The 65833-nt window shown below is 40.7% G+C and overlaps 2 protein-coding genes across 2 annotated transcripts; both read right to left on the bottom strand.

Moving 5' to 3' along the window:
* Window positions 1–1745: 1745 nt before the first annotated feature.
* On the bottom strand, window positions 1746–9648 carry LOC119659834 (transmembrane protein 192). The gene is made up of 6 exons (XM_038068130.1): window positions 9488–9648; window positions 9303–9427; window positions 2536–2668; window positions 2200–2476; window positions 2012–2136; window positions 1746–1944 (listed from the first exon to the last, which is right to left on the bottom strand). The coding sequence occupies exons 1-6, from the start codon at window positions 9521–9523 to the stop codon at window positions 1837–1839; spliced, it is 804 nt and encodes a 267-aa protein (XP_037924058.1). The 5' UTR covers window positions 9524–9648; the 3' UTR covers window positions 1746–1836.
* A 7672-nt stretch (window positions 9649–17320) lies between these two features.
* LOC119659668 (IgA FC receptor) lies at window positions 17321–62299 on the bottom strand. Its single transcript, XM_038067893.1, has 6 exons — window positions 61972–62299; window positions 24168–27717; window positions 23979–24098; window positions 17984–18238; window positions 17677–17868; window positions 17321–17609 (listed from the first exon to the last, which is right to left on the bottom strand). The coding sequence occupies exons 1-6, from the start codon at window positions 62103–62105 to the stop codon at window positions 17535–17537; spliced, it is 4326 nt and encodes a 1441-aa protein (XP_037923821.1). The 5' UTR covers window positions 62106–62299; the 3' UTR covers window positions 17321–17534.
* Window positions 62300–65833: the final 3534 nt, after the last annotated feature.

Raw genomic sequence — 65833 nt, 5'->3', positions numbered from 1 at the left:
ATTGTGCGCTTTTCCAGAAACAGCGTCATGTTGCTTATGAAGCATGGTAACGATGATACCTTAGTTCAGTGGATCTATGCTATGCTGAAGCAGGTGTTGATCGCTGATGGACGACCAAAGCGCCGAAAGGTGCGCTATTGCCACGTTTGTAGTGTATGATGATTGACTCACAGCGCTGTGAACTGCAAGAATTGTCAATACGCGTCCAAATAGTGGTGCTCTGTATTGATTCGATTAAGAGTTGATACCTCAGGCATGAGTTTTCAGGACATCTAAATAAAACCACGATGGCATTATTTAGAAAAAGAAACTGAAAGGCGTTTGCCTTCCAAAGAAGTGAAATTACCCCATTTCATATAAGTATATCCGTAACCTACATAACGACGAAAGCCATTAGCGATACCATGCCTCTTTGGTTATGGACAAAATCCGGGTCAATAGGTTGCGGTGTGCGGGTCACTTAATATGTACAGAAAAAGATAATCAAGCCCGGTAAGTCTATAGTAGAAAAAGAAGAGGAGACAGTATCTGGAGCTCCTTATTAAGGAAGACCTAGACCGGATACCAGTTGTCTTACTATTGATGATGATGAACGCAATGCAGGTGGATCTTTTCCCCGAAATGTGCTTATAAATTAATCTGTTTAGTCTATAGAGAAGAAGTAGACGGGAGGGGCATGGAGCATTGGCAGAGACATGAGAGGAACTAAATCCAGTTCGTGTAATGTCTTCTGACTCTTGGATCCTCATACATCTGTTTGGTAAGAAATATAAAGTTAGCCTCAAGCGGGAAAAAAGTAGGACGGACCAAGGAAACGTGAGACTGGATATATTGGGTTCTTCGTCAGCGATGGCTTAAGAGCAGAATAAAGCTCTGGAGCAGGAGTCTTAGACAAAAACGATAGGTGTTCTCTTTTTTGGGCAATTGCTTGCTTGCTCTAAATTTAGAGAACGGTCTTTCAGGCTGAAATATATACATATACGCAACTCTGAAAGCGGAAAGCTGTGTGTTTGATAAACGATTAAAAGACAGGCATATCGCAGTAATAGCCAAGCTGCTTACCTTTGATTAGCTTAAATATCGTCCAGAAATACAGAGTTTGAACTCTTTCTCTAGTTCCAATGCAGAAGTCCCAATGTAAAATGTTTAATGCCGATGTTAGTTGCAGCGGGTAGCATCACATTCACTAAGCATCTGCGGTCTTGCGATAAACGGGGACGTCGGGTGTGATTGCCATTGTTGACATAAACATGGCTTCCTAAATAAAGCAAATGTTTGGACGTTTCCAATACTTTTTCTTCTTTTTGCATACTAAACGCATGAATCATTAGAGAGATCCCCCATATTTCATCTTTCCTAGAAGCGATGTTTTGGTTAAGGTATATGATTGATGAAAGACTAAGTAACCTTTTTTATATTTTATACTTGAGGTAGCAAAAAGGTTAATTTCTTTAAAGTAGAACACGTGCCTTCTAAAGATGTCGTGGATGTTTTCTTATTCTCACTTCTTTAAATGATCCTACGTCTTCCTTTTATTACACCCATATACGTGCAATCTTGCACCAACCAACAACTTGGTTGCACGTCTGCCGCTAATGTAACGCACTTGTACACGATGACGATGTTGATACGATAAGCGTGTGGAGCTGGCATTATATTTTCAAAATTCGGCAAGTATTTTTGGAAATGAAAACAGTTCAATATATTGTCATATTTGAATTACTTCATTTATAAAACAATCATCGTACACACTTAAAATATATTTCATATTTTACGTTCATTAGTCACAATTAAAATTGTATAAAAAATATTTGATTTGTTCCATATACTGACACACTAAACATTATTCTGTGGCATATTCGCTGTTCGCATTTGAGCATTCAACTGCATTAGTTTTTGATTAAGCTTAATGTTATGGTCTTTTAAATAAGATATAACATCCGCCTGTAAATATATTGCGAATTGGAGAAGCTTTTATTAATGGAAAGGAACAGCAATGAAAAATACTTGCCTGTTTTTCCAACAACTCTGTTACGTCAGCGCCAGGCTGCATAAGTCCAACGTAGCCGGCTCCAGGGCGGCTACCCCGCAAAGCATCCGGAAGAGGAGCAGTTTTATTGAAATTCGCCACTTTTGCTATAAGTACATAGATCGATTTAAATTTCCATGATCTCCTACAAATGCTCCTGCAAAACTTACATATATAGTTGATATGCACGAACGAAAGCACCGTTGATTCTAGGATGGAAAATGACGTAATGTAGACAATGGGCGACAACCAACCTCTAATACATTCTTCACCAAAATGATTGCCATAATATTGCTGAATTAATGTTTGTATTGTCAAAACCGCTGTGTTCCACAATGATACAATTGTCAATGGCATAGAGCGATGAACTTCGAGCGTCTTGTAAAATTCTAAGTGTCCATTGAGCCGCAGTTTGTTATGATGACCGTGGACATAATGGTGGAAAATCTACATAAAAAAGGAATGTTATTCTAAAGATATGTATATCAATGTCATTCTATACGTACAAATGTGATCACCCAGAAAAATGCTCGCAAATAAAGCATAATAAAATAAGCCTGGCATCTTTTGCCATCCTCCCAAGTAGCTGCTAAAATTATGCCGATGAAGGAGATAAACAGTGAAATCGCGTTGTGAAGACTGTAAAAACGATAAGACCGCCAATTTATTTATAAATGAATAAAACGTACAGTGGACATGGGAGTTTAAATCACATTATCAACAAAGTCCTAGTTTCAATCATTTGCTTGAAATCCTATATTATATAATTAAATTGCCCCTCCGCCATGTTATTAACATAGTATGCTGGTCCCAAGCCCAGTAAAGGAAAAGGTGCATTGATATTTGCGATCTGCAAGAAACCCGATGGTCTGGTTCAAAAGCTGCGACATTGGGCGCGCGGTAAAAATGGCTATAAACTTCCCTATTTTGGTAACCAACACACTCAATATGGTGTTGGCATTGCTATCTCAGAGAGTTTCCGTGATGCATTAAAGAAGTCGAACGATTTGATGATCGTCTGATGCAGCTCACCATTATACCAGCTGATCACACCATTCACTTCTTCACCGCGTACGCACCACAGACAGGTCAATCTGATGCCGAAAAAGATGCCTTCTGGCAACTTCTCAATGAAAAGACTTGTCACGTGCCTGTTGACGACTCTATCATCATTGCCGACGACCTTAATGTTCATGTGGGTGAAAAGGCAGACGACAACCGGTGCCATGGGGTGAAGGGGTTTGGAGCGTGCAATGAGGGTGGCGAGCGTATAATCGATATTGCGATATGCTCATAAGAGGCCGACGTTTTACCGTCGTCACTGATTGCAAAGCCGTTTCCTATGAGACCGCCCGCGGCGCATTAAATGGTTTCGATTTCGTGAGAAAAAAGAAGAAATTTTCTCACTTACGCGATTACTAACCATTACGAATGTGGAAGAATCGTGAATCCAAATGAAAGACACGATCCAGAAATATTCGCGAAATTGTTAAAATAATCGTGAATCAAGCCGGATTTATCAAGAATTGTGGAACTACTGACGCATTATATGCTGCGCGGTTACTCATGGAGAAACACCGTGAGAAGCATCGCGCTCTTTACATTGCATTTCTAGATCTAGAGAAAGCAGTCGACCCTGTGCCACACGAACTCATCTGGTATGCTCTACGGCAACACTTAGTGCCAGAAGAACTCGCGCACTGGGTTCAATTGCGCTACTACGATCCGAAAAGTAAAATTCAAAACGAGGCGAGTGTATCAAAACCAATTCGTGTCTCAGCTGGTGTTCATCAAGGAAGTGCCCTCTCACCACTCCCCTTGGTTCTTGTTATGGACATCCGAATTTAAGATCACATCCGAAATTAGGATATCCGCGATCGATATGGGGTCCGATCGTGGAAAAACTGCGACAGAGGGGTCTTCGATGGTATAGTCACGTAATTCGCGCTAACAAGAATTCACTTGCCGAGATTGGTCTGAACATCAAATTCGATGATAGACGACCAAAAGGCCGGCCGAAACAACAGTGGCTTGATAAGCTGGATGGAGATTTAAAAGCCTCGAGATTGATAAAATAAAATGGTGAAACCGATCACGACGAGCCGACCCCGCTTGTGAACGGGACAAAGGCTGAAGAAAGAGAAGAAGATAATTAACTTGCCGGCGACTGTTAGCAGTGAAAATACCATAAAGTCCGGGTAACAACATTTAAATGACATTGTTTATTTGAAAATCAAATTGAGATTTAGGAGACTGAAACACCTGTGCCATGTTATTTACACAACAGGATTCGTGGCAACTTACTTAAAAAAAACGCGGAGATCAGGTAAAGAAATAAATGAAGAATAGTTGGAAAAGACCAATTAACGAACTTCGGGAAAAACTGAAGGCTATAGTATTTTTCTCGTGGGTCAGGATAGGTCGCGGGTCTATCGAAAAACAAACAAGGGTTCTTCAACTAGTTCGAGCCATACAAATTCGACTTATCGTCATTGTGGTTGCCAAAAGGCGAAATGAAATCGATGTCATTGGGATAAAAACTGGAACATGCAATGATGAGGCGAGTATATCGTGGATTTTGCGAACATTCACGACCTTTTGATTGTAAATACATGGTTTATTAAAAGCTTTTCAGAATGTATAGTCAGATGCAAGTCGATTATATTTTCACCGTTATTTCTTCATCATTGTTGATAGCAAAGTTATTCCATGCGAAATCATCGCACCTTAAAAATGGCCCGTGGAGAATTAAATAGTGGCGATTTCGCGAGAAAACTGGAGAAATCGTCTTACTCACACGGCTCTCGCACATTACGATGGTTAAACACGAAGAATAAGTATAGGAGAATGCAACTTTGAGACCGTAGATAATTCCTCGCATCTAGGGCCGAAAATCACAAGCGATAACAGTTACGATGATGAAATCCGCGCACGGTTGTTGTCAGCCAACAGAGCCTATTTCAGCTTACAAAAACTGTTCCGCTCGAAACGTCTCACTATAGGGTCAAAGCTCTTACTGTAGAAGACAATGATCTTGCCAGTCCTCATGTATTCCTTGGAGACTTGGGTTCTTAAGAAGAAGAATTGCGAACTCTTGGCCGCGTTCAAAAAAAGAATCCTCCGAAGAATTTTTGGTCCCCTACATGAGGATGGACGATTCCGTAGCCTACATAGCGACGAAATCTATGAGCGATACCATGACCGTCCGGTTGTGGATAAAATCCGATTCAATAGGTTACGGTGGGCGGGTCACTTAATCTGTATGGATGAGGATGATCCCACCCGGAAAGTCTATAAGGGCAATATCTATGGTAGAAAAAGAAGACGAGGCAGACCCTGCCTAAGATGGAGCGATGGCGTGGGTCAGGACGCCAGACAGCTTTTAGGGATATCGAATCGGTGGACCTCGGCGCAAAACCGAGATGTCTGGACTTCCTTATTAGGGCAGGCCTAGACCGGATACCGGTTGTTGCGCCGTTGATGATGATGATGATTTCGCGAGAAAACTGGAGAAATGGTCTTACTCACACGGCTCTCGCACATTACGATCGTCGAAGAAACACGGAATCAAACCACTAATTCAATTTACAGAGTAGCTTAAGTAGCGATGAAGCCATATCTGGGCTGTATGAAGGTGTGGCAACGTTATTTCGAGACGGTGTGGCATGACGCATTGCATGGTGGAGCTTCCACGAATGAACATACACGGTTGATTAGTTCTCGCAACTGAGTAAGTACCTCTGCATAAAATTCTGCATCACAATTAAGCAGCATTGTGAATGATACCACGATGATTGGAAAAGAACAAAAGCATGCGTTTCACCTTGGGCTTGCTTACACGGGCATTTTCGAACGAAGAGGCTTGAATGTATGCCATCCCGAACTTTGACATTTCGCTTGCTGATAGTAATAGAAATACCAAGTTTTTTTCACCGGTAACCACACTAGAGAGAATTTTGTTTCTGGTGCATTTCAAAACATCTGTTGAAATTGGCAATCAATTCGATTTTTGTTCATCACTCAAAAAATTTTTGTTAACTGGCCCGACCGACGGGGTGAAGGTCCTCGACGAGCTCCCTCTCCCACTGGAATAAAGGAAGAGCTGTGCGGTGCATCCGCATGTTAATGCAACAAATATGCGAAAAAGCTTCATTCATCGTATCCGGTCACCGTATCACCAGCCGTCATCCCGATCCCATGTCACCCCAGCGAACCTCTGCTGAATGTTACCTCGCCCCCAAAACAACTATTCGTGTCGCTATTAGCTTATCCCACCACTTCCGACGATATTCTGGCCTACATCATCATAATCGTGTGTGAAATTGACGAAAGATGGTTGTCTAGACCGAGTGATACTCTGACTCTATCGCCCAATCTTCCTTTTGATAGCAAGGAGTTTTCATCAAGGCTTATATGAAGACCAAGCTTCGAGAAAAATTTCGGGCTGCCTGCCTGCCTCGCCGAACTTGAATGATTTTCATAACTTAAGACTTTTTTACCAAAATGTAAGGGTCCTACGGACAGGGCTATCTAGTTTCAAGTTATCTAACTTAGCATTCCAACGTCACGTAATCTGCATTACTAGAACCTGGTTGGATGCCACAATTTTAGATTCTGAGCTCCTTGAAGTTTACTCTGCCTTTAGGTCCCCTGTCCTTGTCGAAACCATCTTTTCCTCCTCCACCTACAATTATGACACCGTACGAATCACTCCTCCAAACGTATGCTCCTTTATCATAACCTCCGCCTCCGTCCAGTCGACTTCCTTCTTCCACAGACTATCAGAATTCAGAAGTTTTGTTCTCATCTCTTCTTTTCATCCTCTGTAGCGTGCTCTCTTGGCCTAATACGCTTTCGTTCCCTCCTCAATAACTCTACCCACTCTTCCCTTCTCTATCCACTTTCATGAGCACTTGTGACCTTGTCCTCTCTAACCTTCCCGTGCGTTGCCTTTCCCAATTTCCCGTGCCCCCTCTTATGTTGCTCTTGACGCGTATCATCCTGCTCTCAAGTTTGATGCCTAGGTCAACCGACTCCACTCTCTTCTCGCAGAAACCTTTAAAATATTCAGGTCCCCCATTCGCATCTCACGCAGCCTAGCAATCTCCTCCTTCCATTAAACTTCCATTAAATTCTCTAGCTCCTGTGGTAACTCCCTCCAAGTTTCTTGTGATTTACTCTGCCTCTAGTTTTCCGCAGCCAATGCTCCGTCTCCTCAATCCTCTTCACTCCCACTAGTGGATGCAGCCTGCCCCCTTTCTCCTAACATTCTCCTTCTTACCTTTCTCTGTATCGAGAACCTCTTTTGTAATTTTGACGCAACACAACTTTGTTAAGTATAGGTCTACCGCCTCCTACCTGGTCGATTTCACTAACTTGTGGCCACTGACTGTTCTAGAGCTTTCGACACCGTAAATCACAAAGTACTTCTGTTTAAACGCTCCTCTTTCAGCGTTCCCATGTTACTTATTTCATGGCTTGGCTCTTGCCTTTCCAACCGATCCTGCCACGTCTCAGTTGATGGCTGCACATCCCCTTCCTTCTTCTCCTCCTCTGGCGTCCTGTAGGGATTTATTCTTGGCCCTTTATTATTTTTATTCTTTATCAACGACTTCCACCTCTCCTTACTTTGTTTGCTCTATGCCAACTTTTTTAAGCTGTTTTCCGCAATATCGTCGTCATCTGCGGACTGTGCCTCCCTCCAAACAAACCTAGACACTTTGGCTCGCTGGTTCTCTGCTAACGGTTTAGCGCAAAAAATCAGAAAGTGTCACTGTATGTGCTACTCGCTGAAATGTTCACCCACTTCCTTCTCCTACACGTCGGAGCCCCTTTCGAAAATAGTCTCCGTTTTGACTCTCTCTGCGTTGTAGTCATCAATCAAGCAGATCTATGGCTAGAAGGGAGAACTATCCCAAAAACCTAAAAATTTAGCGAAATTGACCATGACAGTCCGCACGCAAATACTGAAGCTCCACGGAAATGTTCCATCGACATGCGCTTGCTTGGCCTTTTTGCTAGCCAGGGTCGAAGGACTTGTTATTTAACAACACTTCGCGTGTCCTCAAGCCCATGCGTGGGTCTGTATCGAAACATAACCCGCAAAGCTCATAGTACTAAAGGAACATCTTCCAAGATAGGCTTGAGGATACCAATGCATGATCGGAACCCCAAAGGCCGCGCCTCATGGATATATGAGGTAGGAGAAATAACGATTGAGGATGTGATCGTCATAGAACTTCTCTTTGAATCGCAGCAACCGTGTCCGGAATTTTACGGTTCTTTTTTTGTTTTTATTTTCCGGCTTTAATTTGCATATTATATAAAGGCCCGTGTAGTATTTTTTTAAATAACACCTGAAGGGCCGAACTGTTCAAAGAACAAGGAAACATACAATCCGATTACGAACGTAGCCTCAAAGCGGTGTACGGAGCGTTTGCACTGATCAACATCAGTAAGCGAGTAATCGATTGAGATCCTTGCTTTCGAAATGACGATGTCCAAATGAAGATCGAAGACAGGAATCGTCCCTATCATATTTCATCAATAAAACGCGCTGACAAATAGGCAAACTTATAATCTGCTATCATTCTATTAAACACTGCGTCCACGCTGACTGATGCCAGCGTAGAGATCGTGTGATGGACAATGTAAAAGTTACAATGAATCGGAATTTTGGCCATGGTAAGGATACAAAGTTTACAGTGGCCGGTCATCTACAAAGTATAAACGACACGAGAATACTCAAAATGGTATTGAAAAGGAAAATTGACAAAGTAGATTAGTCGGAGATACGAGAAAAAGATGGGAATCGCAGTCGATGCAGAAAATCTGACGACGGGGAGCATGGACATTGAATCGAGGCAGTTAGAGGCTTATATTGAAGGAAGCCAAGACACGAAACCTGCGTTAGTGCTGTGAATGAAGAATGCAACCAATTTGTTTCCTACAATATTAAAAAATATTTATCCACAAAAACAAAATGATATCATCTTGACCAGGAATGAATCAGTGTGAATGCTTCTTATCTGTAGATCGATTGATCCGTACTTTCCCAAATACAATTATTGCCTTCCCGGCTCGTCGCAATATGACCTGTCGTAATCAATCTTCTAACTGCCATCCATATAACCTGTGACTCAATCATCTTCTGCGCATTTAAACTGCACTTGTTCGCTTCGAATTCGCGACCACCGCGGCCAATCATACCGACGCATACGCTGGTTGCAAATGTCACCATGAAAAATGCAAAATGCAAAATGCAAATACCTACCTGAATACCGGAATCGTCTTAAGAGGTTGAAAACGATTATTCGAGTCCGCACTTAAAACTGGGTCGCAAAGGTTCTGCCGGTCGTCTTCCATATTTTGCGGATTGTCTGCTAAGAAACTTGCACCCTGCGGAAAACAAACACTGAATGACGACTTCGAGGAAGTGAGAGGTAAACAGAGACTTACTGAACTCATATTATAGTTAGGACCCAAGCTAACCATGATAAAAGTGTTTCATTGTGTGGACGTCACTTGCTATCTTTTGATTTGTGCCTTAAATTTTCACTTTCGCGTTTCATGTAAAAAGAAAAACTGCACGCAGTTGACATTCTTGCTAGAGTTATGCATTGTTAGAAGATAATGGCTATTAGGTACGAGATGGCGCTCAGTCTGTTAAAAAGTGAAAATGGAACGGATGTTAAGCAGTGCATTAGCACTTCTTGCTTTGAATAAATTCATTAACGAAACCAAATTAATGAATTGTGGAAGGAAGGAATATCTATAAAATGTACTCAACAGAAAGTCAGTGAGAAATGCTTCGAGAGCTTTGTTTCTATATTTGACCGACTAACTTTGGAGGAAAATCGAGTGTGATTAGAGAATAGGAATGGCCATATTGGCCGTTAAGCAGTGTAACTCCTCGTCACAGAAATTCAGATAATGTCGAAAGGGTTGAAAATGTAGAGAATTGAAATAAATTATCAGAAACTGTAACTACTGATCGCGCTAGAAGAAAAAAAAAATCCTCTTGCCAAGATTGGTCTGAACATCGAAGTCGATGGTAAGCAATCAAAAGGCTGGCGGAAATAACGGTGGCTTGATACGCTGGATGGGGATTCAAAAGGCTCTCGGTTGCATCCAGATCAGGCATTTGATAGAACCAAATGGCGAAATGACGAACCGACCCCGCTTGTGAACGGGACAAAGGCTGAAGAAAAAAAATCATATACAATTGTAAATTCCTGGACTATGGAATGGAACAAGTTCTCCGCGAAATAATAGAAATAGCGAAATGTAAAACTTTACTCGCGACGGAAGAAGGTTGTAAAGTTGTATTCACTTTCTTCGCTAGCAGAAACACATATTGGTGGATAGTCACGTTATCTAGGCATTAAGAAATTTCATCGTCATTAGCTCACAATTGACTAAAAGCATTTATCCGAGGTAGTTAAGTGATTCATTATACAGGGGGGGATCAAATTATTAGAGCCATTTTTCATCTAAATTTAAGAACATGATATTTTTTATATTAAGTACACATTAATTAGTTGCTATTATTATTGTTTTTGGAAGATATGGGTTTCTACTATACTTTGTTATATTTTTCTTCAATGTTTGTCAATGCCAACAATGCATTTTTGAACGTAGTTTCTAGTGACCACTGGTATTTTGTGATATAATAGTTATTTGAACGCACACGTATTCTACTTTAATTTTGAGACTATTTAGGTTGATTTTAATTAAGTTTCGTGATTTTTACGTCGTGATAAGTACCTATTTATTGAGTAGTTAGTTATTTCTTTAAATTCATTTATGTATGACTTGGTTATATATATATTTTTGATATTATGGATTTTTGCGAGAAATTTCTGAGATAAAACGTTGATTTTTGAGAAAAAAAAAATGACAACCACTACTGACGACTCAATTGCATTGATATCACACGTTTCGCCTTTCAGCGGTATAGACAGAATCAAAGAGAAAGAGGGTGCAAAATTACAATTAACAATGCGATGGCAAGTGTGGTCGTCAAAGGTTAACCTCGGCTAGAGATGAGCGAAAAATAAGGAATATTATTGTCCAGAATAGAAAGGGGATTCTTCAGTCACCATACTAGGACAGATCGAGGATATCAGCATTTCAATATCAGTAAGGTTAGCTCGATGTCGAGTAAAAGTATTGGGTTTTTCATGTCGACGCCCGTCAAAGAAACCACTTCTTACCTTTGCGATGATGATAAAGTGGCTCAAGTGGCTAGATGCAAATAATATATGAATTTGATTGTTGATGTTTCCGAAAACCTGGTCGATAATTGGGAATGCCTATTAACCGCCTGCTCACCCCATAAAATTGTCCAATATATAAAGGTCTTGCAAACCAGAATGATGATCAAAATACACGAATGGTTATCAAAGTGCAATTTTATATTTGTGTATGATTCTGCTCCATGCCAAAAGACCAGATTTTTTTTTAGAAAAAAAAAAGCCAAATAAAAGCATTTAATATCGATATTTTTTCAAAGGCGGCTCTAATAATAATTTGACAACCCACTTTAGAACTGGTTTTATTGAAGACGATCATTCAAAATTCTGTTTTTTTTCCAGATTTAGCGCAGATCCATCCATCATCCAACCAGCCAACTTTTTCTATAGCCTCTGTCCCGTTCACTAGCAGGGCCGGTTGTATCATTTTGTTCTATTAAAGTATTAAAGGCCTGATATGGATGCAGTCATGAAGCTTTTAAATCACCATCCAGCGTTTCAAGCCACCGTCATTTCGCCCAGCCATTTGATCGCTTAGCATCCACTTCAATTATCAGACTAATCTTGGCGAGTGAGTTTTTGTTAGCGCGAACTACACGATAGCACTTTCGAAGACGCCAATCTAAGTTTTCCATGATTACTACAACTCCATATCAATAGCGGATGTGATCAAGGGGTGTCATGCCATTAATCTAACGTAATATATTCGTCTCCATTACCGCAAGACGCCATCCATTGTCTTTTATATTTGGCCAACATCCAGAATCATAGAGGGTAGCATCATCAGCATAAAGCAATGTATAGGGTGCTGGACGGGAAACAATGAGAGGGCACTTCCTTGATGAACACCGACAAAGACACGAAGTGGTTTTGATACATCTGCCACCCTTCGCACTTTAATTTTTGGATCGTGGTAGAGCAATTTAACCCAGCGCATGAGTTGATCTGGTACTAGGTATTGTCGTAGAGCACACCAGTTGAGTTCTTGTGGCACACAGCCAACGTTTTCTCTAGATCCAGAAATGCAATGTATGCTTCTCACGGTGTATCTCCATGAGTAACAACGCAGTCTTTGTTGTGTCAGTAGTTCCGCAGTTCTTGACAAACCCCGCTTGATTCACGGTTATTTCAACGATGTCGCGAATACAGTTATCAAGAATGCGTTCAAAAATCTTCATGGTATGGGACAGTAAGCGGTTCGGAGAGTAACTTGAATATTCTGCTGGATTAAGTTTTTTTTCAATATTGGTACTGTGGTATTTTCTTGCCAGACAGATGGTGTTCTATCTTCCTGAATAACTCGACTGAGGAATTCACTAAGCCACAGTGTTAGGTCCCAGCTCTTCGCTTTCCAGAGTTCAGATGCGATATCATCAGGTCCTGTTGCTTTCCCCGATTTCATGGCTGTATTGCTTCCTCGACGTCAGTTGCGCTGACAGACGGAATTGTTCCAAATGCTTCAGTTGAAATTTGCTCGAAATATCCTTGCCATCTGTCCGTCGCGGCTGGTCGATCGATAATCAAAGTACCGTTCTTGTCATTAACGCAACAGAAGTGTTCGATATTCTGTGTGCGTTTGTGTCGGCTTTTGACAAGTCGCTACAGAGCTCTCTCGCCATTCCGAGTGTCCAGTTTATCGTAAAGATTTTTGTAATGGACCACACGGGTGACAACGATCACTTTCTTTGCTTCCCGGTTGGTATTCTTATAAATTTGTCAATTGGTTGATGTACCGCTTACCTGGCTTGGTGACCCCGAGGGTTGTATAGGCCGCATTGTGGATCGTGTCTTTGCGTTTTACTATTCCCTTTATAAAGTGTAGGAAAATGAGACTAACGTTTGATGAACCATGTATTCATAAGTACAAAGTCATGGATGTCCGCAAAATCGACTATCGACGAGAATCTTTCTCGGCATCAGGTCGACCTGTCTGTAGTGCGTACGCGGTAAAGTGTGATCAGTTGATATAATGTTGAACTTCATCAACCGGTCATCAAATTGTTCGGCTTCTCTAATTGTATCACGGAAACCCTCAGAGATGACAATGCCAACACCGCGTTGCAGCTTTTGGCATCAGACTAAAGCGTTTCATGTAAAGCACTGATATCTGCGCTTTTCTGAGGGCTCTTGCGACATCCTCCGTCTTTCCAATGAGGGTACCAATATTTAGCGTGCAGACACGTATTTGATTTGCTCAGACTAATTTACTTACGTCCTGATGGGGTCCATGCATCAAGAACCCTTCCCTATTTCTCGACAGAAACGGGTCCGCCCCGCCGCATCGACTGAGGTGAACGCCCTAGCATTTTCCCGATGCTTATGACTCAACACGATCATTTTTTATAATATTGAATGCATTTTTTGGTCGATCTGTCGGGGCACCTGTCACCAAGAGAGATCAGGTGGAATATAGCATAGTGGAGTAACTCAACCTATACTTTATTTAATTCTTTCCTTGATTTCAGTCGTTTATTTTGTTTTAATGGCGATAGTACAAAGTAGGTTGCCTCAAACCCTCCCCTTTTACCTGGGTTTGGGATCAGCATGCTATATTAAAAAAGTGGAGTTCATCCAACTTATCAAACATTTCCAATTCTTCTATTTGGATCACGGTCAACCTAGGGCTCGAGTTCCTCCGGCACTAGACAAGGTACACCAGATGAGTTTGTGTGACATGCGGCTAAGAGCCTTCTCTACATCGATGAAGGTATTGTAGAGAAAGTAATGCTTCTAACGATATATTTTGTTAAAAAGGTGGTCAAAAATTATCACGGTATGGAATGGTAATCAAATAGGAGGAGAATTTGAATATTCCGTTGAACTGCTAATTCTTCAACTGACATCTATTTCAAGTATTTTAGTCATCTGTGCATCAAGGCTCGTCCGTCGGTAAGCAATGTGCCTTTCTTATCATTAACATAGCAGATATGTTGACAGTTGTTTCTCACCGTCTCGATGGTTATGAATCGCTTACCGAACTTGTCACCTATTAGACCAGGTGGCTGCTCCAAATGCAAGGCGTTGTTGAGATAAGCGAACCTTAAATAGAAAACCATATAGACCCAGAATATCATCATGATAATTTTCAAAGTTGTCCCTCTGTGTTTTAATAAAAATGTTTCCGAATAGAATAGCTTCAAAAGTCATGAAATCCTTCTCTCGGCGCGTTCAAGCATGTCCTTGGTAAAACTGCTAAAAACAGGGGCATATTTAGAAATCAAGCAAATGCATAGGGAGCGTCACATTCTCAATAACATGTAGAGCAAGTCATTTCGTTGAACACAGGTAGATTGGCCGTAGCTCATATACGGCTGAGTGGAAATTTAAATCTTTGTGGATATAGCCCGCCATCTCTTGATCTTGAGTCTCCCATTAACCTTATAGGTGGAGGCCATAAATACAGCAAATAACCCGGGAAACCGAGGTCCATTCAAGTGTTTCGATGGGAAGACCTCTAATGGAATTTGGACCGGAATGGGATCAAACGTTAACCACTGTTTTTTTGACTTTAAAGAAACAGAATTAGAGCAGGGATTCTTGTGGATTACGCTGATTTATCGGATCTAAAAAGCCTCACTTATTAGTGGGAAATAGTATGATTAAAATCTATGGAAACTTGTAACTGTTAGTACCGACGATTCGCGAGATCTTAGATCAATGCTATTAGTCAACGATATAAAGTTATTTCATGTACTAGCGCATCTTGGATTAAGTAGCGCTTGGCAACTGACGAAATTTGAAAAGAGGCGCCTTCGATGGTATCGTCATATAATCATCGCTAATGAGAACTCACTTGCTAAGATTCACCTGAACATTCAAACCGGTGGGAAAGGACCTAAAGGTTGACCAAAGGAGTGATAGCTTGATAAGCTTAATGGCGACCTAAGATCCTTTATATTCCACCTGGAGCAAGCCCATGATTGAGATTCAGACTCGTCAGAATTAGACGATCCGACTTCGCTACCGAACGAAAAAAAACTAAGAAAGGAGAAGAAAGTAACTCATCAAAGAATTCGGATTAAATTGACAAATTACGACCACGTTACAGGAGTGTAATGTAGTTGCTAAACTGAAACTCTGCTCACAAATATCAAATATGATTGATATTTTTGCAGCCGTTGCAGTAACTTCAGGGAGCAACCGCTTTGTCACAGACTTGCAACCTCCTTTAATTTTGACCCCCTATCTGTGGACCCCTAAATTCAGGCAGCAAACAATACCAAACGCTCCTACCCAGGATATTGGAAGCAATTCGTGCAATAGATGAATGACGCATCAATGCACACAGGCAACATTTTCGTCTTTCAACCGTTTCTTAAGCTATTAGTTGTCTTTGTTAGCTGCTCAACCTTCAAAAACATTGTGCGCGACAGAGGAATCGGCACTGCGTAGCATTTTTTTGAATTACCGGGAACGGTGTCATGATCGCTATGTGGGGTGCTCAAAAGGAGTCTGCCCAACTTATTATTCATATCCAGGTTGATGCTAACAACGTCTTTTTGGGGACCGGATAAAATTCAAGGAAGCGTTAAAGAATTGGTTTATAGTTGAATAATGTAACATACATCTGGGGAAACGAATTCATAGTCCAACGCAATTGCCTAAGGAGCCCTTCCATCAAAACGATGCAGGTCTAGGGGGTGTAATATGAGAACCTGCACAGTCCCCTTCGCACACGGATTGATTTGGAGACCATAATCAGAGCTCCGCCTTGACTAACACCACAGTACTAAAAATATTTTCAGCTCGGACCAAGCTCTGGTCAATAAGGCGGATTTGCGCTCAATATGATTTGTAGTCATGTTGTGTTCTACGAATTATATAAAGGAGCACTTAACACTTACGAGTCGCGTCGATCACGCTGTTCCCAGGGTAGAGATGAGGCAGCGTGAGGACGATTTGCCTCTGCCCTGGTAAGAAACCGTAAAGCCGTCATCGCCTGACCGCAGTACTGGTTTAGACTGTAGACTCAGCTTTCACGTGGATGCGAGGTCTATTTCAGCGCCCGAGTTGTAAAGGCTTGAGCCACAAGGAGCTCCGCACGCGATATGGGCACAACTACAACCAACATGAAACTCCCAAAAGGGACCAACCGCAAATAACCGGGCAGAAAACACATCCCATAGGAATTCTGCTCTTAAAGACGCTTTCAAAGACAGACCTCTGTTGAGACTTCGTGGCAAGAGCCATTTAGGATAAGTTCCAATGCAGACTCAGTTCTGGTTGCCCTCTTCGGGTATGTAGGGACGACATCGACAAAAGTGATGTTAAAAAATGACAGGCCGAATGGGACTCGCCATTTAATCGCTGCACCACAAAAAAAAAATCAAACTACTGGTGGGGCTGAGAAATCTTGACGTTTACATCGTCCCGACTTTGGAACTTTGATAACGGGCAAGAAATGCTTGGCCTTCGCGCACCAGAGGTGGAAACGTTGATTAGTTTTGCATGATTTGGCGGTGCATACTATATAGAAGTGAAACCATTCACGTTTTTAAATTATGTTACGACTGGTCTTAGAGGACGAAAAGGCGGAAGCGTTTCTTACTATTAACCGCAGAAAAAACAATACTGCCGACTTCTGGACACCTGAGAATAATGAACAATGCAAAATTGAGCTTCAAGGAACATCTAGATTATGAGCGAGAGGGTACAAATAGTAGTCGCCCTCTAGTAACGCTGATACTTAATAACAGAAGGGTAAAATGTAGTTGCAGACTGGTTACCAGAGGGTTGGTGAAATCCAACTTGCTAAACGCGGCTAATGTCGCGCTGGACTTATATATTGCTCCCGAGAAGTGAGACACGAACAATTGAATTATTACCTGATGCAGTTGCTCATGGGGCATGATCTAGTGGAGAAGCCGCTGCTTTCAGAGGAAACATTGAACGTAACAAACGTTACAATCGAGGGACGCGTGATTTGAACATGCTATTGTAGACTGCAACTCTTTCGGCTTTGGTCCTGCGGAGTTATGGGCAAAAGAGTAATTTTATCTAAGGTCTATTTGATAGTTCTAAATTCAATACTTCAAAGTTCATAAAAAAATTATTTTATTCACAAGTTCAACTTTGTGTTATGTGATAGAATTATGTACATTGGAAATTATAGTCTATGACGCAAATGCAACTTAGTACGAAAACCTATGTCTACAGCTAACAAGAAAGAAACTTAAATTCATTTGTATTTTTTTCTCTAATTTCAATGAATACTTAACCATCTACATAAATCTAGTATTAATATCACCACTTCACTTTGTTAGGGTTAGTATATATTTTGGAATATCGACAATTTGCATTGCATTGTCTTTGGACGAAGTCAACACCTGCAAGGATACATGAAAGGTTATCAGTAGATGTAAATTTGTTCAAATCGAACTGTAAATTGTTCACCTTATCACCGACTATTTCTAAAGCTAAAATCATTTTTCCGGAACCTGGAAAACGTCCAACTCGCTGGCCTGACTGCTTATCGAGCACATAAACAAAGCCATCGTAGCATCCAATGAATAGCAATTTGTTCCTGAAAATCTTGATTGAAACTGGTCCATTTCCACAAAAGAACGAATTGATTTCATTTCCAGTCTGTTGGGTAGGATGGTATATGTAAATATGCATTTAAATATAATTGTGTAGACTATAATTTCAAATTTCATGAATTTTGATAAAACAATTGAATATAAAACTATAAAGGAATTACCGTGAAATCGTATACGAAAACCTTATTGGCGTTAGACCCGCAATATAAGAGTCCACCACTCAACACGATATTAGAAATGTTGTGATTTTCCAATACTGAGATTGCTCGAAGTAGCAGACCCGAAGATGCATCTCGAAGATGTATTTTCTCCCCTTTGGAAGCTATTATGATAATCTGGCGAGGACCTTCTTTTGCTGCTTTTATGGCAGTAATCGCACTACCCACGGAGCATAGCAGTTCATTCAGTTTATTTTTCTGTAAATTAAATTTGGGATTTGATGAAATAAGATACATGTTAAATACATTGAACATTTGGTGCAAGTTTTATTTTAAGGAAAATTTCTGGTGTGTTTTCAATAACAATTTTTGTAATTTCTTTCCCAAACGTATGTAAATACGATTCAGGAAACCGGGAGCTAGACGCTTCACTTATAACAGGTTTTGTGTTTCCCTATGTGAGGAACGATGATTGCATGACAGTTCCGTGTGTACATAGTTAATAATTTAATTTACACAAACAATTTGATTTGGAGAGCACTGTATTGATAACCGTCAAACTTATACGATTCACAGTAGAAGTTTAATGTTATTAGCAGATATGAAGAAGTTAACCTACAGCAGACACAAATACGTCGGGAAACCGGAAGCTGGACGCTTCCATTAGTGCCTAGCACGTAATATATGCATAAATTATTTGTTATCCACTTTCGTGTGATACTGACATTCAAAGTTTTGAATTTCTATAGAAGCGACAATTTTGACCTAATTTAATTTTGTTAGTAATAGTGCGATTTCCATCAAACTTCTTAGGATTGTGCTCTATGTTATAGCCTATAATGAAGCATTCATGATTTTAGGATTAATTTAAGGGCGGCTTTCCAATCAATTACTAAAAATTATAATAATATCTTCTTTTTCTCCAGCATTTGTTCCGTTCGCAAGCGGAGTCGGCTCATCGTGATTGGTTTCGCCATTTAGCTCTATCGAATGCCTGATTTGGGTGTAATATCGAGGCTTTTAAATCCCCATCCAGCGTATCAAGCCACCATTGTTTCGGCCTGCCTTTTGGTCGTTTATCATCGACTTCGATGTTCAGACCAAACTTGGCAAGTGAATTCTCGTTAGCACGAATTACATGACCATACCATCGAAGACGCCTCTCTCGCAATTTTTCCCCGATCGGTCCGTGTCATGCCACTAGTCCAACGCAACATCTTCGTCTTCATTACCGCAAGACACCATTCATTTTTAAGGTTTTGTGTAAACACAAAACCTTATTAAAATCGGTTTACTGTCTGTCTGTCCGTGACACGCATTTTTCTCGGAGACGGTTATAGCGATTGACACCAAATTTGGTAGAACGGTGGGAACTGTGAACGCTCACGCATATAGTGAGTTACATCCTTTTACGTCGAATTTAAGGGGGGGTCAGTTCATCAAATATAGTCATGTGGGGTATCAAATTAAAGGTCTCGGTTAGCACTTTTCGAAGTCGGTTTTAGTTTTGACTTTCGTTGAAAAGGTGGGAAGTGCGGGGGGTTGAAAATGGTCATTTTTTTAACGAATCCATTCTCAGGAACTACCAAACCGAAAAATCTGAAAAAAAAATCAGGGGACTGTCACTATATGGTGCCTAGGCTCCGAAATACCCTCCATACCGATACCTGTTCAAATAAAGTTAATAATAGTATATTACTATAATTTTTAGTAATTGACAGGAAAACCCCCCTTAAGTTCAACCTAGAATCACAAAATTTTGCAGCAATGTAGGCTACAGTATAGAGCATGATCCCGCCAAATTTGGCGAAAGTCGCACTATTACTAACAAAGTTATACTAGGTCATAGCAATCGCTCCTGTGCAAATTCAATACTATGAATGTCAATATCACTTGAAAGTGGCTATTTTCACATAATATACGCATATTTTACGTGCTACATGCTAATGGGACAAATGCATGCTTAAATTTCTTTATAAAAGAAATACACAAAACCTTTCATACCTGAAGCGTCTAGCTTCCTGTGTTCCGACTTGTTTAAGGTTTTGTTTGTAAAACAAAACTGTCTGTCTGTCTGTCACAGGCACTTTTCTCAGAAACGGCTATACCGATTGACACGAAATTTGGTGAGAAGGTGGGAACTGTGGACCCCCAGATATGCAGTGAGTAATATCCTCCTACGTTGAGATTTAGTGGGGTCCCCATACATGTAAAAGGGAGGTGTACAATTTTTTTTCACTAAATAGACTCATGTGGGGTATCAAATGAATGGTCAATGAAGCCGGTCTTAGTTTTGAGATTTGTTAAAAAGGCGAGGAGTGGGAGGGGTGCAAAGTGACGATTTCTTTAACGGAGCCATTCTCAGAAACTACCCAACCGAAAAATCATGGAGCTGCCTCTATACAGTACCCAGGCCTCAAAATACTCTCCATATCGATATCTCTTCAAATTAAGTTAATAATAGTATATTACCGTATTTTCGGGAAAATTGAGTAAAACCCTCCTTAAGTATGTCAGAGTTATGAAAGTTGGTAGTAGTATAAAATATAATATGAAGCATATTATCTCCAAGTTTGATCAAAATCATACTATTAGTAACAAAGTTACAGTAGCTCAAATTGCCTTACCGTGTAAATTTACAACCCGAAGTACTAAATTTGATATGCTAAATGCATATTCTTAACGGGCTACGTATAAATATACTCACACAAGAAACAAACAAAACCTTTCATACCTGAAGCGCCCAGCTTCCGGTTTCCCGACTTGTTTATAGTTGGCCAACACTCAGAACCATAGAGAGCGACAGGACGGAGGACATTGCCGTAGATTTTAGATATGAGACGTTCGTTGATATTAAATTATTAATTAATATTAATATTAAATGCTAGGAAAGCATCAACTGCATAAAGCAGTGTGTAGGACGCTGGACGTTGGATGCCCCGTGTGACGGTGTCGATAACAAGAACAACGAGGATGAACACCAACAGAGACACGAAGCGGTTTTGATACACCCGCCGGACTTTGAACTTTACTTTTCGGATCTTGGTAGAGCAATTGCACCCAGCGTACGAGTTCTTCTGGCACTAAGTGTTGCCGTAAAGCGTACCAGATGAGTTCGTGTGAGACCGTAGATAATTCCTCCTATCTAGGGCCGAAAATCACAACCGATAACAGTTACGATGATGAAATCCGCGCACGGTTGTTGTCAGCCAACAGAGCCTATTTCAGCTTACAAAAACTGTTCCGCTCGAAACGTCTCACCATAGGGTCAAAGCTCTTACTGTAGAAGACAATGATCTTGCCAGTCCTCATGTATTCCTCGGAGACTTGGGTTCTTAACAAGAAGAATTGCGAACTCTTGGCCGCGTTCAAGAAAAGAGTCCTCCGTAGAAATTTTGGCCCCCTAAATGAGGATGGACGATTCCGTAGCCTACATAGCGACGAAATCTATGAGCGATACCATGACCGTCCGGTTGTCGATAAAATCCGGCTCAATAGGTTACGGTGGGCGGGTCACTTAATCCGTATGGATGAGGATGATCCCCCCCGGAAAGTCTATAAGGGCAATATCTATGGTAGAAAAAGAAGACGAGGCAGACCCTGCCTAAGATGGAGCGATGGCGTAGGCCAGGACGCCAGACAGCTTTTAGGGATATCGAATTGGTGGACCTTTGCGCAAAACCGGGATGTCTGGAGTTCCTTATTAAGGCAGACCTAGACCGGATACCGGTTGTTGCGCCGTTGATGATGATGAATACCACAGATTTTGTTAGACTGAACCTATGGATCTTGTACTAGAAAAATATAAGGACAGTGCTGTAACTTATCAGTCTTTATGAGACTAGAAAGGAAGAGACTTTAGCTTGTTGTAAGTTAATTTGGCCAAACTTTATTTTTTGTGTGTCCGGATAGCTGAGTGGTTAGAGCGCAAGGCTGTCGTACGGAAGGTCGCGGTTCAAATCTCACTGGTGGCAGTGGAATTTGTATCGTGATTTGACGTCGGATACCAGTCGGTCTTGAATGAAGTGCTCTAACACACTTCGAGGCCCTGATCCAACATGGATTGTTGCGCCAACGATTATTATTATTATTATTATTATTTTTTTGACATAAACGTAGTCTTATATGTTATGAAAAATCCCACCTTCCGCGGATGGTTCCATGTCCTTGTTTCCAGTTTCTTAGAAGGGTAGGAACAGGTTCTGACAGGGATTGTAGTCTCTCCTCCTTAGTGGTTGAATTTTTTTTGGCGCGTCCTTTTTCATTTTCTGGAAGATTTAGGTAAGAATGCTACGGATAGACCAGTCGCAGTATCCTGTATCCTATGGATACACTGATCCCGTGTATGTTGGACGGAAAACCTGGAGAATTTATGTAGTAGACACCGTCACGTTTTGCAACTTGGGGGTCAGAGAACGAGGGGTTTGTGGACTACAGCCGTGGTAGTTAATTGCTTCCCAACTGGTCCGGTCTTTCATTAAATTATCGGGAAAGCTGTAACATAGAACCCATACGTAGAAAAATTCGTAAGGGGCTTCTCTACTTTATTACCCCACGAACTTTATATGATATCGGCATTACCATCTTTGAGAGATTCCGGTCGCCACTGAAGAATTAGGGCGATTTTATGACTGGTTGATGAAGCTCATTATCATCTCAGCTGACTGCGCCATTTATTTCTATGCGCAGATACGCTGCAGACATGCTTGCCCTGTGTGTGCCTACTGGGAGTAAAGGCTTCGATACACGCACTTTCACTGTCAGTGGCAATGACCTGACGATTTCAGTACTTCGGATCAAAGCTATTCCACGAAATTATTTCACGTATCAACGCAGCCTCGATAAAGTGGTGCTACACAATTGGCGTTGTTTGTAATCGACGCGTTAACAAAAATTTCAAATCCAAAATCTACCGCAGCGCCGTTGGTCATGTTGCCCTCTATGATTCCGAGTACTAGGTAACTATCCAGAAATAATGCAATGATCCAGACGAACATGTTGTCATGTTCATGTATAAATTGATAATATCTGCGATCGATATGAGGTTGCAACCGTTGTGGAGAAATTGCGAGGGAGGGGGACGATCGTGTACTCCGGACTGATGTGAAGTCATTAGCAATAATGAACCTGACTATCCAAGTCGATGATCGATGGGAATTAAAAAACTTCCAGTTTCTATCATACCAAGCCTATTACTGACAAAAGTGGCGAAATCGATCTAGTCCAGCCGACCCTACTACCGAATAGGACAAAGGGTAAAGATGAAGTGGTAGAAGTAATAAGATAATAACACCCGACTGAGAAGCATAGCCTTGATTCACTAATAAATATCGATCCAGTACATTTTGTCAATATAAAGACCAAAACATGAACCCAATTCTGAAAAATTTCCATTCATAGGATTTCATTTTGCTCTGCACAAGCCAAAACTTAAAGGTATTTAGGAGGCTTGTCAAAAACTTCTTGTTTTCAAAATATAGATTAATGGAATATTAATGCCAATGTCCGTAGAATGTTACTAAAATATAAACTTCAATAGACACTAGTATGCCGTTCAAATCTACTCAGAACTCAATGTTAGCGGGCAACGACAATAATTCCTCCATTTACGTTTAAACCGGATTCTTATTCGCTTTCCAATTGACCAATAGAAGTGCAGGCAATTTAGTGGGAATGCATCTTATATGTATATTATATAAAAGCACGTGGATGCTTGGGGAATCATATCAATGTACATAGACCTATGAATAAGAGAAACAAACATTCTCCTCCCACTTTTGCGCATGTCCTAATAATAACTGTGCAGCAAAAAAATCTTAGGACACAAGAAACAACTTGTAAATTGTATTTTTAATTCATTTCCTTTACAATCCGTTGTTTAAGAGTTACTTTTACACTACTCTAATGGTTTAACCAAGTTAGTAAATATTTCTAACAAGTTTTTACTCGAGGTGGTCAGATATGTAAGTACAAATAAAGGAAGCCGTGGTCTACATACCTTTACATCATATGTAAGAATGTTTCCCCATCTGCTTCCAATAAAGGCAATGTTCCAACATAAGTTGATAGTTTGGAGAGGCTCGTGTAAGTTCACTGACTGAAGTTCTAACCCGAAATTCTGATTGAAAGAAATAAATAAATATTAGGAAATGTGGATCGGCTAATTGTGTGACAATTCAGTACTCACCTCAACCGAAGTTTTCTTCATATAACCATCCAGTGATGTTGAATAGATACATCCCTCTCCATCTACGAACATTTCCGTAATTGATTCAGTGTGTTTGGAAAACGTCGATATTATTTCTCGTGTACTGGAGTCAAACTTATAAATGTTGCCATCCTCTGATGCACATAATATGTAACCCTCTACGCCGATGATCTTCACAATTGGTAAACGGAATCCTTTCAGTTTGCCGTTTGTGATGTTTCCATCCGATATTGGGCAACTGATTTGGTTAGACTCGTTGCTGTCCTCATCGTCGTCGCTTTCTACAATGTTAACACTTTGTCCATTGCATGAAACCGGCAGCATGTCATTGTCGGAGCCACGATGATTGGTTGATGCTTTTGAAACTCTCTTTCTTGCTGGTGGTGGAGATTTCGATGCATTGCTCGATTTAATTGCACTGAGATTCTCACCTTTTGATTTCTCTGGGGTAACTACTTGTACTGGGCGTTGATTGCGCCTTGCAGGCATCGAAAATATATCATTAACTTTCGCAGAAATCTCGGACGGGGGACTATTGCAGATCTCTTCATAATGTTTGTTACTGGAATCGGGGAATAGAGTTGATGCTGCGTCCTCGATTAAAATATCGCGTTGACAACGCTTCTTCCTATTTTTCAGCTTTTCTGCAAAATCCGAGTTTCGTGGAGTCTTGACTGGAGAGACTTTTTCCTTGTTAGTGCTCTCTGCCTTTGGTGCAGGTGGGGTAGGCTGCATGACGCCGATACTACTACAATTAAACATGTTGCTTCTTGAGAGCAACGTCTGTAAATTAGTGTTGGAGGTGAGATAGTCGTTAGAACTGGAAACTGCAGAGCTGATTAAAGCGAAACGATCATTTTGTAGCTGCATAACAATGAGATCGATCTCCATTTTTTCTTTTTGTAATTCGATGATCTTCTTCTCTATATCCATTTTCTTATGGTTCAACTGCATCAGTTTCGTATCGAGATCTTTCAAGCAATCGAGGGTGCTTGTACTACTAGTACTACTTTTTTCAGTTGATGATGGTACTTCCGTATGGGTTTCATTATTCTGTTCAACAGGAGGACCATCGTTGGATTCAATTATTTTACCTGTTGAATCAGGAGTAACTGAGTCTGCTGGTAAATTACGAATCGGACTAAGTTCAATTACCTCAGGCAAATTTGGAGTATCAGTGGGTTCAAGGCATTTCTTTTCCCCAGGAGATCGCCACAACCTTTCAATGCAAGTACTCTGAGGATTGTTTGGGGGCTTGTCAGCATGGTTATTCTGTGGAGACTTAGGTGGTTCTGGCGGGAGATGTGGTTTCTCTCTGATAGCATAAGAATCTTTGCTATTAGATTGGGGTCTATTTTTATTATTGGGGAGAGTATTCAATTTATTTTCTTGAGAACTCTCAACTGGTTTCGTTTTATTCATTGGAGTAGAGTCATTTTTTAATTGATTCAACCCGCCTTTGCCATTGGAAATGACATTTTCTGATGGCAACCTTTTACGCTTAGCAGGAAATGAGCGATGATAGTGATATTTGTCATTGAAATTCTTGCGATTTGGCTGCCGATAGTGTTTTTTATCTCGATGTTCTTCTTTACACCTCGACTTTCTCGATCCACTTGCTTGTTGTGGTTGAAATTGTCCTTTAAATTTCTTAATATTACAATCTTCTTCCTTACGATGAAGCGGCTCTTTTGACGATTTTGGTGTTTCCTTGTGTGTGGTGTAACTGTTATTTTCATCGTAGCATCTTTTCCGTGGGTTTTTATCAACTTTGACGCGACGATCATTGGTATCCTCATCTACTCGATTTGCTCTGTTGATATTGCCATTTTCTCTTCCACCCGAAGTAAACAAGTCCCGAATATTTCCAACAAGAAAATTTAAGGCTTCATCATTATTTGATCCATTAAATTTCAGTCTAGATGACCCATTATCTTCATCGATATTCTGTAATCTTTCAAGGCACATGCTATAAATTTTCGCAATGGCCTCGTCTTTTCCCGAGGAATTTTCATATTCCTGTCGTACATTTTGCGGTAGCTTTGGAAGTACATCTTTTTTGAAGCTTTCAAGAAATTTTTCCTGCATTTTTTGTTGCGGGGTTGCACTTGAAACACTTGTAGTAGTCGTACTCGTAGTGGATGAATCTACACTACTATCATCATGTGAAAGAATTACCGTTTCTCTTGGCGAATCAATAATGCATATTTCGTCTTCGTCGGAAGATTGTAGTTGACATTTCCTCAATATCGCTTGCTGTTTCATAAATTCGAAGTTTAGGAGTTTGGTTCTTAAATTAGATTCACAATTTTTTGTAGCCTCTGCTTCCAGGATAATATTTGATGGCTGGCTACATGAGTCTGATAAATTCTCCTCACTTGAATCAATTATTGTTGTCTGTCCGTCCGAGGTCTCTTGACTATTCCCGAAGTCTATATCAAAAACTGTTTCGAATTCTCTCAGCATTTCGACAGGAATATTTTCTGGGTCAATATACCCATCGGGTTGGACCATGTTTTGTTCAGTAGTCTGTCTTGTCTCAAAATTAATGCTTCTCAACTGTTTTCGGATTTCCTCCCGCAACCTCTTTTTTGCATGCATTTTCAACGCCACGTCAAATTTCATTATGGGATTGTTTATAACATTTCTTATATTCGTCTTATCCATAGTAGCCACTTTATTGATAAGCTTCTTAGAAATCACTTCGGGTTTCTTGAAATTAGGTTCACCAGGTTGCTTCAAACTTTGAGTCACATCAGCTTCTTCAGTATTTGCGATAGTATTTTCCGTGCCATTTTCGTTATTTGTTGATGGCTGTAATTTGGGATCAATGAGAAATGATAGAGGAACTAGGGAAATTGAAGGTGCAGCTGGGTTGCTTAGCTCGGTAGATGCAGAGTTGCATTTATCTCCATCTTTTTCGTAATACAGATTTGGCACACTTTCGGTAAGTTTGGTCTCTTCGATTTTTATGTCACTTATATATGACTCGCTCACTTCATTTATTGACGACACTGGCGCATCTTCTGTTTCTACATTGTTGTCTGCTGATGGAGCCTTTAGGGTATTTTCCCCAATAATTCTTCCATACCCACTTCGTTTAACTACATTTTCGCTTTCATCGTTGAATTGATTTGCGTTTTTTTCCCCAAAAATTACTTTTGAGTTGGAATCGCCGTTAGAATATGAGTTTCCTGAACGGACAATGCTTGCGTTTGTTACCTTTGAATCATCGGCCCAAAAATCGAGCGAAGGAAGCGTCTTCTTTGTTGAACTCACTGTAGCTTCGTCTTGGTTCGTCGTTTCGTTTTCTGATGGTGATTCATAATTTTCCTCAACCTCATCGTAATAACTTGGAGTTTGAAGAAGTTCAATGATATTCTGCAGAAAATCTCTTTGGACTTCTTCACACTGTGGTATCAGTGGCCGAGCATTGAAATTGGCATGATCAAAATTATTTTCCGGTTCTGGTTTGCAATCCCATTTAGAAAATTTTCGACGCTCGCGCTGAACATATTTGTCGGAAAACCTGAGGGCGAGAGGATTAATACAAATTTTAAGAAAGGGGGTTTTGCTTGCAAATACATATGTATATGAATGTTGGTCGTTGTCGAATTCTATGAGATAAGTAAAACTGCGCTAGTTATGGAAACATTGAGAGCGAAGAAGTGGATACGTCCATAGGACAAATTTATTGAATTTATTTAATCTAATATGTTTTGTCTAAAACAGTTAAAGGAGGAACGAAGGTTAAACGCTTAAACGCTAACGACCCTGCGCAGAAACCTTTTGCAGGATCAACGTACTAAGTTGTTGCAGACGAAATATTAGAATACGAAGTAAGATTTGAAACAAATGAAACTATTATTATAGTTGAAATAACCAGTAGCAGATTCGAGGTATTTATAATAATCTTTGGCGCAACAATTCAATTGAACCAGGACCTTGAAATGTGTTGGAGCACTTCACTCAAGACCGTCACGGTGCACTACAGTCTGTTACATAAGAGCGTGGTCACTGTTAAATAATAACAACAATTGATTTTTCGAAAATTCGCAAATTTATTGATAATTTGGTCGTCAATACTCAATGCAAATACCTCAGTAGCAAGTCCAATCTCCTGCATTGTCAATTATGGCTTGGCACCGTCGGGGCATACTTTCCACTAGTTTTTCTGCATGTTCTACCGGAAAAGATCTCAAAATTTTCCGAATTTGTCGAGAAAGTTGATATAAATTATATGGCTTGCATCTGCGAAGCTGCATTTTCATTAGAGCCCACACATTTTCCATGGGATTTGCATCCGGTGACTGAGATGGCCAATCTAAAGTGACAACTCCGTTTTGCGCCTTCCACTCGCTACACGCTCGACTTCGATGTTTCGGATCGTTGTCCTCTTGAAGGATCCAGCTTTCATTTTTCTTGATATACCATTGTTTAGCAGATGATAATAAAGCCTTTTGATATATTTTGTTCATTTTTTCGGCATTTAAATTCTCGGTAAATAAGAACAAAGTACCGAAACCTTTGTTTGAGAAGCACCCCCAAACATGGACCGTGACGGGGTGTTTAACAGTCCGTTGAAGCATCCTACTGGTGGAGGTTGTCCAGGCGTGTTTGATGCTCGGAAATGCCCAGAAGGAGGATTCATCAGAAAAAATTACGTTGCTCCAATCGCGGTCCAAGTTTTCCTTCGCCTATTCCACTCGTTTTTCAACGTGTTTTGCACTCAACATTGGTTTTTCCAAAGTACTGCGATATTTCAGTTTATTGGCAAGTAAGTGCCTGCGAATCGTTCCGTAAGATATGTCAACACCTTTTGCTTTCAATTTCACAGCAGCTCCACGTAAAGTCAAAGTTGGATCTTTCGAGAACAATGCGAGAATCTTTTTTTCGTCTTTTTTTGAGACTTTGCTTGCACTTCCGCGATCAGGAAAATCATCAACGTTACCGACCTTTTTATAGCGATTTATCCACTTGCTAACGAACTGCTCCGACTTTCCCATATATTTCGCAGCAGCAGCTTGCGTTAATTTGGGTCCTTTTTCATGCAAACATAGAAAAATTACCTCAAAGCGAGAGGCGTAAACAGCACTCATTTCGAAAAACCACTCAATTGAAGACTAAATTTGACAGAGAGCTGACTTTTTACAAAAAGCATGAAGGACTGAGGTGCCTTCTATGTCATAGAAAAAGAAACAGGACGCTCTGATTTTTTATCGACGTGTAACATTGACCACGCTCTTATGTAACAGACTGTATAAGATAGCAGTACCCTGTAGGAGGCAATATGGTCAGCATTGCGCTCGCCCGAGATTATTACCCTGATTTGACTCAGGTACAGCTGAGTCGACTGGTATCCGCCGTCACATCATGATACAAATCCCAGTGTTACCAGTGAGATTTGAGCCACGACCTTAGGACAGCCTCGTGCTCTAACCACTCTGCTATCCGGATGGTTGGCGAAAGGTGGGGGAATATGATGAATGAATGAGACAAAGTCAGTAAATTTTTTCGGCCGTTCTTCTGCAGCCTGGGTCCCGTTAACAAGCGGGATCGACTGATCGACTATTGGTACTATCAAAAAGTTAATTTTTCGGCCGGTAGGTCGTGCCCTGTTATGAAGCAGTTTTATTCCATCTCTATTAAGCAATATAGGCCGTTGAATGCGCAATTTCTCGTGCATTTCATTAAATTGGGCACCGTTTTTCTGTGCATTCATGGTTTCACGATATTGTCAAAAAAAAAAAAAAATAATGGATAACCGCAGCTGCAAACCAGCAAAAAGCCACTATTACCTTCTTTGAGTGGAAGCTTGATTTTGTGATGTGTTTTGAAGTCATTCTTCTAGTGTGCCTTTTCAGACAGTTTTCGGCCTGCGCTAATGCAGTTCGTCACGAATTTAAGAATGTCTCCAAAGGCAAAGACAGTCCAGATTTTTAATTGGAAAGGGACCCTATCAAGACGTAGGAGGCAGCGTCATATTCCTTTTTCCACATTGTTTAAAGATAGTAGCTAGTGGCAATTATCCATTGAAAGTCATATTAGGATCTTCATGACCTTTTGTTGAAGGACAATGTGAATGCCGCCGGCATCAGATTTCGATTTTTCTGCAGAAGTTCAGATTGTCCACCACCAATTCCATATCCCTAAAAGCTGTCTGGCGTCCTGACCTACGCCATCGCTCCATCTTAGGCAGGGTTTGCCTCGTCTTCTTTTCTACCATAGATATTGCCCTTATAGACTTTCCGGGTGGGATCATCCTCATCCATACGAATTAAGTGACCCGCGCACCGTAACCTATTGAGCCGGATTTTATTCACAACCGGACGGTCATGGTATCGCTCATAAATTTCGTCGCTATGTAGGCTACGGAATCGTCCATCCTCATTTAAGGGGCCAAAAATTCTTCGGAGGATTCTTTTCTTGAACGCGGCCAAGAGTTCGCAATTTTTCTTGTTCAGAACCCAAGACTCCGAGGAATACATGAGGACTGGCAAGATCATTGTCTTCTACAGTAAGAGTTTTGACCCTATGGTGAGACGTTTCGAGCGGAACAGTTTTTGTAAGCTGAAATAGGCTCTGTTGGCTGAAAACAACCGTGCGCGGATTTCATCATCGTAACTGTTATCGGTTGTGATTTTCGGCCCTAGATAGGAGGAATTATCTACGGTCTCAAAGTTGTATTCTCCTATCCTTATTCTTCGTGTTTGACCAGTGCGGTTTGATCTTATTGTTTGGTTGGTTTTCGATACTGACGTTGCCACCATATACTTTGTCTTGCCTTCATTGATATGCAGCCCAAGATCTCGCACCGCCTGCTCGATCTGGATGAAGGCAGTTTGTACGTCTCGGGTGGTTCTTCCCGTGATGTCGATATCGTCAGCATAGGCCAGTAGTTGGGTGGATTTAAAGAGGATCGTACCTCTTGCATTTATCTCAGCATCACTGATCACTTTCTCGAGGGCCAGGTTAAAGAAGACGTATGATAGGGCATTGCCTTGTTGTAGACCGTTGTTGATGTCGAATGGTCTTGCGGGTGATCCTGCTGCTTTTATCTGAGCGACACTGAGAGACACTTGCATTTCCAGATTATGAGCAAAATCAACGCTACCTGCATAAAAAAAACTGTCCAACGCTTTTGATGTTCTGCCCATTAACGCAATAGAAAGAGTGCGAACACTAAACTAAAAACCGTAGTTTTGTTGGCGTTTATCTTCAGCCCAACTCTGCTTGCCTATCTCTTCAAATCTAGAGCCATTGGATCATGGTCCATGACTCGGTAAGAGGGTATGTTATTACCATAGTCTAGACATTTCAAGAAGATCACAAAAAAAATTGAATAACAGTTATCGATGGCAAAACGAAACCTTGTCGTTCCTCTTTGAACTACGAATTCCCTCGAGTAAATTCTGCATACTGCTTCAATGATCCGCCAACCCGTAGCGTCAAGGAAGGATAAGAGCTCTCCCACCCTACCATCAGAGATTTCTTTGAGGTTCTAAAAGAATTGTTTACCTTGTGTCGGTAGCGTGGCTTAAGTTAAAGCTAAGGCAAGGGATAGTGAGTTTGGCGACATGACCCCCAGAACACCGTCGTACGCGTTTGTGTGCGTCTGGTCCAAAAAAAAATCTTGACTTAATGTGAGTGGACAGCGGGAGCAGATTGCGCCAACCAGCGCATACTGTGACAAAAGATCATTTATTGATCTACTGGTTGGAAAGGCTGTGCTTCCCGAGACTCGCCGCAGTGCGTCGACTCGTGCAAGATGTGTGTATCGTGTGACTGTGTCACTTCTAATTAACTACTTCTTGGGTAGCCTTAAATTTGCTCTGTACACGAATTCAGCAGTGCTGACATGTGATGAACTCTTCAGAGCCTTAGCAACACTAAAGTACCGACTATTTGTCAGGATGGATTGTTATAGGTCATAATAGCAACCTCCATTGTCCTGTGCCAACGGTCTAGTATTCCATTGAATTGGGAATGATATCCCGCTGCTCTGTGCCTTTTAAAACTTGGCAGTTTAGCAGATTCAAACTGCCTCCCCCTGCCAGTAATGATTTAAGCTGGAACTGGAAAACGTGATATCTATCCTGCGAAAATGTCTATCAGAGATATTGCTTCAGGTCAACGTGTGAACCTGTCTATAATCATCAAGGAATGCTTGAAATCTTGCAAATATTATATTAGGATTTATATCGTGACTGGATGTCAGATACCTATTGACTCAGCTGTGAAAGAGTACCTGAATAAAATCAGGGTAATTTTCACAGGTGAACCCAATGTTGGCCAAATTGAATTCTACAATGTACCGTAACGATCTTGAACGAAGTGTTGTAAAACGCTTCAATGCCAACGATTATTATTATCAAATATTGCATAAGACCAATAATTTCGACATGTCGACGTGTTATGGCCTTCGGGAAGGAATATATCTCCGTTTGTACATGCCGAAAGATTTTACATTTTTGACATTCGAAGCATTACCTGGCCTAATTTTTAATGTCCTTGTTCATCGACGAGAAAAAGTATGTGTTTGTTACTAGCTTATTCGTTGTCCGAATGACTGGGTGTGATCGCCCAAAATATTTCTTTTTCAAATTTCGGAATATATGGTTTAGGTCCTTTATGGAAATTCTCAATGGATATTAAGAGTTTGAGCCGATAGTGCGAAATCCTTCGAATCTTCTCAGCTTCTGCGATAGCTGAAAGGTCAACAGTAATAATTATGTTGATCTAAGGAATTTCTGATAAATTATCTGCAACATTATCTTTTATAGCAACTTGTTGAGTATGAGATTTTAAGTGGCTTAGGTAACTGATGTTTCTAAATTGATGAAAAGATGCTTTTTCAGAATTTTAGTCTTTTAGTGTAGTAGTATAGATTTAGAATAGTATATAAGTTGTTAATAAACCCAGTTAAGAGCAGACTTGTAGCAATGATGCAGGGAACAAGTGTTTCCCGAAATATCGGTATTTCTAAGGTTAATAAATATTACTAGCGAAAAGAAAAGGCAAGTTTTATTTATTTCAAAAGTCAAAGGCTTGTGATCTGTAAACGGTCTACTCCCTGGAGAAAATTAAAAATACTTAATGGTTTGGTAATCAGCGGACAGTTCTCCGTCATAAGTGCTGTTGTTGCGTTGAGATTAGATCAATTGTGTCAAGTAGAAACTCAATGATTAACACATCAACGACTCCCTTTTTGGTGAAGAACAATATAGATTGCTTGTCTAAAGTACCGATTAATGAAGATTAAAAATTTTGAATGCATACTACATGATAATGTGCAGCTCTCTCGGTTCTTCTTGTTTTGTGATTTTTTCGTGAGATTGGTCATTTATTCTCAATTTTAATTAATCAAGAAAAGACCAGTCCCTGATTTTTATAAGGTCTATGATATTCCTTAAGTTTCAAGAGTGTGGTGACGATGCTTCACAAGAAACTCAGTGTTTCAAGTTATTCTGAGATGTTCATTTTGATATTAAAGATCCTTTTCAATCCAGAAAGCTCACCAACCAGCAACCCTAACCTTTGAGTTTTTCATGAACTCAAAAAAGTTCATTTGACGTCTACGATATACTATGTAAAAAAAACAATCCTTTTTTGAAAACAAACACAAGTTCTAAGTATAGAAAAGGTCACCAAATCTACTTTAGATAAAGTTTTAGTAGGTATGTTGATTTTAAATATATTATATATTAAGGCAGATCAAATCAGTTCATGCAGAGAAAATATTACTGACGCTATTCAGGTGCAACGAGAACAGGGAACGCCCATTAATAACAAAGGCAAAGAAAGTATAAGTAAGGTATTTGGGGCCTCTATATTCTATAAGTATCACAGAACCCCTCTATTCAACTGTGTATTCAAATTAATTGGGCTTCGTAATAACCGATCTTTTCCATGAAGTAATTTTTTTTTTGAATCTATTTATGTTTAAAATCTTGATTTTTTGAGGTGCCTTTATTGAAAAGATTTTGTTTGGTTTTTTATTGTCACGTTTATTATTCATGTAAGAATATTTGGTTACACGATGGTTTCACCTTTTATAGCCCGTAGTGAATACACGTTGAATATACCCAATATTCAATTCGATGAGGTACTGATAATTTATCTCGTGAGGAGTAGTGATTTAAAAGGGACACTTTTGACCTACTACAACTTCATTAATAATAGTAGGATTTCTTCCAGCTCTCCAGTATGATGCTGTGGTGGAGCGAACAATTTGCGTGTCGAACGCACGCAAGTCTGAATCGAGTTGGCTACGACATCGAAAAGCAATTTTTAACAGCGAAAATTGTTTTTCCACGTCAATTCGAGGGGAGACTAGCAGGAGGAAGAGCAAGACTCCCCACGGTCAATTAATTTTTCATTGACGGAACGGGTGGATAACGACCAGTGCAGAATGTGTGGTACGGCGTTAGAGACATAGGACCATGTCATTTCTGGCTGTACTGTTATGGCACCGGTGCAATACATCATCATCAACGGCGCAACAACCGGTATCCGGTCTAGGCCTGCCTTAATAAGGAACTCCAGACATCCCGGTTTTGCGCCGAGGTCCACCAATTCGATATCCCTAAAAGCTGTCTGGCGTCCTGGAATACGCCATTGCTCCATCTTAGGCAGGGTCTGCCTCGTCTTCTTTTTCTACCGTAGATATTGCCCTTATAGACTTTTCGGGTGGGACCATCCTCATCCATACGGATTAAGTGACCCGCCCACCGTAACCTATTGAGCCGGATTTTATCCACAATCGGACGGTCATGGTATCGCTCATAGATTTCGTCATTGTGTAGGCTACGGAATCGTCCATCCTCCATTCTTCTCTCGAACGCGGCCAAGAGTCCGCAATTTTTCTTACTAAGTTCCCAAGTTTCGGAGGAATACATGAGGACTGGCGAGATCATAGTCTTGTATAGTAAGAGCTTTGACCCTATGGTGAGACGTTTCGAGCGGAAGAGTTTGTGTAAGCTGAAATAAGCTCTGTTAGCTGACAACAACCGTACGCCGATTTCATCATCGTAGATGTTATCGGTTGTGATTTTCGACCCTAGATAAGAGAAATTGTCAACGGTCTCAAAGTTGTATTCTGCTATCCTTATTCTTCCTGTTTGACCAGTGCGGTTTGATGTTGTTGGTTGGTTCGTGTCCGGTGATGACGTTGCCACCATATATTTTGTCTTGCCTTCATTGATGTGCAGCCCAAGATCTCGCGCCGCCTGCTCGATCTGGATGCAGGCAGTTTGTACGTCTCGGGTGGTTCTTCCCATGATGGTACATCATACATCACCATAAGGTTATCCATCAAAACCTTACATACAAGCATGGGCTGATCACGGGAACATGTCCGGTTTATCGATATGAGTCGCAAGCAATACTTGATAGTTCTGCTTACAACATGTATTGGGACCGGCAAATTCTGACTGATCGCCATACTGCACATAACAAGCATGACGTACTGTTAGTTGACAAGACGGGTCGCAACATTGAACGGAAATACGTGGAGAAGAAGGTGAACTATGAGCCATTGACTCGGGAAATCAAAGAAATTTGGCGTCTCGAGCGGGTGGTTGTAGTTCCCATAATATTGTCAGCCACAGCTATTGTACCTAAATACCTCACGGCTTCCCTTGATGTCCTGGGATTTCCGCACAGTTTGGTTCAAACCATGCAGAAGTACACCATTCTGCATACGTGCTCGATGTTGCGAGGAGTACTCGACGGACTCTCCCGCTGACCTACCACCGGCCACCACCACCAGTGCCCCTTTAGTTTTTAAGTAGGTAGGATCGTCCGAGCCTAAATGCTTGGCACTTAGTGCTAGTATTAGGTAAAATTCGGTATCTGCCGGGTTTGTGATAACTCGGAAAATAATCGTTGGCGCAACAATCCATATTGGATCAGGGCCTTGAAGTGTGTAAGAACACTTCATTCATTCAATACCGTAACGGTGCACTACAGTATACGGTAGGAGGCAATGTGGTCAGCATTGCGCTCGCCCGAGATTATTACCCTGATTTGACTCAAGTACTCATTCACAGCTGAGTCGACTGGTATCCGACGTCAAATCATGATACAAATCCCACATTTGAACCGCGACCTTCCGTACGACAGCCTTATCCTCTAACCACTCAGCAATCCCCCCCCCCCCCTTGCAATCAATATCAAAATATTATCTGCTTCAAAAGAGATAATCAAGGCCTTTTATTTGATATCCGGCATGACTATATTCGGTGAAAAAACATATTTCTCACTGCATGCAAGGGGGTTCACAGGTCGGAAATTTGGCGAACTTTCTAAGAGTGCGCTAAAATATCTGATACAAATGCACAAGCAAGGCAAAACTTTAATCGGAGAAATTTTACGTAGAAGTTAAAGATGAGTAACTTATGAGTGAATCAAGTGGGACATCATAAAAAAGGTGAATCGCCACAATTTTCGACGATATCGAATCACTTCAATTGAATATTATCATAATATTGGCCAGTTAATGCAATATACTCTGAGTTTAGTGTTAGAAGAGTATTCTGTACTACATATACAGAAGTCTTGTATGTATGAATGTTGCCAGTATGATTTTGTGATTTACACATTTGTTTTTCGAAATGATTGATCAGATAATGTCTTTCCAAAGTATATATTTGCTTATTGATGAGTTGCTTTTTAATTTTTCGAGAGGAAATTTTCGAATTATGTACTTCCGGAGGTTTGGTTTTCGTGGTCGCATTGTTGCTTGCAGAGTATTCATAAACGTCAATAGAAGAAAAAAACTTAATTTTACAAAAAAGGAAAAAACAGGTAAATTTCCAAATATGGTAATATTTTCCAATAATGTCAAAAAAAGACTTCTTATCTCCCGTATACCGAGTAAGTTTTATTCTGTAGGCTATATGGGAAATAAAAACTTTTTTCGGCGTCATGAGAAGATTTAGTGCTTTTTAAGGTTTTGTGTGAAACAAAACCTTATTAGAATCGAGACGGTGTCTGTCTGTCACACCCGATTTATTCGGAAACGACCGATTGTCATGAAAATTGGTGAGAGTATGTAATCTGGTGTTCCCTTTACATGCAGGTGGCGCCATTTTGTGTTCAGTTTAAGGGGGGCTCCCCATACATGTGAATGGAGGGTGCAAATTTTTTATTCATAGAATGTAGCCATGTGAGGTATCAAATGAAAGGTCTGGATTAGTACTTTTTGAAACTGGTTCCATATTTGATATTGGGTGTAACATAGGGGAGTGAGGGCTCAAAATATGACCCACAAAAAGTGTAACAGGTCTCGTTCTCAGAACCTATCCAACCGAAAAATCTGAAAAAAATCACGGTGGTGCATCTCTGCAAAATCTAGGCCTCAAAATATATCCGGTTCCGATATCTGTACAAATAAGGTTAATAATGGTATATTTCAACATTTTAGAAATTCACCCGGCACCCCCCTTATGTTCATCTTAGAAGTACAAAATTTGGCATGCGTGTAATGAAGAATATAATGAATAATTTGGTCAAGTTTGAAGAAAATCCAACTATTATTAACAAAGTTATAGGGGATAAAACTTTACCATTTTTTGTGAATTTCGTGCACTCTACAACCTGCATGACGTCATCATCACATGTCAATTCGTCAATACCAGAACGAAATGAGTTTTTATGAATGGGGTCGGAAAGAATTATTTTGTTTTAGTTTTTTAGTCATTTGAAATGAATATCAATTACTCCAACCAGACATGTGCGTATGTAGGTATATAGTATATGGGTGCTAATGAACTTTGCTGATAGTGCCTAATTCAGATAGATATAAGAAATCGGAAATATGGGTACGATCAGTTGATATACGTGCATATATGTGTACAGTATTCGGAAATAGGCAGTTTGTTTGCTTAGGGTGCGCGTAATATCTATGGCTGTAATATATACGTATGTCTCATAGTTTGGAAAAATATGAAAGATTATGTTTGATTTGTAGCTATATACGGATAGAAAAATGTGCGTTGAAATTTCTTACATAAGATGAACACAAAACCTTTATACCCGAAGCGCGAGCTTCCGGTATTCCGACTTATTTGTTTCACACAAAACCTTATTAAAATAGATTCAATGTCTGTCTGTCTACAGCCAATTTACTCGGAAACGGCTGAATCGATTGTCACGTAATTGGTGAGAAGATGTAGTCTGTGTGTCTTCTTATATGTAGCGAGTGGCGCCATTTGTGTTGAGTTTGAAGAGTGGCTCCCCATACATGAAAGAGGGTGTTAATTTTTTCACAGAATATAGTCATGTGGGGTATCAAATGAAAGGGCTCGATTAGTATTCTTTGAAACTGATCTTATTTCTGATATTGGATTAAACATAAAAGTGAAATAGGTTTCAATCTCAGCACCTATCCAACCGAAATCTGAAAAAATCACAGTGATGCATCTATATGAAATCTCGGCCTCAAAATACATCCTGTTCCGATATCTCCACAAATAAAGTTAATACTAGTATATTCCCATGTTATAAAAAATCGTCGGAAAACCCCCATTGAGTTCATCCCAGAAATACAAATCATCAGCATAGACGATAACATAGGACATAATTCTGAAAAGTTTGAAGGCAATCCAACCATTATTAACAAAGTTATAGAATGCCAAAGTTTCGCATTTCAGGTAAATTTACTGTACCCTAAGACTAAGTGTCATCATCACATAAAGTGAACTTATATGAACAGCGGGGTCCATGGGGACATTTTAGTTTTCCTTTCTTGGCTTTTTTTAGTTATTTGCTTCCGGTATCCTAACTTGTTTTCTTATCTATAACTGAGACTGAGCAATAATGGATTTCACATGATGTCATCAAAATTTACTAACGAATTCTAACTAACCAAAGTAAATTGGCGGTGAATTGCTTAATTGAGTTTGGGACACATTGTATCTGAATTTCTATTGCAGAAGATAAAGTAAATTTAATGTAAAAATATCTGATGGGTTTGTGTGGATATGGCGTGAAAGCAATAAAAGGCTCTCCACTAGAAACCTCGTCCTAGTCTTCAAACATGGTTGCCATTCGATAAGGATCTGAGGATGTTTTGCTGCTACTGGTGTCGGCAACTTACACTTTTACGTTAAAAGATAATTTATAGGAGAATATCTGAAAATTGAACATCCACACATAGAGTCCTGGCAGTAACCCATGGAACATAAAAATGTTGAACCCGCTTTGTGATCAAAATTGGAAAAAATCTCACAAAATTTAACGAAAAATTTGGTTGAATCAATGCTAAGTAGGCTTAAAGCACTAAAACGAATACGGATTTTGTATCAGAATAGGAAATGTATTTTTTTAAGATTAGTTACTCTTTTATGTTTATACTTCATGATTTAATGGTAAACAACTTTATTTCAAGTAGTATATTTTACAAGTTTCTAACTTATTGCTTGGTGTCTGAATACAGATGATGCAGAATTTAAAATTTTGAAAGATTGAATGAAATTCGGGCATGGGTAACAATTGAAACAATAGTGAAGGCAAGATCATAATATAGTCATCACCTTCAAGCACTTCACGATTCACTGTCTCAAAACGATGATAGATTTGTGCCCTCTTACTTGCGGATAACAGAGGCATTCACCCTCATGAAGAATGCATAGGTTCCTAATCACACATCGAATTCCTGGATAAGTTGTATTGAATTACTCGATATCTAGACGCTACGTTTTCAATAAAACATAAAATGTTGACAACATACCACTTTTCGGATTTTTTTCACATGAGTAATGTGCAATGCACAGTAATCACCAGACCACTTAAGACCTTTTCAATTATCTTCATTAGAAATCATTCTATTCAGGTAATTCACGATTAACACTTGATAATAACTGCTTGGACACTTAATATTAAACTTCAACTTCAATAATCGTATTATTTTTTAGCAACCCTTGAAGATACAGGTTTCCAACCCAAAAACAACACTTCAATCACACGCTGGTTATTAAACCTTTCCGCATTATGAAATTTGACGAGGCTAATGCGATTTCGTGGTCAATATCCAAAGTCTCATTGAAAGTAAACAGACGATTGGAGAGGTATCACAAGGAACTGCTTTTGTACGAAGGAACGCGAATCGACCGTCATTGAAAGGTGTCTTGATAAAACTATTTCAACAGGACTCTTAGGGGTACGTCGCACTGACAATAAATGCAAGTGTACATAATATAACTAAGAGAAATTCGAAGAGAAAAATTCACGCGGCTGCGTAAATTCAGAAGGGGAATATGGGATGGAATAACACACAAGAGAATAGGAAAGAGTATTGAGGACACTGTACAAAACTAACACTTTGACTTGCATTTTCATTAGCAGCTAATATTTTTGAAAAAAAAAGTATCTTAAAAGAAATATTTTATATTTACCTTCAATGACCAATTTCCAAATAAGAGGTTCAATTATCTTGCATAGTCTAGTTGGATATTAGAAAATAGTTGGATCGACAGTTTTTCTCAAGCTATTTTACCTTACTCAAATTCAAATTAAGATAGCGAAGAAATCACCAATGAGACTAGATCTAATTAAAAAATATAACATATTCCATGAAGAATAGAATAATCCATGCGAATTATGTCTCTTTGAAAGATGCATAAGGCAAAATTAAAAAAAAAAACATTTAATGAGAACCCTTAGGTAGCAGAAGTGGTTTACTATGAATCGTGATGTTGATTGCTGTCTAAAAGTATGAGATTTTTATTCACACTTTTCCTTCAGTTACGTCTGAGGATAGTCATATTTATTTAACAATTAAGCCGCAGTACATACTATTCCCAGAATCGGAAGAATATGATCCCATGCCTACGATTAACATTATTTTGATTAAACACATATGGAATTTGTGTATGAGTTAGTTAATGATGCATATCGTGTTCGTTGGGGTAACTGACGAAAGGGATTGTATTGCATGGCATAACTAGCTAAATAATCTCCGCACTTTCCCTCTTTTCTGCTGTCTATTTACCACCTCTGTAGGAATCGGAGGATTCTGGTTCTGCGCCACGTGTTTTCACGGCGATTGCATTCACAACCTACAATCAAGCTGTCGTTCGTTTCTCATATGTAACAAATGGAGCATATTTGTACATAAGAAATACACAAAACCTTTCATACCTGAAGCACCGAGCTTCCAATTTAAGACATGGCCTTTTTTAACGTAAGTAATTCTTCATATTGGCCAGAGCATCCCGTTGAAACGACAGGGACAAGTGACAGTGCGGTCACTTTTCATGTGTTGCTCCCCTATAGACGTATAGAACGAACATTGACGTTAAATAACTTCAATTTAGTGTCGGTAAGGCAGCTGCATTTCCAAAGGACAGTGAAGAGGAATCTAAAGCTTGTAATGCGTCGTACGACATTCGAGTTCGATACCAATGTCAACTAAAACAACACTATCTTGATATATAAACTGATCGACGGCTTTAATGTACCGTTCATTACTATAGGTAAAAAAAGTGCGATAATCTGTACGAATGAGAATTTTGGTTCTTTTTTTGCACCCAGGATAGGGGTGAGGGGGTGGCTGATGAGCTGTCTCTACTTTGAACGAAACCGTAAGTCGTCTTCGTCCTTTATTTTCGAGAACATTGGTGTTGTTGTCCTTTTAGCTACTATCTTTTCGACAAACTGTAGTATGTAAATACTCCTCTGATTTTATATTTAGGCCGGTCACCCTTCTTTGGAACCTGAAAGAGCATCCCCCAATCCCTGGGAAAATTATAAGATTCTCCGGATTTTAGGACTAGTGGGAATAGTTGAGGTAGAACTTCACCAAATGTCATGCCATTAAGAATCGTGGTAAGGTGCTCTTTCCCCTTTGTCGAAATCCTCTTCCCTGATCAGTGCAATAGTAAGTTCCCTTTCCTCGCGTATCTTCGGAATATCGAATGCAATGCGGAAACAAAAGCAAGTGAGCATTAAATAATGATTTTTTCAGACGTTCAAAAGGCATCTCCTATATTTACTGCTGATCATGATTTGGTTTATCTGATTGGAAGTATGATGCGGGTCTTTTGGCCTTCACATCACCCCGACGATTGCATGGTTTTTTGATTCAGCCTCTTCTGCACTGCATTTAGTTGTTTGAAGAAAGCCTTGTTTGTCTTCGTATCGGAAGTCTGTGCTGGTGCTATTGAAATCTTTCTCATTCTCAATCGGATTGAAATGGTCAATTTCCTGTCTGAAACTGGCTCCTGGGACATGAAAATGTATCTCGCAGTTGTTAGCATTAAACCAAGAGCGGATTTCGGCTTGCTAAGCTTTCCCGAAAAGATAAATAGTGCTACATATAGTTAAGGAGTGCTTTACAATCCTACCATCTTTTAACCCCAGGGAATTCATCATATACTATTGGGACTTCCATTGAAGTTTAGGAAACGTTCCAGGATGATTTTAGATACACCACCAGCTGTCTAATCAAATACGAATGCCCTTCTGCGGCATTTTAACATTCATCCGCAACATTTACGAATGCGTGGAAGTAACAACACTTTAGAAGCCAGACGGTACAGCTCCGCAGGAAGACTATCAAGGTTAGACACTTTACTCCGTTTGAGTGCATCGATGGCAAAGATAATTTTGCTTCAAACTGAAGGAGCCTTCCGTAGCCGCGAATTGCAGAGGCTTCCTATATAATCCACAAGCGATGGACCTTCATCGGATGTTAAACCCTTACTTATCCCCCTTAGAGGTCGTTGATAAAACGTAAAAATAACAAAGGACCCAGAAAAGATCCCTGCGGGAGGCCAGAGGAATGGAAGAAGGAGCAGGCTGTGCAGCTGTCAAAAGAGACGCGGCAGGATCAATTTGGAAAGGTAAGAGGCTTAGGGGGGAGGGGCGCGGGGACGCTTAGAGACAAGAGTTTGGATAGAAGTATCTTGTGATTTACAGTGTCAAAGGCTTTAGCAAAGTCAGTGTAAATGGTATGCACCTATCGCCGTGAATTTGACAATACTACAAGCGAGGGCAGCGGAATAGCAGTAACACCGGATGCTTTTAGGAAAAGCTCAAAATTTTGGCGATCACTAAGGGAGACAACGACGATCTTGGGTGACTCGGAAAGGAATACGGACAGTTTCTGGATAGAAACATAGGTTTTGAAGTGTGGGAGTAAAAGCAAGGAAGCCGAAACAGTGTTTTTTCCCCTTGGTTTTCTGTTTCCTGTTTATTCCTTAGTGGAGTATAGAGTATCCACACCATTAGACTGTGCTTTCACTATCAAAACATTTAACGCTGTGAAAGTGAGAAGCTCACAGCAGCGAAGCAAGCACTAGGCGAACACAGAGACCCATGACGACTGAGATTCGAACCCAGAGCAGCGAGATTGGGTAGCTGATGCTCTACCTTCTCAATCTTCCTGCCGTTTCATTTGGGGAAAGTATAAATAGGAGTTCACTACGGACAGGCGAATTGCCGCTCTTCTCGATAAAACAGATAAAAAAGTAAACAAACTAGCTAGAGATGTGCTAGTGAGCTTTCAGGAAACGGAAAATCCCGGAGCAGTTTATGTATCACAAGATTTTCGCTAGTGGATGTGATGCTATCCGCTGTATCTGGAACGCACCAAAAATCGAATTTCTGATGCGTCCATAGACTGGACACTGATAAAGAAAATGTTCCATGTATTCTGCTTCTTCATTGGATGGACGAATCTCATCTTGTATAAAGCCCAGCTAATGAATTACCGCCAGTCACAATGACAATACTTCTGCAAGTCTTGTTTGTTTGGTTCAGACAGGAAAAACTTGGTATATATAGCGGCATATTGGCTCTGCCGCTACTTCTTATGGGAAGTTTATTCTCAGTTTTTGATAGCAACATTAGCCAATGCTACTGTCATTCCCAATTGCATGGAAGAAATTTGACGTTGCCAACTAAGATTTCATTTCCCTCTACGCCACAGTCACTGGATACCTAGAGACGTTTGACCATATTGAATCTACGTATAGAGTTCAAATAATTTCTACATTTCTGAATGATCTTTGAGTGATGGAAAAAATTACTGAACGCTCTCAGGATAGCTTGATTATAGTTGCAGATTGCGATACGCCTGTCCTTTAATCGCTCATCAATCACCAGATCGCTCCTCTCAAGGTCGCATAAACTTCAGTCTGAAAGACCGTTTTGTGTTGTCCCAAGGAAAAGGCCCGTTTCTCTTTTTAACCGAAAGGCGCATTTCTGGTCCAGACACGTTTCTTGTCTTTGAGCTATTGGTGTAGAAAACCTAAGTATATCGCGACCTTCATTATTTTGGTCCGCCTCAATTTTTTCTACATTTGAGTACAACTTTGTATCTTCAAATAAACAGATGTATGGGGATCCGAGAATCAGAAAACATTACGAGATATGGCTTCAGTCCTCCCGATATCCCTTTCAATGCTCAGTGGCCTTCACGTCCGTTGTTTCTCAATAAATCTAAACGAATTAGTTTTATCTCAACATGTTTGTAGAATATCTCCCGAGAAGTAACTCCCAGATATTTCACTTATTTGGAGAGTTGAAAACAACGACGCGAGATCTCGTCAACAGCTAGCACAGCCACTTCATTCGCATAAGCTTGGACGTGGGCTGGCAGATTTTGCAGTTCAGTTTCAGTTAGTTGATCAACATACTCCACAGAAATGGTGATGGCAGATCTCCCTGGAAGCAGCATTTCGTCACTCCTGTTACCAGGTAGCAATCAACACTACAGCACACAGCAATCTCTGCGTTAGTATAGCATAGATCCATTTAACTAAAGTATTATCCATATATGTTCTATGGTGGCATTACTAAGTTTTTGGAAAGGTGGACAGTTAAAAATATCTTCAATGTTCGTGGACATCATCGGCAACTCGCCTTTCAAAGTTGTTCTTTAAAACCAAGGAATGAAGAGCAGACCCATAGAACTTTCCACGCTGAAGTAAATCTTCTTTTAATGGACTTAGTGCCCTCTCGCGAATTTAACATTCAACCACTCTTTCTAGAATGATGTTAAAAGGATTTTTCTGAAGTTCTTTGGGTTTGAATGTTTTGCAAACGGAATGGGTGATTGAGCGCAATGCTGACCACATTGCCTCCTAGTGTACCGTTACTGTCTTGAATGAAGTGCTCTAACACACTTCAAGGCCCTGATCCAACATGGATTGTTGCGCCAACGATTATTATTATTAATGGGTGACTGATCGTTAATCTGATGTATCTTAGTAGATCTTGGGTTTCTTAAGGTTTTGTGTGAAACAAGACCTTACTAAAATCGATTCAATGTCTGTCTTTCACAGAAGATTTACTCCGAAAAAACTGGAGCTATCTTCACAAAATTTGGTGAGAATATGGCGTCTATGAACTGCAATACGTGTGAGTTGCATCATTTTTTTTGGGTTTAGGGGGCTCCCCATATATACGAAGGGAGGAGCAGAATTTTTTTCATAGAATATGGTCATGTGTGGTATCAAACGAAAGGGATAAATTAGTACTTTTCAAAAATGAATATTTCTAAATGAAACGCAGAAGAGTGAGGACTCAAAATGTGTATCCCAAAAAGTGAAACAGGTCTCGTTGTCAGAATCTATCTCACCGAACAATCTAAACATTTCACAGTGATGGATCTATATAAAATCTAGGCTTCAAGATTCATTCCACTCCGATGTTCATTATTCATACAATTCTGGAAAGTTTGAATATAATCCAACTATTACTAAAAAAGTTATAAAAGGTCAAAGTTCTGTATTCCATGAATTCATTGAATTCCAAGCCATGTGCAACGTCATCATCATATAAAGCAGTCTTTCTCAAAATGGGCGATAACACCCTCTTGTGGGCGCTGGAGGTCTAGAGAAGGGGAAGTAAGGGGTCCTGAAGATATTGGAGGGTGTTTAAATGGCTTGATTTATTTTGAATAAATTTAATTAAAAAACCAGTAAGAGAAATTAGAACGCAACTTTATAATATATAAAAAAGTCTCGTTTAAACCCAAGGCTAAACTAATATAGCACACTATAATTAAATTAATTGTAGTAATGAATGTCATTGTGGTTTTTAAGATGTGCTAAAATAAAACAAATAGGGACCGCTTCGCTCTTCAGTCGTTGGGGGCCTTTCATCCCTAAACAAAAAGTAATTGTATTGGTTGAAACCAGCCTAGGTGCCACTTTCAAATAATGATTCATACACTTGCTGGGTTTTGAATTGAACAAAAATAGAGCAGAATGCAACCTGTAGCGGTTTTCGGTAACGCTGTTGCTCAGGGTGGAGGCACGAGACAGCGTCTGATCAGATTGGATACTTATATATGTTTGCAATAAAGTGGAATTATTCAGAGCGTGCTATCAATTTAGATAGGCATCTGCGCATATATATGTATTCATAACAATAGGCGATGTTTGTTTAGGATGAGCATAATATTTATGTCTTCAATATGTACATATATCTGAAAGTTTTGAAATATATGAAGGACTGAATCTTCGAAAATAAAAACGTGTATAGAAAGTTCTTCATATAAGATCAACAAAAAAACTGACAAACCATCAGCTTCCGGTATTCCGACTTATTTGTATGAATTGTAGGTTAATTTCTTCATATTTGCTAATAATATTGGACTCCTAGTTTGAACGGTATGAAGTTGACTATTGTCAATACAGTGCTTTCCAGGTTATGTTATTTGGGTAAATGGCAAGTTGGGAAACCGGAAACTGGACGCTTTAGATATGAATGGTATTGTGTATTTTTTTTTCTAAATATATTTGAGTGTGCAATTGTCCCACTAGTACCTTGCACGTAATATATGCATATATTATGTGAGAATATCCACATTCAGTATTGAATTTGCAAAGTAGGGACAATTTTGACCTATTATAACTTTGTTAGTAATAGTGAGATTTCCACCAAATTTGGTAGGATTATCCTCTATTTTATACATTATATTGTTACATGGTTCGTGGTGCTAGAATGAACTTAATTATTAAAAATTATATTAATATATTATTAACTTTATTTTAATAGATATCGGTATGGAGGTTATTTCGGAGCCTAGGCACCATATAGTGGCAACCTCCTGATTTTTCGGTTGGGTAGTTTCTGAGAATGGGTCCGTTGAAGGAAAGATCACTTTCGACCTCCCGCATTCCCCACCTTTCCAACAAATGTCAAAAACTAAGACGGGCTTCGTGCTTATGGAGACGATAACATGGTGCTGTAGACAGGAAGGTAAACAGCATACTGTTAGTAAATACGTCAGTTAGTAGATAAGAAAACCACTATGTTAAAATAAGTCTAATATTTGAAAGAAGGTAGACAAATTGTTGTTTTTATTCCTAACGATTTCTATTTGAGCTTCGACCGATCTACCCTTGAGGGAACGGGTTCTAGGAAATCAGCGCCCTTGACTTAAATCGAAGTTTAGCGGGTATATTGAGTAGTTGCCTGGAAATCTTCGGAATTTCTTCTTCCTCTCTCTCTTAACTTTTAGCAGATATCGATATGGAGGGTATTTTCGTTTAGGAGCATCGTCGTGATTCCTAAGTCTTGCAGTTTCCACGAATGCCCGTTAAAATGAGTAGTCACTTTTTAATCTCCGCCCTTCTTTCATGTACAACTGATACCTGTTTCCGAAAGGCACCTTGCACTGAAAAAGGGAATAAGTTGTTCCCGAAATACTAGTATTGAAATAAGCCGGGAAACCGGAAGCTAGACGCTTCAGGTATAAAAGGTTTTGTGTTTTCCTATGTGAGGAACGATGAGTACATGACAGTTCCTTGGGTACTAAAAATTCCATTGAGCCCCGTTTTTTAAAAAGCCCTTTACACAGCCCAGAATTTATATTGCGCAATATATTGCCAAACAAAATATGCGTATGAACATAAAAATTAAAGCCATACATAAATATTGTACACAAAATTGATCTAACACATTTTCACGCATTTCCACTTTACTGTGTGCACGAAAGCATACATACATACACATGCCTGTCTCAATAATTGATACTAATAAATAACTAAAACAAGTCGGGAAACCGGAAGCTTGACGCTTCAGGAATAAAAGGTTTTGTGTTTCCCTATGTGAGGAGCATAACGTAGTTCTCCATTGGTTACTGCCATTGCCAGAACTCAGCGATTTAAAAATCTCGAGTCAATGCTATCCGCCAATGGAGAACTGCGTAATGAAATTTTTTCACGCATTAATGCAACCTGGATGAAGTAGTATTCCCCAACTGGTGTTCTTTGTGATCGACGTATCAGCGCACGTCCGAAATCTAAAATTTACTGCAATGTCGTCCGTCTGCCACTCTCTATAGTTCTGAGTGTTGACCGACTATAAAGGACAATGAACGGCGTCTTGCGGTAATGGGTACGAAGATGTTGCATTGCACTGGTGGCGTGACACGTTTCGATTACGTCTGAAATGAGAATATCCGCGATCGATATGGGTTTGCATCAATCGTGGAAAAACTGCAAGAGAGGCGTTTTCGATGGTGTGGTCACGTAAGTCACGCTAACGAGAATTCAACAACCAGTATTGGTCAGAACATCGAAAGCAATGGTAAGCAACCAAAAACCCGGCCAAAACAATGGTGGCTAATCGCGATTACATCCTGATCAGGCATTTGATAAAATAAAATGACGAAACCGATCATCACGAGCCACCCCGCTTGTGAACTGAAGGCTGAAGAAAAAGAAAAAGATGTGAGGAGCGACGAGTGCAGCTCCGAGTAATATAGCTAAAAATTCCATTGCCCTCTATTTTCTAGAAAGCGATTTAAATAAATCATTTGTTGGAAAGCCCTGTGTTGATAATGGTCAACCTCATACGTTTCACGCTCCCAGTTTAATATTATTAGCGAATGAAAACAATTTAACAAACATCAAATATAAACAAGTCGGGAAACCGGAAGCTGGACGCTTCAGGTACGAAAGGTTTTGTGTATTTCTTAGTACGTAGCACGTAATATATCCATATATTATGTGAGAGTATCCACTTTCGGGTGATATTGACATTCATAGTCTTCAATTTTCAAAGAAGCAACAAATTTGAGGTATTATAACTTTGTTAGTAATAGTGCAATTTCCACCACACTTGGTAAGATCATGCTCTATATTATAGCCTATATCACTGCAAAATTTCATGGTACTAGGATGAACTTGAGGGGGGGTTTCTAACCAATTACAAAAAATTGTAGTAATATACTATTATTAACTTTACTTAAATAGATATCGGCATGGAAGGTATTTCGGAGCCCAGGCACCATATATTGGCAGCCTCCTGATTTTTTTCGGATTTTTCGGTTTAGTAGTTTCTGAGAATGGCCCCCTTAAAGAAGTGATCACTTTCAACCCCCTGCGCTCCACACACTTCCAACGAATGTCAAAACTAAGATCGGCTTTGAAAAGTACTAATCGAGACCTTTAATTTGATACCCCACGTGACTATATTTGATGAAAAATAATTTTACACCCCCCTTTTGCATGTATGGGGAACTCCCCTTAAATTCGACGTAAACAGATGTAATTCGCTGTGTGCGTGAGCATTCACAGTTCCCACCTTTCTACCAAATTTGGTGTCAATCGATATAACCGTCTCCGAGAAAAATGCCTGTGACGGACAGACAGACGGACTGACAGACTGACAGACGGACAGACAGACAGACTGACAGACGGAAAGGGGTCTTGACCAGTCCAACAAAGGGAACTAAAAGTTCAGAAGGGCCCAAAGTACCAAAAGTAGGAAAGTCGGCTAGCGAACCGAAACTGAAAGAAAATAAGAACGATGGTTGGACTAAGGTCGTGAATAAAAAAAGAAATAAGAAACCAAAGGTGCGAATTCGCCCGGAGGCAATTGTAATCTCCAGCAGAGGACATCTAACATATGCGGAGATACTGAAGAAGGTGAAATCTGACCCCGACCTAAAAGACCTAGGCGGAAATGTTAGCAAAATCCGGAGGACCCAGAAAGGTGATCTCATGTTTGAGCTGAAAAAATCCAGCGTGGGTAAAACTGACGACTTTCGTAACCAAGTTTTAAACTCACTTGGGGAGAATGTCGCGGTTCGTTCCCAAAAACATGAGATCTGTATTCAATGCAAGGATCTCGATGAGGTAACATCCAGAGAAGATTCGTTTTGAGAATGAAGGGGGTCCTAAGTCCGCATCAACTTAATGCAGGACCGGACCAATTGGAGAGCAACTTACTCCCTCTTTTCTGGTCCACGGACCCCTCGCTAGGGCTTGCACCCAAACTTTTTTAAAAAAAAGTCAAGCGACGACGACTTTACGGCTTCTTACCAGGGCAGAGGCAAATCGTCAGACGCTGCCTCACCTCTGCCCTGGGAGCAGCGTGACCAGTAAGAAACCGTAAAGCCGTCGTCGCTTGACTTTTTTTTAAAAAAGTTTGGGTGCAAGCCTTAGCGAGGGGTCCGTGGACCAGAAAAGAGGGAGTAAGTTGCTCTCTAATTGGTCCGGTCCTGCATTAAGTTGATGCGGACTTAGGACCCCCTTCATTCTCAAAACGAATATTTCAGCCCTGGCCAGCTTTGGTCAATAAAGCGGATTTGCGCTCAATATAATTCGTAGGCATGTCGTGTTTTACGAATTATATAAAGGAGCATTCAACATCTGCGAGCCGCTACGGTCACGCTGCTCCCAGGGCAGAGGTGAGGCAGCGTCTGACGATTTGCCTCTGCCCTGGTAAGAAACCGTAAAGCCGTCGTCGCTTGACTTTTTTTTATCCAGAGAAGAGATCTGCACTGCCTTGAAGGAACAATTCAAGTTGGAGGATTTCAGGGAAGAATCCATCGTGAGCCTAAGAGAGGCTTATGGCGGTACTCAAACGGCCACAATACGACTGCCAGTGGAGTCAGCGCAGAAGTTGTTGGCCGTGGGGAAGGTTCGGATTGGATGGGTTGTTTGCCGACTAAGGGAACAGATCTCCTTAAAAAGGTGCTTCAAATGCCTAATGTTTGGACACTTCGCGAAGGCATGCACTAGCGGCATCGATCGGTCCGATCGATGTCGAAGATGTGGGGAAAAAGGACATATTGCCAAGCAGTGCAATAGAGACCCCAAATGCATTTTGTGCGAAGAAAAGGAGGAAAGGGATAACCGGCATATTGCCGGAAGTGGCAAATGCCCAGAATTTAGGAAGGCGTTAACTGCAGTGAAAAAATGAGGTTAATACAAATAAACCTTAATCATTGCAGGGTCGCACAAGATTTGCTTGCGCAGACCACTTACGAATCCGCAATGGAGATTGCTATCATTAGTGAACCGTACAGAAATCTTGACGGTGCTGTATGGGTCACAGATTTGACTGGTGGAGCGGCGATATGGGCGTGCGGTCGTCAAGCCACACAATATAGCATGGGTCAGGCGGCTAGAGGCTTTGTGTGGGCAAAAATAAGCGGTATATTAATATATAGCTGTTACGCCCCACCGAGCCTCACACTGCCCGAGTTTGAAGAACTGTTAGACGATCTTGTTCACGATGCAAAGGGACGGAGTCCAAAGGTGATAGCCGGTGACTTTAATGCATGGGCTATCGAGTGGGGCAGCAAAGAGACTAACGCAAGGGGGCGGTGCTTATTAGAAGCATTCGCCCAGTTGGATGTGGTTCTGGCCAACGAAGGCGATATAAACACTTATCGGAAAGGGGGAACTGGGTCAAATGTAGATCTGACTTTTATCAGCCCTGCGTTAGCACGTGACATGTCCTGGCAAGTTAGTGAGGACCTCACGTACAGCGACCACCAGGCAATCACCTTTGAACTAAGGATGGAGTCACAAGGCAGGAGACCCGCACCCAGGAAGCCGAAATCCAGAGGAACACCAGGATGGTCTGCCAAAGCGATGGATGAGCAGACATTCATGGAGGTGTGGCTAGACTTGCTTAGCAAAGCAGGCACCTCCACGGATAGAGCTCTCCATGTCACACAGAGCATCTCTAAAGCATGTGACGCGTCGATGTCTAGGAGATGTTCATTCCCCACTGGAAGACCCAATTATTGGTGGAATAGTGAACTTGCCAATCGATTTGCCACAGAGCCAGACGAACGGCTCAGAGGGCAATAGGTACGATCGATCAGGGGCAAAAGGAGCATGCCTATAGGGAAGCTCGCAAGAACCTCAAGCTCGCCATCCAGCGGAGTAAGAGGGAATGTTTTAAGGGGCTCTGTTCGGAAGCGGACATAAATCCGTGGGTTAGCGCCTATAAAATCGTGACAGGACGATTCAGAGGCCGATCGTCGCCGCAGATCACGTGCCCTATGCTTTTGTTGAAAATAATCCAGAGGCTATTTCCCCAGCAAGAGGGGGGTGCTGACACCTTCCAGCGCCCCCTGAATGTGACGCCGATTCCACCAGTCACCAGGGACGAGCTGCTAGAGATCTGCAGTCGAATAGGTGACAGTAAAGCCCCGGGTCTTGACGGCATACCGAATAAGGCTCTCAAACTTCCCGTCAAAAGTAGACCGGATATGTTCGCGGAGCTGTTTGAAACATGCATGTCGGAGGGTATTTTTCCTGCACCATGGAAGCGGCAGAAGCTGGTACTGTTGCCTAAGGCTGGCAAACCTCCAGGTGAACCGTCCTCCTATAGACCCATATGTCTTCTAGACACTATGGGGAAAATGTTGGAGCGGGCCATTTATAATAGATTACTTCCAGTCGTCGAGAGCCAAGGGGGCCTTTCAGATAGGCAGTATGGGTTCCGGAAAGCCAGATCAACCATCGATGCCATCAAAATGGTTACTGGCTTGGCCGAAAATGCAATTCACGGAAGGGGTTGTACCAGCAAATATTGCGTGGTGGTGACCCTAGATGTGAGGAATGCATTTAACTCGGCCAATTGGAACCTTATACGAAAGTCTCTGGCGACGATTGGTGTTCCCACCTACCTCGCCGCTATTATCGATAGCTACTTGAAAGAGTGGACACTCTGGTATGATACCGATGACGGATCCAAAGAGTACGTTGTCTCCGCGGGTGGCTCTGTACTGGGCCCACTACTGTGGAACATCATGTATAATGATGTGCTCAACCTTCCGGTTCCGGAGGAGGCTACGGTGGTGGGTTACGCCGATGGTATAGCACTGGTTGTGGTTGCAAAGCATCTTGAGGATGCTGAGTTGTACTCAAGCGAAGCAATCAGTGTTATTAAGACTTGGTTAGAGAGTGCTGGACTGGCACTCGCGGAGGAAAAGACGGAAGCGGTCCTCATCACTAAGCGCCGCAAAAGAAATTACGCCTGCATTAGAATCGGGAATCGTATCATCCCTTCCAAGCCCGCCATCAAATACTTGGGGGTGATGATAGACGGAGGACTTAATTTTAAGCAGCACATAGAGCATACTTGTAAACGAGCATCCACCACGAGTATTTCTCTGGCAAGGATTATGCCGAACGTAGGAGGCCCGCGGCATACTTGCAGGCTGCTCATAGCCAGGGTGGTGAGCTCTATCATCCTGCATGCAGTCCCAGTTTGGGGAAAAGCACTGCAGGTTTTAGGCAATACACATAAACTGAGTGCGGTCTACAGAAGAACATCCCTAAGGGTGTGTTCTGCCTTCAGGACCGTCTCAGACGATGCAGCGTTCGTCATCTCGGGAATGATGCCGATTGACATCCTGGCAACCGAAATGATGAACATTTATAACACCAGGTCCATCTCTCCCTTATCTCAGATGAAAAAAGCCGAAAGGGAGAGATCCATAAGCAGGTGGCAACAGCGATGGGACCAGTCAGAAAAGGGTCGTTGGACTTACAGGTTGATCCCTTCCATCGGGGAGTGGATGGAGAGAAAGCATGGGGAGATCAATTATAATCTCACCCAGTTTCTCACCGGCCATGGAGGATACCGTCAATACCTGTACAGGTTTAAATGGGATACCTCGCCTAATTGTCCAAACTGCGGGGTCCCAGAGGACCCGGCGCACGTTTTCTTCCAGTGTTCTAGGTTCGTGGAAGAAAGGAGGAACCTGGACGAAACTCTAGGTGAAGTCCTATCACCGGAAAATTTTGTCCGAAGAATGGTAGCCTGTCAGGAAGGAAAAACTGCGAAAAACAGAAGAAGTGAGGAAGACGCGGTTACGAACCCCGCGGGTAGACGGAAGGAGACCTAGCTAAAGTAAGCTAACTCCGCCCGGTGATGTAATACCTAAAGGTGGTCCCACGGGGTAGGGGGGGGGGGAGTCGGGGGTGGTTTTAGTGGGTAAAAATCCTACACTCTGGCGTGCCCAGGCTAGAGTCTTTTGAAGATTTCCACTTCCTCAAAAAAAAAAAAAGACTGACGGACGGACAGACAGACAGTAAACCGACTTTAATAAGGGCTAAGGAGAATTAGATTCTTCTTGAATGGAATTTTAATATTTCACTCGAATTTCAATTATTCTCGTTAATTATGACGTCAGCATCTTATTTGTATGGCTTAGAATGCTGTTAATTAGCACGAAATTGATAAGTTTGAACTGCTATAACTTTCCCACTAATAGTTGGATTTTCATGAAACCTGGCAGGCGTATGCACGAGGCTGTCCTCTATGTCGGTGCAAAATTTAGTACACTTAGGATGAACTTAAGGGGAGTTTTTTAGTCAATTTCTAAAAGTTGATAATATACTACTAGTAAATTTTTTGAGCAGATACCGGAATGGGACATCTCTCGAAGATTAGATTTCACATAAGTGTTTTACACAAAACCTTAAAAAGGGCTGCAGATAAATAGACTTTTCATAAATGTGACTTTAATATTCCACGCGAATGTCAATTATTCCGGGTAATTATGACGTCAGCATCTCATTTGCATGGCTTTGGAAGCAGTAAACTCGCTCGAAATTGCTAAGTTTGAACTGCTATAACTTTGGCGTTAATTGCCTGATTTCCATGAAATTTAGCACGTATATTCGAAATATTGTCCCCTATGCTGGTACAAAATTCGGAAGTCATAGGATGAATTTAAGGGGGGGTTTTTCAGTAAATTTCTAAAAAGTAGTAATATACTATTAGTAAGTTTATTTGAGCAGATATCGGAATGGGACATATTTTGAGGCCTAGATTTCATCTAGGCGCACCACCCTGATTTTTTTCGGATTTTTAGGTTAGGTAGTTTCCGAAAATGAATCCTGTCTCACTTCAAGTGCGTACATTTTGACTCCTTACTCACGCAGTTTGCAATTTATGCCAAAACTAATGTTAAATCGAGACCTTTCATTTGATACCCTACACAACTATATCCGGTGAAAAAAATGTTTGAATCCCCCCTTTGCATGTATGGGGAGCCCCTCTTTAAACTCCACCTGAATTTATGCCACTCGCTGTATGCTTGGGATTTCATAGTTCCCATCTGTCCACCAAATTTCGTTCGGATCGGTTTAGCCGTTTTGGAGAAAAATGCGTGTGACAGACAGACAGACATTGAATCGATTTTAATAAGGTTTTGTTTTACACAAAACCTTAAAAAGTTAAAAACAAGTCGGAATACCAGAAGCTTGCGCTTCGGGTATAAATGTTTGGGGTTCATCTTATGTGAGAAGCTTCTACGCACATTTTTCCATTCGTATAAGACTAAAAACCCAAAATATTCATATTTTTTTCAAACTACAAGAAATACGTAGATATTATGCCCACGCTAAACAAACAGACATTGCCTATTACCGAATATTGTATTCTATATGCATGTATATAAATTGATCGTACACCTATTTTCGATTTACTTCGTGCATAAAATTATACATGTGTACAAATATATCTATCGGAATTAGGCGCTTCCCTAAAGCTTCATTAATATATACATATAAATACATTCATATGTCTGCCTCGAGTAATTGACATTAATATATAAATGATTAAAAAACTAAAACGGAATATATCCCTGCGACCCCCCACTCATATGAGTTCACTTTGTTGTGGAATTGACGAATTGATATGTTATGATGACGTTATACATGTTTTAAAATGCAAGAAACTCAAATAAAGTGTGTAAGTTTCACCTTCTAAATTCGTTAATAGTAGTTGGATTTCCCAAAGTTATGCCTTATATTATCCTTTGTGCAACTGGCAATTTTGTAGTTCTAGCATGAATTTAAGGGGGATTTCCACCTAGATTTCTAATATATAGTAATATACAATTATTAACTTTATTTGTGCAGATATCGAACCGGATGTATTTTGAGGCCTAGATTTCGTTTAGATACAACACTTAATTTTTTTCAGATTTTTCGGTTGGATAGATTGTGAGAACGAAATCTGTTATACTTTTTGGTGGTCATATTTTGAGAATTCACACTCCTACATTTCACCCGATATCAAATATGGGGGCAGTTTCGAAAAGTACTAATTGGGTCCTTTCATTTTATACCTCACATCGCCACATTCTGTGGACAAAATGTTGCACTCTCCATTCACATGTATGGGATGCCGCCAAACTGCGAGAGAGGTGTCTTCGATGGTATGGTCACGTTATTCGCGTTAAGGAGAATTCACTTGCCAAAATTGGTCTGAACATCGAAGTCGGTGGTAAGTGACCAAAAGGCTGGCCAAAACAATGGTGGCTTGAACGCTGGAATTGAAAAACCTCCCGATTACATCGAGATCGAACATTTGATAAAATAAAATGGCGAAACCGCTTTTGACGAGCCGACCCCGCTTGTGAACGAGACAAAGGCTGAAGAAAAAGAAGATCGAAACTATCATGTGCGCTAGTTTGCAGCTTCCCGGAAACTACTTTCCCAACGATTCTAATGAGCGCTGAAGACGTCTCTCAAACAAATTTTGTACGCATTTAAAAGGGTCTGGGATACCGTAGACTTCCTATTGAAAAGAAGAGTCTTTCCCCGCAGAGTGGAAAATGCAAAGGCTAGTATTGATTCTGAAGGCAAGTAGGCCGATAGGTGAATCAACATCCTTTAGACCTATCTGTCTTCTGAATAGAATAGGTAAGGTCCTCCAGTTGATAATCTATAATCGGATATATCCAATAATTTATAGTGTTTATTGATTAGATAGGCAATTTGGAAGGCTCGTTCAGCGATTGGTGCTACCAAAGCAGTTTTTGAGCTAACAGAGGAAAGCCTTTGTTGAAGGGAAATACGGCGTGCTGTTGATTGTGGACATCAAAAACGCGTTCATTTTGCCAGATGGACCTGTATCAGCGAAGTGCTTATAATGGCATAAACATCAAACTATATATGAAGGGGTTAACCCCAGGTGTAGCCCAAAAAATTGTCGTTTTCATGATTTTTCACAGAAAACTACGACACTTCTTTGAACGATCAATATATCATCTCCAAATGAATACATTGAAAATTTTTGGGTAATTTTTTTATTGAAAAATAATCTACAGTTATGTTACAAATTTTAAGTATAATCTTCGACTAATTCCGACAGCGAAAGCTGCTTAACGATTCGGACGAAAGGTCGAAGACGTACGATATAACGTTTGCTCTGGGTCTCCTGCTTGGAAATTGATGTATGTTGGCGTTCTACGGCTCCCAGTACCTAAGCAAGCCGTTGTTGTCGGATTCGCAGACGACGTTGAAGTGGTCACATAACATTCACTCACCCCGGCGAAGTAAAGATCTATACGAACGAACAAGTCTTGGTTTGAACACTTCGGGCTAAAGCGTGCTGTAAACAAGACGGAACTGGTACCCTGTGAAATTTGCACATGCTCGCTTTCAGCCATCGCTGAGCTTTGGACCCTAATTAAAGTTTTTTGGGCAGAAAGCGGCGAACATCAGTTTAACATTAGCAACCATGATTCCAACTGGGTTTTTCTATACTCGGCCCCAGTGTGGGAATCAACGCTCTCAGAATATGCTGCGCCTACCAGACATCTTATGAGTTAGAATGCATGATTGCGGTGATGATCCCCGCTTGTATAGGAAGCAAGCCTAAGCAAGCAATGTGAGCAAATGATGGCAAACAGCAGGCGAAGAATAGCCGGTGGACACACAGGCTTATTCCAAACATATGTATGTGGATTAGGCGAACAACGATGAGTTCTTAACCGGACACGATAGACACAGGAAGTACCTCTATAGGTTCGGTTTCGCTGAATGCCCGATTGTGCTGTGTTAAGGTGCAACCAGAAATGCAGCTCATGTTTTCTTCACTTGTCCAAGATCTGAAAGCTTAAGGCGCAATCCAATACAGAGTGGGACGAAAGCAGAAGCGCAGCGAAGCTGTAGAAGTGAAGTTGCTACAATTCACACTACCCAACGCGGTTGCAGCCCTTGTATGGTGAATATCCTAAGACCTGAGCAGCTCCGCGAAGCAATATCCTCACTTAAAAGGAAGCTAAACCCCCATGCACGCAACAATCAGTTTTAGTTTCCAGTTAAAAAACAAAAAAAAAATCATCTGTCTCAGTCTAAGTGCACAGTTGACTTGAACTGAGACTCAAATACTTATACAGGCGGAGGTTAGATTGTACAGTTGGGCCGCTCGGTTTAAGAGGTTCAACTAGTGTGTGTGTCCAAAAACAAGATAATTCTTGGGATTTATTTCAAGAAAAAAAATTAATGGATCGAATGTTTTGAAGTTCGGAGGGTATATTTTTCGATAAATAATGTATACATGGTGAAATTTTTGAATGAAAGTATTGGGCTCTCAGCAAACTATCCGCGAACTCGGGAGTCTCAACAAAAAAGTTGCTCCATTTCTGCAGTGATGGCGACTTTCACAGTGGGTGAAATAAAAAACAAATCGGAATACCGGAAGCTCACGCTTCGGTTATAAAGGTTTTGTGTTCATCTTATGTAAGAAACTTCAACGCACATTTTTCTATTCGTATATAGCCACAAATCCAACATAATCCTTCATATTTTTACAAACTACAAGACATACGTACATATTACAGCCATAGATATTATACTCACCGTAAACAAACAAACTGCCTATTTCCGAATACTGTACATATATATGCAAGTATATAAATTGATCGTACCCATATTTCCGATTTACTTCGTACACAAAAGTATACATCGGTACATATAATGTACAAATATATCTATCTGAATTAGACACTACCCCCAAACTTCATTAGCACGCATATACTATATACCTACATACCCACACGTCTGTTTGGAGTAATTAATGTTCATATACAAATGACTAAAAAGCTAAAACAAAATAATGCTTTGCGACCCCATTCATAAGAACTCATTTCGTTGTGATATTGACGAATTGATATGTGATGATGACGTCATACAGGCTGTAGAGTGCACGAAATTCACCAAAAATGATAAAGTTTCACTCATGATAATTTTGTTAATAATAGTTGGATTTTCCTGAAACTTGACTAACCTGTGCATTATTCTATCTCTTACCCCCATGCCAAATTTTGCACTTCTGGGATGGACATAATGGGGGTTGCCGGGTAAATTTCTAAAATGTAGAAATATGCAATTATTAACATTATTTTTGTAGATATCGGAACCGGACGTATTTTGAGGCCTAGATTTCGTAGAATGTGATTTTTTTTAGATTTTTCGGTTGAATAGATTCTGAGAACGAGACCTGTTACACTTTTTGATGGTCATGTTTTGAGCCCTCGCTCCCCTATTTTTCACCCGATGTCAAATATGGAACTCGTTTCAAAAAGTACTAATTGAGCCCTTTCGTTTGATACCCCACATTCACATATACGGGGAGCCCCTTAAACTTAACATTGGGTTGGGGAAAAAGTTATGTCGTATTTGTGCTCGAATTTTAACACTTTATTTAACGTACTTATCCGATTTAAGTCAAATATGCGCCGTTTTGTTCGCAAACTTGTTGCCATTTAAAAGGCAACTCCATTATCCCCCTCTTATAAAACCCCCCCTCCTTATTTGCAAAAAACTCAGCCAGTTTTCGCAAGCCTCTCTTGAGGCGAACTTAGTAGCACCAAGAGCGTTTTGCATGGACCGGAAGAGATGGTAATTACTTGGTGCCAGGTCCGGACTATACGGTGAGTGCGATAGGACATCCCATCCGAGTCCCGGAGCTTTTGGCGGGTCATCAAAGATGTATGAGGCCGAGCGTTGTCCTGGTGAAACAGAACACCATTCCTATTGACCAATCCTGCCCGCTTCTGGTCAATCGCCTGCTTCAAACGGTCGTGTTGCTCACAGAAAAGCGCCGAATTGAGGGTCTGGCTATAGTTAAGCAGCTCATAGTGGATGGCTCCCTTCCAATCCCATCAAACACCAAGCAAAACCTTCCTGGCCGTCAATCCAGGCTTGGCGATGGTTTGGGCTCGCCGCGCTTCGACCACGATCTTTTTCACCTAAGAGTTTAGCACGTGACCCACTTTTCATCACCAGTCACCATTCGATTCAAAAATGGGTCGAATTCGTTCCGTTTCAGCAGTGCATCGCAGGCGTTGATTCGGTCCAAGAGATTTTTTTCCGTCAACTCGTGTGGCACCCAAACATTCAGCTTTTTTTGGAATCCAACCTTCTGCAAATGGTTCCAAACGGTTTTATGGTCCTTACCCAATTCCTGGCCAATCGAGCGAATGCTCACATGCCGGTCTACTTGGAGGATTTCGACGATTCTATCGGTTTCTACGACGATTGGCCTACACCAGAACGAAATCGATCGAAGCAACGCTGTGCTGTGCGAATTGTTACAGTATCGGACCCATAAACTTCACAAATTTTGATGGCCGCCTTCGTCGCATTTTTACCTTTCAGGCAGTAAAAATATAAAATATGACGAATTTCTTCCTTAGTGGACTCCATCTTTGACGTGCTATAACTTGAGACTGAAACGTACGATCATAAAACTGTCAAAGAGACACCTGTAGCCCAGATTGTCGCGTATAGTATGACTCGATGCGATAAGTACAACACAAGATGTGTTTAAGTGTCGCCATCTATTGACAAAATACGGCGCTACTTTTTCCTCAACCTAATATTAATTCGAAACCTGCTGCAAAATTTTACCCGCCTCGCATAGTGAAATTCCACGTGACTTTTTTTTTTGTAATTTTCCGAATCTGCAATCAAATTCATGCGGACGTTTCCAGTCTTTTTCTTCTGCCACTGTAATTCCAAATTTATATCAACCTCTGAAGAATTGAGTATTTTACTTGGTCCCACTTGCCGCAATATCGAACCCTTTCGTTTTGTTTGAAGCTGTTCTTCCCTATGCCCTGAATGTTTACGTCCTTCAATCTTTAAAAGTCGAATTTGAAGTCATTTGATGGAAGAATTCAAGCAATCTTGTGAGGAATGCTTCTTCTTAGGGCAATTAAAAGTCATCAAATTTAACTTGAAACTTCAACCTTTAAAAAGATCTAATTATCGTGAAGTTAAATTTACATAATTGTAACTATTCGTATTTAGAACAATAAAAGCAGCATCGAAGTCTGCATTTAGAGGAGCAACTATGACACAGGATTCCATGTAAATCCTGCCTGCGGTTGCCAATTGGAGCGCTAGCATCCAGATAAGAAAGCATTATCATTCTTCGGAAAAAAAAGCGACAGGTTTAAAAGAAAACTGGTTTGGATGCAAATAAACAATCAAGTCTGGAGCAAGCGGTGGATGAAGTTTGTTTATTGGAAGGGATTTGGGAGGTCATTAGATTCGCGTTTAACAGATACGTTCAATACGGGAAGATATGAAATGAAGCGACAAATTTAGGATATCAACACATTTTCCCATGTTTATAGCCAAAATATAATTGAAGCGAGAATTCCCATGAACAGTAACAAAAATTTGGCCTTCAGCCCCTAAATATCTCTCGCTCTGCGGTTACTCATCAGATCATAACACGACCTGAATTCTTTCTAGTTAGTACTCACTTATTCATCCACTGTTTATTCGAGTCGTTCTTCAGATCATTTTTATCGATATTTTTCCAATGCTTAGCTTCGCGCCGTCTTTCACTGAACTCCTTGGGTTCTTTTCGGCGAGAGTGGTTATGATCACTCTCCATTTTCACATCCGCCACCCGCGCAATACGGTCGAATTATTTTTATTTGTTGGCCGCGAACGCGATTGCTAATTTATATATGGGATTTTATTGATATTTTCAAGCAACGCGGAGGGTCTTCCCGGAATTCTTTCGCATATTCCCTCAATAATAATACACTCGGGATGTCTATTCTGACAGCTGATAACCAAACACAGTTGAAGTTAGCAGCGAGATAATAATAAACATTGCGCAGTAGATAGCTGTTGACGGCTTTCACACTGTTAAATTGAAAGGAATTTTCCTTTGTGTATTCACAATAGAAATATGAAAAACAGTTACAATGATGGCAAATGACGGTTATAATCAATATTTTTCCACTATCGATTAACCAAAACTGGGTCTAAAGACGTAAACGGGTTAAAAATCCACCGAATTTGTAACTAGACTCAATGCTTTATTTTGGGACATAATTTAACGAGTTATAGTCGAAAGTTTAATTACATATAGTAGCAGATATAAAAATAACATTTACAAAAAACTATATTTCATGATATTTCTCAAAGGAGAGTGTGTTTTATATGGAATATAATTATATTAGAAATTACATGCCGTAAGCAGAACTATCAAGTACTACCTGTGGCTTATATCGGTAAGTCGGACATGTTCCATCTTGTCTGAATACTTTTCTGCCAATTCCGAATGCCTTTTGCGGTCAAAAGTGGCTTTTGACAGATCATTAAGCATAGAAGCTAGTCTTCTGCAGTCGTTGTCACCCTCCGTGCGCAAACAATTTATTTAGCAAGCGATCTTCATCAGCAGTGATTTTTCGTAATATTCCGGACTCCTATTGCTGCTCAATAGTTCCAGCAGCCACATAAGCCTTTAAAAATCTGCTCATTATAGGCCTATCAAACACAACTCTTGCGAGCGCAATGCTGACGACATTGCCTCCTATAGGGTACTGTAATCTTGTAGTGTACCGTTACGGTCTTGAATGAAGTGCTCTAACACACTTCATGGCCCTGATCCAATTGTTGCGTCAACGATTATTATTCTTATTATTATTAAACTCAACTCTATCACTCGAACTTAAATTTCCCGATCGCCGTATAACAATTTTCATATTGTCACTTTCAGCCATTTTGTCTACAACGTAGCATTTTTTCCACTCATCAGAACATTACCGTTAAATTAATAAAATAAAGTGGGGTGGAAGGAATAAAAAAATTAATTAAAAAATGGGTGAGAAGGAGGCCTGCATATTTTTCACCTCGGGCCCGAATTTTCTCTTGACGGTCCTGTGTAGGCCTTAAGATGAACTGACTTTTATTTTATACGCAGACAAAAATATGTATTGTGGCAAAAACCGAGCGTTACACAGCTAGACTACCTGTTAACTGTTAATACTCCGAAATGGTGCGAAAATGAGAGCTGCTATATTGCCTTTTGATTACTTTAAAGCATTTAGCATGGATGGTATCTATCCAGTGATGCTAAAGGAAGGTATTGAGCACCTAGAGTGACTGCTAAGAAATATTTTCCTAGCATGTCTTGATCTGGGCTTCGTGGTTACCTCTTTGCAGAAGATTAAGCCAGTCTGCCTGGGAAAAGGACTATTCGAACCCAAAGAACTTCAGACAGATCAGCTTAACATCATTCTTGCTGAAGTGATTGGAGAGATTGGTTGAGCATTACATTCGTAGGAAGACGCTAAGGTCGCACCCATCAAATTAAAACACAATGCTTGCTGTGAGTCTGCTCTTCATTCTTTGGTTTTGAAGATAGAGGACGCAACTCTAAAAGATGAGAAGGTAATGGGGATGTTCGTGGACTTTCATGCGGCATGTGACTGTGTGTCGTTCCAAAAACTTTGTGATGCCTTCAGAGAGCATGGCGTCGATTATATTTTAATTTTGTGGATTGATGTTATGCTAACGTAGAGATCGCTGTGTGTTGAAGTGGGCGTTGCTCACTACCTAACAACAGAAGCAATTAAAGGCTGTTTCCAAGGAGGTGTGCTCTCGCCACTTCTGTGGATTAGGTTAATCGACTCACTACTAAGCGAACTGGAAAATTTGTCAATAAATGGGAGTTATTCTTGACAAGAAACTTTTTTGGAACAAAAATGTAGGGTATCGGTGAAAGGGGCTCTCAGGCTGTAGACGGGCCCTTCGCCTCGAAATGTAGACTTAGGCATCTTGTAATAATGGGGGTGTATGTTACTAAGATCTTTGACAGTGGAAAGCTTGCGATAGCTTGCATCTAATCTGGGACGGGTTGAATTCCGCCAGGGGTGATGGAATGGCCTAGAAATTTCACCTGTTGCTGGTGAAATCTGCATTAAGGATGAGGCCATTGTCAAGGGAACGTTGGAAAATGCACTTGAAGTGTTGCAAATGCTCGCATTCGGTGGAAGATGCGACCAGAATATCATCCAAGTAGACGAACAAAAGTCCCAGTTTCGTAGTACAGAGTGGATGAATCTCTGGGAGATATGCGCCGCATTGCAAAGATAAAAAATCGTCCATGTGAACTCGAAGCCAGAAGCCAGAAGTTGTGATGAGTGTGGAATTTGCTACCGCTAATTTCAGCTGCTGAGGAAAAAGCTTATTGGGTCTGAGGACAGGGAGGACCGAGACCTCCGGGCCCGTGTCTATTAGATTATTGCACATATTAAGGGGTCATATACTGTAAGGCGACGTGTTGATGCGCTTCGGGTAAACGATGCCACATCCCTCTGCGAACTGACTTTTTTTGAAATCGCGAGAAAAGAGCATGGGCTGGTACATTTAGTATCCTGCTCCGCAAACCTATGATGGTATCAGCACACCTCTAAGTTCAATACAGACCGCGGTGTCCATATCTTGAGGTAGAGATCGAACGTGTTCGGGGCCATTTGACTCCTCAATTTTGCCACGGCGGCCACCTTGTTACCACTCAGCTGCTTCATTTCCCGAAGTAGCTGGCTGGAGATATGGTTGTCAAGCGTCAGATCCGCCAGCAAGTGATTCGGTTTGGCTGTCTGACCTACTAACAGGTGCGTGATGAGCTGATCTTTCAGCCGGGCGTAGGAGTACTCGTTTAGCACGTCAACCATGACCGCGGCTGAGTCTTCGTCCAGGCCGACCAAAGCATGATTAAATTTAGTGGCGTCCATCGTGATATCCGCCAGTGTAAACTGCGCCTCCAGCTGAAGGAGCAACGCCTTCGGGTTCCGCTGCCAAAACGGTGGTACCTTAACGGAAATGGCAGTTAAGGCGGCGAAAAGTTCCGCGGCCTTCTTATTTTCTAAACCGATGGCTCGAAGCAGAATAGTCTATGTCTCGAGTAAAAACGGGAAGTGGGCTTTTCCCTTGGGACAATATGCAATGGTTTTTCATCCTCAAGTGTATGTGATAAACCTAAGTGATTGAGGAGCGGTTGAAAGGCAGGTGCATCGTAATCTGCAATGACAGTCAAGCTGCTCTGAGGGCATTGAGTATCCTTTGGTCAACTCGAAAATCTTTCAGGAGCTGATTGAACTTTATTCCTAGATTTAATAAGGTGCAACTATTCAAGGTGCTCTGTTACTGTGGTGTCAAGGGAAACAAAGTCCCGGATGCCTTAGCAAAAGAGGGTTTATCTTCCCCCATGCCTGGACAGGAATCAGCAATTGACATGTCAGTTGCATTGACTGAGGGTGCTATAAAAAAACTGGGATCAGGACCAAGTTTCCCATGGTTATGTTAGACACACCAAACTTCTCCTGT

This window comes from Hermetia illucens, chromosome 6, assembly GCF_905115235.1.
Source record: "Hermetia illucens chromosome 6, iHerIll2.2.curated.20191125, whole genome shotgun sequence".
In the NCBI taxonomy this organism is placed as follows: Eukaryota; Metazoa; Arthropoda; class Insecta; order Diptera; family Stratiomyidae; genus Hermetia; species Hermetia illucens.
Note: the sequence above shows the minus strand (reverse complement) of the source record. Positions and strands in the feature narration are given on the sequence as shown.

Bases quoted from the DNA above. Each gene is read 5' to 3' on its own strand.
- LOC119659668 (XM_038067893.1), bottom strand. From the start codon at position 62,105: ATGGAGAGTGATCATAACCACTCTCGCCGAAAAGAACCCAAGGAGTTC. The intron at 17,869-17,983 runs GTAATTCCTTTA...CCTACCCAACAG, and splicing joins TTTTCGTATACGATTTCACG to ACTGGAAATGAAATCAATTC. The intron at 17,610-17,676 runs GTGAACAATTTA...GTATCCTTGCAG, and splicing joins TAGAAATAGTCGGTGATAAG to GTGTTGACTTCGTCCAAAGA.
- LOC119659834 (XM_038068130.1), bottom strand. From the start codon at position 9,523: ATGGTTAGCTTGGGTCCTAACTATAATATGAGTTCA. The intron at 9,428-9,487 runs GTAAGTCTCTGT...TGTTTTCCGCAG, and splicing joins CTAACTATAATATGAGTTCA to GGTGCAAGTTTCTTAGCAGA. The intron at 2,477-2,535 runs GTACGTATAGAA...TTTTTTATGTAG, and splicing joins TTTTCTGGGTGATCACATTT to ATTTTCCACCATTATGTCCA.